This window comes from Lolium perenne, chromosome 7 (genome assembly GCF_019359855.2).
Source record: "Lolium perenne isolate Kyuss_39 chromosome 7, Kyuss_2.0, whole genome shotgun sequence".
NCBI classification, from domain to species: Eukaryota; Viridiplantae; Streptophyta; class Magnoliopsida; order Poales; family Poaceae; genus Lolium; species Lolium perenne.
In genome coordinates this window covers 129,038,971-129,111,059 of record NC_067250.2, presented here as the reverse complement: position 1 = coordinate 129,111,059, position 72,089 = coordinate 129,038,971, and the positions used below count along the sequence as shown (strand labels likewise).

At 45.2% G+C, this 72,089-nt stretch overlaps 2 protein-coding genes across 3 annotated transcripts; one reads left to right on the top strand and one right to left on the bottom strand.

Moving 5' to 3' along the window:
• Positions 1–49,447: 49,447 nt before the first annotated feature.
• On the top strand, positions 49,448–55,808 carry LOC127318567 (cyclase-associated protein 1). Of its 2 annotated transcripts, none has more exons than XM_051349049.2 (10): positions 49,448–49,900; positions 50,047–50,212; positions 53,154–53,218; positions 53,673–53,946; positions 54,094–54,247; positions 54,403–54,512; positions 54,604–54,659; positions 54,737–54,793; positions 54,907–55,050; positions 55,417–55,808. In XM_051349049.2, the coding sequence occupies exons 1-10, from the start codon at positions 49,619–49,621 to the stop codon at positions 55,501–55,503; spliced, it is 1,395 nt and encodes a 464-aa protein (XP_051205009.1). In that variant the 5' UTR covers positions 49,448–49,618; the 3' UTR covers positions 55,504–55,808. The 2 variants fall into 2 exon arrangements, with proteins under 2 accessions (XP_051205009.1, XP_051205008.1); XM_051349048.2 differs by having other exon boundaries at positions 49,450–49,900; positions 50,044–50,212.
• Positions 55,733–58,011, bottom strand: LOC127318566 (4-coumarate--CoA ligase 5). Its single transcript, XM_051349047.2, has 4 exons — positions 56,909–58,011; positions 56,520–56,718; positions 56,223–56,436; positions 55,733–56,128 (listed from the first exon to the last, which is right to left on the bottom strand). The coding sequence occupies exons 1-4, from the start codon at positions 57,887–57,889 to the stop codon at positions 55,912–55,914; spliced, it is 1,611 nt and encodes a 536-aa protein (XP_051205007.1). The 5' UTR covers positions 57,890–58,011; the 3' UTR covers positions 55,733–55,911.
• Between the last annotated feature and the right edge of the window lie 14,078 nt (positions 58,012–72,089).

Here is a 72,089-nt window from a genome sequence, read left to right as displayed (position 1 = left end):
GACCAGAATATAAAAGTCAGAAATGACCATTATCTCATGTGATCCCATTTTAATTGTTGAATTTGATTTAAATGGTATATCCTTGATTCTCAAAGTTGTAATTACTCTTGAATATCATATTACAAGTATTGGTGAAGATCAAATGGGTCTAGGGTCAAATTTACAAAAATGACATAGACCATATGTTAGGGTTTTTAAGATTTTATTAATATTTGACTTCTTTCTCTTTTTGATTTATTTGTTTGGTGATCATCACTTGATCACTCTAGGGTTTTGGAGTTCATCATATACACAATATAACAATCATCATGGCATATCGCTCAAAATGCACAAGTCCTATGCATGGCACTATATGCAAAATTAAAGTTTTTGTTGGTTCTAAATTTTGGATCTCTGGAATTCTTCTTCTTCCTTTATTTGAAATTTGGGATGTTACAAACCCTTCCCCCTTACAAAAGATCTCGTCCCGAGATCTTAAAGAAAATTAGGTGCTAAAGAGATCTGGGTATTCCTTCTTCATGTCTTCTTCTCGCTCCCAAGTGGCTTCATCTTCGGTATGATTGCTCCACTGTATCTTCAGAAACTTGATGCTTCGGGTGCGGGTGGTTCTGTATGCTTCTTCCAAGATGCGAATTGGCACTTCTCGGTATGTCAGATCTTGGTTGATATCCACCGAACGGTGATCGATGTTCTTGAACACTTCGGTCTTCTCAGGGACTTCAAGGCACTTCCGAAGGAGTGAGATGTGAAACACGTCGTGCACAGCCGACATTTCTTCAGGCAACTCCAGTTGATAAGATACTTCTCCTCGGCGACTTAGAACTTTGAAGGGTCCGACGTATCGGGATGCAAGCTTTCCTTTCAGCTGAAATCGATGCATTCCTTTCAGGGGGGATACTTTGAGATAGACAAAATCTCCGATGTCAAAGGTCATCTCTCGGCGTCTCTTGTCGGCGTAACTCTTCTGCCTTGATTGCGCCGTCTTGAGGTATTCTCGGATCTTGTGCACCTTCTCTTCAGCTTCACGAAGAACATCAGGTTCAAAGACTTGACTTTCTCCGACTTCTGACCAATTCAGGGGGGTACGGCACTTCCTTCCGTACAGAGCTTCAAAGGGGGCCATCTGTAAACTGGCTTGATAACTGTTGTTGTAAGAGAATTCTGCGTAAGGCAGGCAGTCTTCCCACTTGGATCCATATTCCAATACACAGGCTCTCAGCATGTCCTCCAATATCTGGTTGACTCTCTCGGTCTGTCCATCGGTCTGCGGGTGATAGGCGGTGCTGAAATTCAGGCGGGTTCCTAGTCCTTCATGCACCTTCTGCCAGAATCTCGAGGTGAATTGTGATCCTCTATCTGACACTATTGACTTCGGGGTTCCGTGCAGGGCGACTATTTTGGAAATGTACAGCTCAACTAGCTTTGGGCCTTGGTAGGTGGTCTTGACAGCGATGAAATGGGCTACCTTGGTCAATCTATCAACAACTACCCATATGGAGTCATTTCCTTTGCTGGATTTGGGCAACCCTGTGATAAAGTCCATTCCTACCGAGTCCCACTTCCATTCTGGAATCTGTAGTGGTTGCAGCAGTCCTGCGGGTCGCTGATGGTCGGCCTTGACTCGCTGACAGATATCACACTTAGCGATGTAGCTTCCGATCTCCCTCTTCATTCCATGCCACCAGAATTGTTCCTTCAGATCTTGATACATCTTGGTACCTCCGGGGTGAATAGAGTATAAGGTGTCACGGGCTTCCTTCAGAATCACTTGCTTCAATTCTGAGTCCGACGGTACACACATGCGTCCGTTGTACCACAGAACTCCTTCTTCATCTACGGTGAATCCCGGTGCCTTTCCGGCGGCTATCTGGGTCTTGATTCCATCAATGCTGGCATTTCCCTTCTGAGCTTCCTTGATCTGACCAATCAAGGTGGGCTGTAGCTCCATGCTGGCTAGGAATCCTTCACTGACTAACTCCATTCTAAACTGTTCAAATTCCTGGTATAGGCTGGGTTGTTCTTCGGCTATCATTGAGTTTAACTGACACGGCAGTCTACTCAATGCATCCGCTACCACATTGGCCTTGCCGCGGTGGTAGTGAATCTTCATATCATAATCTTTGATTAATTCTAACCATCTTCTTTGCCTCATATTCAGCTCCTTCTGGGTAAAGATATACTTCAGGCTCTTGTGATCCGATTAGATCTCGCAGCGATTACCCATGAGGCAATGACGCCACACCTTCAGTGCTAAAACTACGGCTGCGAGCTCGAGGTCATGGGTTGGGTAGTTCTGCTCATGCTGCTTCAGTTGCCGGGACAGATAAGATATCACTTTGCCTTCTTGCATAAGCACACATCCGAGACCAATCTTGGATGCATCGCAGTAAACGTCAAAGGGTTTGGTGATATCCGGCATGATTAGAATTGGGGCTGAGGTCAGTCTAAGCTTGAGTTGTTGGAAACTCTCCTCACATTTGTCAGTCCATTCGAACTTCTTGTCCTTCTTCAGCAGTTGGGTCATTGGTCGAGCGATGCTCGAAAAGCCTTCTACAAATCTGCGGTAATATCCGGCTAATCCAAGGAAAGCGCGGACCTCGGTCTGGGTGGTTGGGGCTTTCCATTCTGCAACAGTCTTGATCTTGGCGGGATCGACGGCAATTCCTCCTGCAGACAAGATATGTCCCAGGTATCCTACTTCCTTCAGCCAAAACTCACATTTGCTGAACTTAGCATACAGCTTATGCTCTCTAAGGGTTTCCAAGACAGCTTCTAGGTGTTGCTCATGTTCTTCCTCAGACTTGGAGTAGATTAGAATGTCATCGATGAAAACAACAACAAACTTATCCAGAAAGTTCATGAAGATCTTATTCATGAGATTCATGAAATAAGCGGGGGCATTGGTCAATCCAAATGACATGACATTGTACTCATACAATCCATATCTGGTGGTAAAGGCAGTTTTGGGAATGTCCGATGCACGAATCTTCAGCTGGTGGTATCCAGTCCTGAGATCAATCTTTGAGAATACTACGGCACCGGTCAGCTGGTCAAACAGGTCTTCTATCTTTGGCAAGGGGTATTTGTTCTTGATGGTGACATCGTTAAGCTTACGATAGTCCGTACATAAACGACTGGCACCATCCTTCTTATCCACGAATAAAACTGGGGATCTCCAAGGTGACGCACTTGGTCGAATCAGACCTTTGGCTAACAGTTCATCCAATTGCTTCTTCAGCTCCACTAGCTCTGCTGGGTTCATGCTATAGGCTCTCTGGGCTATAGGTCCGGTTCCGGGGATTAACTCGATGATAAACTCGATATCCCGATCTGGGGGCATACCGGGTAAACCATCCGGAAACACATCAGGATATCGACAAACGACCCTGATCTGATCCAAGGTTGGCTTGGCTACACTCTGGTTGCAGGTAATTTTCTGGGTAGCAGTTCAGAGACATGTTCTACTATGATACCGGTGCTACTGGTCATGGTGATGGCTTTCTTGGCACAGTCAATCATTCCATGATGCTTGGCCATCCAATCCATTCCCAGCACTATTTCCAAACCTTTGGTTCCCAGAATTATCAGGTTGGCATAGAAATCTACTTCATGTATTCTGATGGGTACATTTTTACAAAATTTTCTTGCTTTAGTGGTTGATCCGGGGATTTGAACTATCATGACATGTTTCAAACTGAGAGGTTGAATTTTACTTGTTGATGCAAAGTCTTCAGTGACAAAAGAATGAGATGCTCCGGAATCAAACAACACTCTGGCAGGTACTGAGTTGATAGGAAACATACCCAGTACAACATCTGGTGCTTCCTGAGCTTCTTCAGCGTTCATGTGGAAGAGACGACCGTTGCGGTTATTGGGGTTGTTGGGGGCGAACTTCTTTCCGGTGGAGACGTGGCGTTGCTGCTGAACAGGTGCAGCGGTGTTGCCGGCGAGCTTGGCGAGTCTCTTGGGGCACTCGTTGGAGTAGTGTCCCACTACACCACACTCATAGCAAGTGATGGTGGACTTGTCCTTGGTTGCGACGGGAATGGCGTTGCTCCCAGTCCTTGGAGCGGTGTTGGTGTTGTTGTTGTTGGGGTTGGGGGCTCTCATTGGGGCACGGTTGAAGTGGTTGGTGTTGCTCTGGTAATTGGGGTTGTGGTTAGAATGGCCTCGTGGCCTGGGGTTTCCACTCCGGTTCTGAAATCCGGGGCGTGAAGTCTGCATCTGGGGCTTGTTGTTTTTGGGGGCAAAACCTCCGCTTGAGCTGGGGCGATACTTGGGAGTATTGCTGGGCCCACTCTGGTGCATCATGCGGCGTTTGCGGTTCTCATTGGCTTGGTTCAACTTTCCTTCCATCTGAATGGCGGAGTCAACAAGGGCTTCAAGGTCAGCAAAGGGGATGTTGACTAGGACAGTCTGCGTCTCATCATGCAGTCCATTCAGGAATCTCTCTTGCCTTTTCTCAGTGGTGTCAGTCTCATCGGGGGCGTACCTTGACAGTGTGAGGAACCTGTCGCGGTATTCTACCACCGTCATCCGTCCTTGCTTGAGTTCGCGGAATTCATCCCGCATCTTCTTGATAAGACCCGGGGGCACATGGTACTTGCTGAACTTGAGCTTGAAATCTGCCCAAGTCATGACTTGACCTCCGTTCATGGCACGGGTGCTGGTCCACCAGGCTCGGGCTGGTCCGGCAAGGTAGCGGGTTGCAAACAGAACCCTCTCATTGGCTTCGACTCCGGCGACCTCCAAGTTGTTCTCCATAGTCTGGAGCCAGTCATCGGCGTCGAGGGGTTATTCAGTCTTGCTGAACACCGGCGGGTTGGTATTCTGGAAGTTCTTGAGTTTGGATCCGGGATGATCATGATTTCCATGGCCTTGGTTAGCAAGGTTTTGCAGTGCTGCAATGTTGGCTTGACGTTCAGCCCTTTCAGTCTCCCTGTCTTGAAGCAGGGTTTGCAGCAGTTGCATCATGCCATCGTTGTTGTTGCGATTGGGAGGGGCCATCTGAATATACAGAAAATGATAAGATAAGAGGGAAATTCTATGGTTTATTTTGAATGAGTTCAAAAACTTGTAAAAACTTGAATGCTTTGGATGACACACACAAACATTCATTCATTCATTCCACATAACACCTTACAAACTAACAGTTCAACACTCCAATGGTTTTAAGAACCATTTCACATGCTACGATACAAATGTCGGGATACAACTCATGCCTACATCAGTGCTCAGGTGTGGCTACCCTCATCCTCAATGTCGATGGGAATGACATCATCAGGTCCTGGCTCCAGGAACGCGTAATCCTCCTCCTCAGTGAACTCGTCCTCCTCGAAGTCGTCATCGTCACTCAGGAAGGCTCCTCCTCCCTGAATATCAATACCGGCTTCGTCTTCCTCCATCTCCTGCAGCTGCTCCTCCTGGGCCTTCACCGTGGTCTCAAGTGATGCTATCTGAGCGCGAAGGCGCGTGATAGTGACATCCTTCTTCGCACACCGCAGGCGAAGCTTGTTGCGGTCCCTGGACAACATCTTGATAGCATCGCCATGAGTGGCCAGTGCGAGGTGAGTCTGGTTCGCGTACATCCGAGCGTTATCCAGATCCTGCTGAGTATGATACAGCATGAAGTCTAGATGCTCGGCGTGGTGCCTCAACTCAGGGTGAGACTGCAGAGCCATGGGTACTCCTGCGGCATCACGCTTCACTAGGTGAGCGAAACGGGACGCAAGCAGGCGCACTGCGTTCTGTCCGCAGAGGCGTGCCAGTGCCTCCTGCAGGCCGCGTGCAAGCCCATCGAGCCAGTTGCTCTCACGGAAAGAGAACAGGATTCTCGCTGAGGTGGGAGACTCCATGTTTCCCCTCAGATCTGCAGTAATGATCCATTGCATCTCGCCGCCAGTCTGATCATTCACCTGGATCCCATGGAACTCGGGCTGGAGGTGCCCCAGAAAGTTCGAGACCGCGGTGAGATCGTGCTCGAAAATCAAGCTGCCTCCGTTACCAAGTTGATAAAACTTGGTGTTGACGGGTGCGTTGGGCTCCATCTGAAAGTGAATTGGGAGAGTAAGTTAGAGATTTGAACAAGTGTGGCAAAATTTTAAGTAACATAATAAGCACGAGCATGATTTTTCAAATTTCGAAAAAGCCTCCAAGACAAGAATATGAATAACTTTTCATAAATATTCTCTTCATTTTGATTTCAAAGTTAGGTTTTTATGAACGCCCATTCTAACTAAGGTTTTCTAAGGTCAAATAATGGCTCTGATACCAACTTGTCAACACCCGGATTTTTAGGTCCGGATGCCTATTATGTCATTCATCGCAATCCCAGGATAATGTTGTTGCGAGGCATAATAGTCGAATATCACAGTCATTATTTATTACAATCCATAATGTCTTACAATATTGAATCACATGATTCATCTTACATAAATAGTTGATCTCTCAATCAACATACATACACAAGTTCATACATAGCGGAAGCGTAACGATAGATGGACTCTCTAGTCCACAGGCCAACTTTTGACGTTAGAAACCCCTAGTTGTCGTAGGCGTCCTGCTGGTCATCCTCGTGATAGTTCTGTTCATCGTCGTACTCTGGCCATTTGAATAGCCAGGGACAAAGCCGTAAGTACTTTAAGTACTTGCAAACTAATACTAATGTAAAATGCCAACTCTTGGAGTAAAAGTGCTAAGTTCTAGTTTAATTTGCATAAGCCATATTTTAGTTCACAAGTATTTGATCATGTGCTAACTAACTCAAGTGGGAACATTAGTGTCATTCCCACAACATTGGTTGTAATTCCAACAAGTCACCAAATCACCATTCACATTCACTAAGGTTTTCAAAATTCTGACACCGGAAACTGTATGGCCTTTCCAACCGTCCGTAACCGTGGACACGGCTATTCGAATAGATTTACACTCTGCAGAGGTTGCACACTTGTGCCACAACATTTGATTTCATCCGTCGGAAAAACTCCGAATCATCGTAACACAGTACGCGGATCATCAACCATAACCTTTCACTTACAAATCCTAGTATGAGCACCTCTCCCCATGAGCTTGGCCTCCCAGTGAAAACCAACTGTTAACACTGGAACCTGCAGTGGCTTGGCCGTACAATTCACCTCAATTCACATCATTTCGTAACAACGGAGGCAGCCTCAGCATAACCCCTATGATGTGTGTTCAGAGGGAACTCATACTAAAATCTATAAACTTCCAGCTAAGCCCTACCCATAATCAGGTATTGTGGGGGTACTCAAAAATTGGAAAGGTATCACATTCAAACCAATATCAGGTTTTCATCAAAAATCACTATCTTCTCTTGTTCACATTCAACCTCAAATCATTCAATGGAATGTTTCATCATTCCAAGGTTTCAAATTCAACAAGTCTTAAGTTCCCATCTAGAGTAGTCAAATTTTAGTATTTTAGCACTAGCACTAATCATGAGGGGTGCTACATTGCTTTGCTATTTATAAGACTACCTTGCTACTCTAGTAATCTTGTTCCCTAGACCAAATTCAATCATTCTTTGAAAACACAACAAGTAAAACTTGTATGGTGTAAATATAAGATAGGATTGTATGAAGAAAGGTAAGAATCATGGTGCCTTGCCCAAGGAGAGCTTTGCACTTTGCAAGAGTATTATCTTGCCTTGGTAGTTCTCTAGGTTTTCTTCGTCCTCTTCTGGGTAGAATTCTCCTTCCTCTTGGTAATCTCCGGTGCTAGCGTCTAAATTTGAATACGAGGTATAATCACTAAACAAGCTCAAAAGCTATGCTAAGCACATCATTGCTTCACACAAACTATGCTAAGCACACACATAAAATAATTAGGTGCATTGGTTTTCTTTATTAAGGAAAAGTAATTTCTTCTCATTACATATGTAATTCACAATTTCCATTTAATTCTTGAGAAAAATAATTTTCTCTCATTGAAATCTTCTTAAGATTTAACTTCTCAAATAATCATACATGAATTCCTATTGACCTAAGTCAAACATTCATTATCATCATTTGAGAAAATGATTTAAATGAGGTAGATTACCTCATACCATTTTATAATTCCACAAATGATTTAAATCCCCAAATATTCATATAGGAGTGTTTGGACCAGGGGTGCAAACATCTCATGAATTCATTTGGGTCAAGATTTAAATGAAGTAAAATACTTCATATGATTTACATAATAGTTTTGGACAATATCACTTAACTAAACTAGCCATATTGTCCATTAATTAAACTAGGGCATGATCATGCAAAGTGACCACACCATTTTCTTGCAGAAACAATTAGTGTAAGTCAAATGTGAGCTATTGGAGTTGGAATTAATTAAATATCTATTTTGGTTGATTTTTAATAATTATTTGAATATGAAAAAGTCCCTGCCTTCTTATTTTTATCATATTATTTCCACAACAGATCTCGAAGTGAGACCAGTGGCATAATGTAGATCTTTTTACTAGCTTTCCAAATATATAAATTTTGTTAAATTTGGCCAAGCCAAACAGATTCTATGAATTTTTAAAGTTGTGTTCAGTATTGAATTCAAACTAAATTTATTAAACGAAGTTTGAATTAAAAAGGCCGGCGGGAAAACTAACTGGGCTCAAACGTTTAAAACGGCCCAAGGCCAGCCCACCACGCATCTGTGCACGCGCGGGCCGCCTGACAGTGGGCTCCACTCGTCAGAGACTCATAACGCCCGAAGCGGTATGGATCAACGAGGTGCGTCGGATTAGAATAGGATCTAACGGCGCACATCCATCGTCGTCGACGACGAGAGAGGGGCTCGCCGGCGGCTTAGGTAGGGGGTCGGAGGCTCACCGTGGCTCCAGCTAGGGTAGGTCAGTGTGCGCGGTGAAGTTGTGGACGACGGCGAAGCTCCTGGTACCGGCGGCAGCTCCAGGGGCGGCGTCCTTCTCCGGCGATCGTCGGCTACTGTGGGCGGCGGCGATCTTGCAATTGGGAGCTTCTGGTGGCTAATCGAGCATGGTGAGGTGCTGAGGCGGTCGAGGAAGGAGAGGGGAGGGTGATGGTGTGAAGAGATGGTCGAGGCGAGGCCTCCTTTTATAGGCGCGATGGTGGCCGTGGTGCTGCGGCGAGGTCGACAAGGGCGCGGCTTCTCCGGGGGTCTAGAGAGCTAGGCGGCGACGCGGTCGTGTTCACGATGTCACGGCGAAGCTATGAGCGTGAACGGCGCGGCAAGGGGACGCGTAGGGTGGTCGGGACCGTGCATGTACTGGCGCGGCAATGGCGGGCGCGCTCGTCCTCTCCGGCGGCCGTGGTCGCCAAGGCATGACGCGAGCGTGTCCGGCGAGCTCCGCGTGGCGAGGGAGGTACCAGGGCGCGCGGGCTTGGTCGGGGTACGGCGAGCGCCGCGTGGCCGTGTCGCGCGCGTCCGTGCGCGGTGACGTCGCCCATGCCGCTCGCGGCGTACCTGGGACGTACTGGGCGCGCGTCGTCCGGGTCCTGTCGTCGTCCTCGCGGTCAATGGCGCGTACGGGTGAATCCAGGAGATCAAGGGCTTCGTGTTTGGCAAGGTGGTGAGGAGTGGAGAGGCAGAGATGAGAGGGGAGGGTGTCGAGGTGGAACGGGATCGGCATGGCCATGGCCAGCCATGTTCTGGTCATGTCCATGTTGATTTCTTGCATGGGCTAGGTAGGGTTGGGTCAGGGGAGTATGGCTAGGTCAAGTGATGGTCAAGACTTGGCATGGTTTGATCACATTTTGAAAATTGGGAATCTTGCATTTGATTCAAAGTCTCATCTTTGATTGATCCTAAGTCTTGATCCAAAAAGAATTTGGGGTGATGGTCTTTATAGAAAATGTTCACCTTGATGAGTACTTGGATGACATGCAAAGAATAGGATTTGTTTGGTTTAGAAATTTTGAAATAGAGAGGCTCAAAGTGGTGACCAGAATATAAAAGTCAGAAATGACCATTATCTCATGTGATCCCATTTTAATTGTTGAATTTGATTTAAATGGTATATCCTTGATTCTCAAAGTTGTAATTACTCTTGAATATCATATTACAAGTATTGGTGAAGATCAAATGGGTCTAGGGTCAAATTTACAAAAATGACATAGACCATATGTTAGGGTTTTTAAGATTTTATTAATATTTGACTTCTTTCTCTTTTTGATTTATTTGTTTGGTGATCATCACTTGATCACTCTAGGGTTTTGGAGTTCATCATATACACAATATAACAATCATCATGGCATATCACTCAAAATGCACAAGTCCTATGCATGGCACTATATGCAAAATAAAAGTTTTTGTTGGTTCTAAATTTTGGATCTCTGGAATTCTTCTTCTTCCTTTATTTGAAATTTGGGATGTTACATTCGTCGTCATCCTCCGATATGCACATGTGCCTTATGGCAAAGGGACCAAAGGTAACTCCTACCTTGAATCCCAACACATCTTCTAATGATGAGAGTGATGATGATGATAATGATGATGATAACGCTATGCTTAGGGAACTACTTTTTGTTAGATGCACCCTTCGTGGTGATGCTCTTGTCAAATTCGATTACTTGATGGACACACTCAAAGAAAGAAATGAGTCCATCGAGGAATTAGAATATCATATGAATGATGATAAACGGAGATTCAATCTCCTAAGACAAGAGCTGAAAAATGAAAGGTGCATAACTCAAGGTCTTAAGCAAGAAATAGAATCTTATGTGCTTTAAAAAGAAAAATCTATTAATGATGCTTGTCCTACTAACTCTACTTCTTGTGAAGCATCTATATTAAAGGAGAATGTTGAGCTAAGGGCTCAACTTGAGTTGCTAACTAGCAATTATAGGGAATTGGAAGAAAGTCATAAAAAACTCTCGGGCTCTCATGATGATCTTCTAATTTCCTATGATGAGATAAAGTTAGCTCTTGAGGCAAGTATCACTAAGGTAACATCTTGTGAGCCTCACATGGACATTAGCACAACCTCTACTCAAAATGCTATATTGTCTTGTGCTAGTCCTAGTAATTCATCTAGTCAAACTAGTCATACACCTTATGTTGGATTACTTGCTTTGCCTTGTTGCTCTAACAATGAAGCTTCTACTTTCTCTAGTACTTGTATTTCTACTAACCATGTAGAGGAAATCAAAGAGCTCAAGGCCCAAGTCCTTTCTTTGAAGAAAGACTTGGAAAAACGTCATGAAGGGAAATCCGCACTTGACAAGATGTTGAGTGTGCAACAATCCCCCAGTGACAAGAGTGGACTTGGATTCAACTCCAATAACAAGAACAAGTCCAAGAGCAAGAGCAACAAGAAGAAGGGCCAAGATTATGTCAAGAAACCGACCAAGTTGGTTTGCTTCAAGTGCAAGGTTGAAGGGCACCATGTTAGATCATGCCCATTAAAGAAGAAGAAGCACTTGAGTGAGAAGCAACAAGGGAAACGGCCACAAGATCAAGGTCAAGCTCAAGCTCGACCTCAAGTTGAAGATGGGCCATTTCCCAAGGAGAATCAAGATAAAGTTCCCCAAGAAAAGAAATCAATAAAGAAGAGAAAGGGGAACGCTTGCTACTTATGTCGTGAGAAGGGGCACTTTGCCTCTTCATGCTTAAACGGTACCTTATCTAACCCTATCATTATTAATGATGATTACTCTCTTGGAAAGGATAAGAACGGCAATGTGTTTGCCAAGTTTGTTGGAACTCAAAGTGGTTTCAAGAAAAGAACCATTTGGATTGCCAAGCCTACTGTGACTAACCTCTTAGGACCCAACTTGGTTGGGGACCAACAAGCTCAAACTTGATCAATAGGTGTATGTGGAGGGCATTGGCTATTTCATGAAGAATTAAGGGATCTTCATATATTATATTTTGACCAAGCCAAGTCGTATGGATTATCATCTATATCTTATATCCAATGTTCCTCTTTGTGGTAACTTATACTTGAACTCATCATATTTATTGTAAGTTACTTGCCCCTTTGCATGTTTGGTTTTGTACCAAATATGTGTTTGTATGTGTTCTGTCTTACTTGCCTATCTTGTGTATTCAAGTATGTTTGTTTGACTCATCATATACTTGTGTATTGTTTTGTGCCTAATACATCTTGAATATATCTTATTTGGCTCTCTTTGAGTGATTAATGGAACATCCCATTTTGGGGGAGTGATATGCCTTGTGCATCTCTCTTTATTTAAAATGTGTGTACATGGGTACCACCACTTAGTATTGATATTGGAAGATTATCTAGTCACTATGTGGTGTGTCATACTCATGAGAAATTCAAATTCTAAATGTCCATTAATCATCTCTAGTCAAATTTTAGTTGCCTCTTGTTTAGAAGAAATGTTTTATCACATTATGGGGGAGTAATATGTTTTGTACATATCACAAGCCTAGAAAATGTGAACATATGAGGTTATGCCACTTAGAGTTGATGCTCTTAATTATCTTGTTCCTAGGTGACATGTTTGCTCAAACAAGCTCCACTTCTATTAAAAAGCTTTTATTGCTCATCTTATGGATTCTTGATTGAGTAAGAAATTCTTGCTACGGTTTTCCTCAAATACATATCTCTATATCTTATTTGGGACACCGTTTGCTTCAAGTTATTCTAATCATTGTCGTGCGTGATTGTTTGACTAGTTGAAGCTATCAAGAATCTTCATCCGTGCATAGTGCTTAATTCTATATACTTATCCTATGCCTTTTATTGTGAAGTTGATCCTTACTATCCTTGTTGATATACCACCGGAAGTTAATTCCAATATTCTCATTGTCTTTGACAATTGATAACCTTGTATGTGGTTAAATTTATGGATCACCTTCACCTTGGATTGCTTCTTATTGCCTTATTTTATTTCCAAGAAATCTTTGTTGCTCCCATGTGTCTTCCATGTCCCTTTGAAAAATATTTTGATAAATTCTTTTGATTCATATCAAGTATTTGTTTTGGAAGACAAACCTTTCTTTAGGATACATTGTGCCATCGTGAAAAGTTTAGAGAGTTTGGTTTATTTATTCGAACCTTGCTCTTTTGGGAGTTTGCTATCTCATTCCTTCTTCTATGTTTTATTTGTTTGAATCAGATAAATCTTTGAGCATGTTTGATTTATTTCATCCTTTATTCTCAATGGTTTCTTCTTAGTTCATTTGTTGAACTTTGTTGAACAAATATTTTGTGATTTGCTTCTTTGATATAATTTGGACAACAAATTTGTTTGGTCACACCTTTATGCCTTTTTGAATTCATTTGGTGTTTTGTCCAAAGTGTATCTTTCTTGGATCTTTAAAGTCTTTGTGCATGCTTATATGTAATTTGTTTATACTTGTAGCATGCTTGCTTTCTTTGATACATTATATAGGGTATACTCCATCAAATCCTAAATGGCTAAGATGTGCATGAAATTCCAACTTCATCTATAAATATGCACATATTGATATGGAGTGTATCCTATGTATTGTGGTTAGTCTAACCATTTTGGACCCAATAAGTTTGGGGACCAAGATGTACTTGAATGTTGTTTTAGGTACATTGGAGATGCAATGGAGGCTTGTCTCATCTATAAGAAAGGTGTTGTCACCATATGAAAAATGGAGTCAAGCTAGGATGATCGATGAACTCTTATCTACTACATCATGCCATTGCTATCTCGGTAACAAGTATCTTATTCATGCATACACATATAACATTCAACCTCTTGTAAGTTGCATCTTGGCATGAAATTCTTTATTTCGAAAATATTGTGGTTCTTGAAAAAAATCATTTAAAAAAAACTTCTTATTGTACATTTGAGTAATTTGAGAAGATGCATACAATAGGAATATATATAAATCATGTTTATGATTCATCTATCCCAAATATGCTCTCTAGCAATTTATTGCATATCAATTCCTCAAAGAATTCTTATGAGAAATATTGATGAAATTATGAAATAAATTCCTATTTTGTGATACTTGTTGCCTTTCTCAAAACATTCCAACTAGCGTTACTTCCCTTATTGTTAGTTGTGATGTTTTTGAGATTTTCTTGAGTGAAGTTCATTCATATACCATAAGTGAAAATTGGAGCCATAGGCTATATATGCTTTCAAGCAAACATCCTTTAGTATACTTTATGACTTCATCTTGGATATCATGTCTTATTTATTTTATTAACCTCTTGTGTGTGCATGTTTCTTTATGGATCATCTTGTCCACTTTAGAAACGTATGTACATGAGAGCGTTAATCCATCATCTTGATATCCTTGTTCTTTGCCAACCATCTTCTTATTCTTTTGATTTTAATGGTGTTGGTAAAGAAGATTTATGAGTGCTTGGTTTATTTGTTCTTTTTCATGCACTCATATCTCGTAATTGTTGGACCAAGTTGTTGTTGATAGTAGCTTTGTGTTACTTGACCATATCAAATACAACCTCTTGTATACAACTTATTCTCGGATAAGTTGCATACTTGTTTCTAATATTCATTATATAAACTCTCTTATTGTGGTTGTCATCAATTACCAAAATGGGGGAGATTGTAAGGGTATATTGCCCCTATGTGTGGTTTTGGTAATTAGTGACAACCCCTATGGACTAATGTTTTCATTGAGTTTATATGAAGGAATATTCCATAGGTACTACTTGTATTCCATGTGTTGGATTCAAGTATGGATGCCATGAAGATAAAGATATACCTTGTGTATTGGAATCAAGATCATCGATTTGAAGATATATATGTGATATTCTCAAGAAAAAGAAATGAAGATGGAGTTCTTATGTGGAACTCAATATTAGCCATGCTCTAGCTTATGTGATAAGCAATGAATGATCAAGATCTTGAGAGCTTGATTCCAAGTGAAGAATTCAAGTTATGGCTCTAAGTCGGTGTCATGATAGTCTCATAAGTTAAGCTATGGTTGACTAATATTTAGAGCATGCAAACAAATGAAGAATTCTTTATACACCTCAAGATAGTATGATAGAGCATGAGAAGATACAAGGTTGACCAATACAAAGAGTGAAGAATAGATTCAAGTTTGGTCAACACATGAAGCATGAAGAATGTGCCACGTGAAGTCATGTGGTATGGTAAGCCGTGTCAATTATGCTTTATGAACTAACCCATCAAATATGTGCCCTTGCGTTGTCTATGTGGGTTAGGTATCTTTCCATGGGCATGCATCAAGAGGGAGATCTCATATAGCCCATGAGAGGATGACATCAAGTTGTGATCGTCATCAAGGTTGAGTTGGGTAAGTTCAAGTTGAGCATCTTGAGAGGATCATATGCTTGAAGCTTGCCGTCCATTTGGTGATAATGTACATGTGAAGATGTTCATCAATGGAGCTTTCCCATCATGGTGTATGGGGGAGCATTTGTGAGTCTTCACAAAGGAACAATGATCAAGTGAGGCTTTCCGGCTTGAATGAAGCATGAAGCATCATCATCAAGATCAAGCGGAATACACAAGGCAAAGGTATGGCCTTGCTAGGTTTTCCTTTTACCGGTCTCAAGGTGGATGTTGGGAGACCGAATTATAGGATAGATAGCCACACTATCAAGAGGGGCTTTCGGTTGGGTAACTTGATCGCATCGTCTCAAAGGAGCTCAATCTTTTGCATACTTTGCATATCCCTATTGCTTCTTGGTGTTTCTCTGTGTGAGGTTCTTGAGCTTGTTGCTAGCTTTACAACAAGCCCAAGTTCATCGAAAACGGAATTCGCATGCATCTTCTATTGCGTTTACGAGTTTGGACGCCTTCACTGTTTCTTGACGGTGGGAGACTCCCTCTCTAAAATCATCTAAAAATATCCTTCACCATTTTCGAGTTTGGACGCCTTCACCGTTTCTTGACGTTTCTATTTGTCGTTATGTTTCCAACAAAATTGGTTTCATGTCAATCGGAGTTCGGGAGCATTTTCTATTTTTAAGAAAAAGAAAAGGTTTTCAGAGTCCCGAATTCTGGTATCTGGCCCGGTCCACCGGGTGCTGCTGCCGGTCAGTCCGGCAGCCATCCCGGCCTACCGAGCGCTGCTACCGTGCGGGCCAGCATTTGGCCCGGCCAACCGGGTGTGGTGACGACCGGCCCAGCCTCTTGGTGAGCCCGGTCTCTAGCACGGCTTGCCGGGTGCTGCTGCCAGGCATTTCGGCAGCCAGCACGGTCAACCGGGTGCTGCTACCGGGCAGCCCGGTATGTGGCTTGGTACTAACGGGTCAGCTACCTGGTTGCTCGACTTTGCCTCAAATGGTCAGTTTTCTCAGCCTGACTTTTTCCCCAACGGTTACATTTCGGCTTGGGCTATAAATAGGCCTTCTTCCACCTTGGGCAAAATAAGTTCTTCCACTCTCTCTCCTCCATTGTTGACTTTGAAGAACTTGCCCTATCTCTTGATTCCCCCCATGATTCTTGCTCATTCTTGAGGGATCTAAGAGAGGAGATCTAGATCTACAATCCCCACCAATCCATCTCTCCTCTAAGTGAGGGGAACTCTTTAGATCTAGATCTTGGAGTCATTTGTTGATTTCCTCTTTATTCTTCCTCTCTAATCTCATCCTAGCATTTGTTGCTTTGGTGCGATTTGAGTGTGAAGGATTTGAACACCTCTAGTGTTCTTGCTTTGCATCATTGCATAGTGTTGAGCTCTCCACCACGATTAGTTCGAGTGAGAGACCGTGAGCTTGTTACTCTTGGAGGGAGACCTCCTTGTTGGCTTGGCGGTTGGTGCTCCGGTGATATCTTCAAGGAAGATTGTGAAGAGGCCCGGACTTCTCCTTCGTGGAGCTTGTGAAGTGGTTGTGGAGCTTGCCATCTCCGGAGTGGAGGAAAAACTAACCATAAGGAAAGGGCCGTTATCCTTCGTGGGTGTGGCTCGGAGAATAGGGTGAGCCTTCGTGGCGTTGGGGAATCCTTCGTGGGACCTCCACTCCTCCAAACGTGACGTACCTTCTTGCAAAGGAAGGGAACACAGGAATACATCCTCGTCTCCGCGTGCCTCGGTTATTTCTATACCCGAGCTTACTTTCCTTGTGATAGCCATCGTGCTGGAAGTACATATATCTTGCTATCACTTGTGCTTCATATATCTTGTGCCTATCTTGCTTAGCTCTAGTTGTTATTGTTGCACTTAGTTGAGCCTAGCATATTTAGGAGTTGTGCTTGTAAACTAAACGTTAGTTTAATTCCGCATTCTTACAAGCAAAATCCGCAAGAGTTTTTAAACGCCTATTCACCCCCCTCTAGGCGACATCTCGTCCTTTCAATGATAACCACAGAGCAGCGCGCGATAGAGGAAGATCTCGCCTGCAGCATATACCCGAGCATGAGCGGGAGCACTTGATCCAGAACCTCGACATGTCCTTTATGTCGATAGACACAAGAGGGAACATTATCCCCAAAACACCGGAAGCGGGGTATATGGGGGCTCAAGCCTTTATACTAGCGTCAAAGCCTCCAGTTGGAGACCCGAGAGAAGCACTGTATCAGATGGCCATGACAGAAGTTGGAGTCATGGGAACAGCGTTTGCAGGACCTAGTACACCACAACCTAAAAGCGCTCCAAGACGAAATATTCCTCGACCCGCCACGGTGGTACGAGACCCTCCACGAGCAGACATGGCGAGGAATACAGAAGCTCAAGATAGAGTAGACAGAGCACGGGAAAATAGATCCAGGCGATATTCACCAGAAGTCGAGGAAGAGGATATGTGTGGACTCCCCTGCTTCACTCGACGAGTTCGCAGAACACACGGGTCCCTTCTGGCTTTAAGTTGCCAGATGGTTATAAAAAGTTCGATGGCCTGCAAGATCCCGAAGATTGGATAATTGATTTCCTAGAAACAGTAAAACTGTTGGGTGGATCAAGAGCAACAACTATGCAGAGCGTTCAAGTGCATCTTAGTGGAGCCGCAAGATCATGGATAAAAAAGCTACCAGCAGGATCCATCGACAGCTGGGAAACTTTCGAGGAGTTATTCATAAAGAATTTCTGTTCCACGTGCAAAAAGCCTGCATCCATAGAGCAGCTAAGGGCCTGAAGCAAAAATATGGTGAACCAATGAGGACATACATCCAGCGATGGAATATCATAAAGATTCTGCTGAAAACGTATCCGATGAAAGGGCGATAGATGCGTTTGTCGCGGGAATTCAGCGAAAAGACTTCATCGAGGACTTGGGTAGATCCAACCCGAAAACAATCGCATAACTCATGGACATAGCGAATCGCTGGGCAGATGGAGAAGATGTTGTGGATAATAAACGGCACAGGTCACCCGAAGAGGACCGCAACAGAAACAATAATCAAAATAGGCGACGATATTCTCGTCCGTACGCAGACTACGACAATCCCGGCCAGGTGGGGCCGGATTCCGAGGAAACAGTGGTGGAAATAATCGGGAGGATTATCAGAGAAGCAACGAATAGCGCGACGCGCCAAGTTCTAGCAGACAAAATAATCGACCAAAGTTCCAGAGGCCATACAATATATCACCCGACGATCTCTTTAATGGACCATGTCAGATGCATTTTTATCTCGACAATGAGGGAAAAAGGTAGTCAGGCCACCTTCAGAAGGACTGTCAAACTTTTCAAGCGTTGCACCGGCACACAGCATATGCCAATGCACAGGCAACAAATAGGGGGAACCCGCAGGGGCCAAGGAGTGAGATTCACCTTCCACCTCCACCCGCAATTACCGATGAAAATCGACATTTGTTGCAACTGGCGGCAAACCCAATCAACGGTCGATACATCGATACAAACGGAGCGGTGGCGATGATCCAGAAGGGCAGGCCCTCGAATATGGCTCAAAAGGTGATTTCGCGACAAGTGTTCATGGCAGAAAAGGTGCCTCCACCAACGATCGAGTATCTGAATTGGTCGGGACAGGACATCGGATTCACCCAAGAAGACCATCCACCTCAAGTTCCACGACCAGGGCAATCATCGATGACCCTTCCAGCAGTAATCGCAGGATTCGACGTGTCACGTGTGTTCATAGATGGAGGAAGCAGCATAAACCTCATGTACGCAGATACGTTGAGGAAAATGAACATATCTCTGGAAAATTTGACACCAACGGACACGCGCTTCCACGGCATCACACCCGAAAAACCTAGTTATCCACTGGGAAAGATCAATCTCGATGTTCAGTTTGGAACTCGAGAAAATTACAGACGAGAGAAGCTAGAGTTTGAAGTCGTGGATTTCCCATCGCAATATCATGCCCTACTAGGGCGACCAGCTTATGCTAGGTTTATGGCAGTGCCACATTATACATACTTGTTATGGAGGCTCCCCGGACCCAAGGGCCCAATCACGGTGAAGTGAAGTTTTGCTTTGGCAGATAAGTGCGACAAGGAGTTTCACAGGATGTCAGAAACCTTCGGGATGCAGGCAGAGTACATGGCGTCAAGGCTAACAACTGATTATGATGTGTTACCCGACAGAGGGAGACCGCTTAAGGAGCAAACTTTCGACAGCTCAAAAAACTCAAAGGAAGTGCAGATCCACCCGACGGATCCTAAGAAGACGACGGCTATCGCAACAAACACGGACAACGCATAGGAAAGCGCGCTCGTCGAGTTCCTTCGTGAGTGCTGGGAAATCTTCGCATGGTGTCCAGCTGACATGCCAGGAGTACCCAGGGAACTTGCCGAGCACCCTCTTAATCTGGATCCATGAGCCAGGCCGATTCGACAACCTTTGCAGCATTTCTCTGAGCCAAATCGAAAAGCTATGCTATCTGAGATTAATCGACTCAGAGAGGCAGGATTCATCAAAGAACTACACACCGAAGCCACATGGGTAGCTAACCCAGTGCTGGTCTCGAAGAAAAACACAGAGGTCCTTCGCATGTGCGTCGACTTCACGTGCCTCAATAAACATTGCCCAAAGGATCACTTTCCCCTCCCGAGGATCGATCAAATTATCGACTCCATGACGGGTTGCAAATGTCTTTCCTTCCTGGATGCGTATTCTGGTTAACCAAATCCGATTAAAAGAAGAAGATGAAGTCAAAACAGCTTTCATAACCCCTTATGGCGTGTTTTGTTACAGAACAATGCCTTTTGGGTTGAAAAACGCGGGAGCAACATATCAACGGATGATGCAGAAATGTCTCGCCACTCAGATTGCTAAAAATGTTCAAGTATACATTGATGATGTCGTCATAACAACAAAGCAAGGATTATCCTTGATCGATGATCTCAAGGAAACCTTCGACTACCTCGACAAGTTCTACCTCAAGCTGAACCGGACAAAGCGCTCCTTTGGTGTTCCTGCAGGAGAGCTTCTTGGGTTTCTGGTGTCAGCAAGAGGAATCGAGGCTAACCCGGAGAAAATTCAAGCCATCATAACGATGAGGAAGCCAACTAAGCTCAAGGAAATACAACAACTAACTGGACGAGTCGCGGCTTTAAGCAGATTCGTCGCCAGGCTGGGAAAAAAGCATTGCCGTTTTACGTGCTGATCAAGCAAGGGGAAAAGTTCGAGTGGAACGAAGAAGCAGACAGAGCTTTCAAAGATCTCAAGCGCACAATCTCGACACCCCCCGTACTGTGGCTCCAAAGGAAAAAGAACCTCTCTTATTATATATCGCGACCACTCCTCAGGTGGTCAGCACGGTACTTGTGGTGGAAAGACAAGAAGAAGGGAAAATCCATGGAGTTCAGCGTCCGGTATACTTCATCCGTGAAGTTTTTTCGCCATCAAAACAACGTTACCCGCAATATCAGAAGTTGGCATATGGCGTGTTTACAACGGCAAGAAAGTTGCAACACTACTTTTCGGCACACCCGATAGTAGTTGTCAATGAGGCACCTCTCTCCAACATCTTAAACAACCCAGAAGCCACGGGGCGCGTCTCCTTTGGGGCATAGAACTTTCCCCTCAAGACATTACTTATGAGAAAAGAAAAACAATAAAGTCACAGATCTTGCCGGATTTTGTCGCAGAGTGCATGGAGCTACAAAACACGGGACCTCTGGACTTATCGAGTACTTGGACCATGAACTTCGACGGGTTCAAAAGATTAGAGGGAGCTGGAGCAAGCGTAATACTCGTATCACCCCAAGGCGACAAAATGAAGTACATATTGCGGATGATGTTCCTTAACACGTCCAACAATGAGGCAGAATATGAAGCACTCATACATGGGATGAAGATGGCAAAGGCGTGTGGTGCCACTCGCCTTAAAATCTTTTGCGACACCCAGTTGGTAGCACAACAGGTGATGAACAAGTGCGATGCAGTCAACGACAGTATGATTGCATACAAAGAAGTCTACAATGAACTCGAGAAACTCTTCGACGGGTGCGAAATTAACCATATCAGTAGACTCAGCAACGACGAAGCCGACGTTTTGGCAAATATCGGGTCGCAGTGCTTGCCGATACCACCTGGCGTGTTTTGGGAGGAGATAAGTGAGAGGTCCACCAAGCCGAAGAAACTACCAAAGCATCCGAAAAAATAGGAGAAACCCTAGAAAGGCTCGGGGGCTCCAGAAAACACCGAGGCCAATATGTCGGAAGATGAGGAGGAATCACATGAAGTCATGATGATCGAAGTTCCTTGGATGCAGGTTTACGTGGCATATATTATGAGGAAAGAAATACCCCAAGATCCAGTTGAGGCAAGACGGGTCATCCGACGATCAAAAGCCTTTACTGTGGTCAAGGGAGAGCTGTACAAACAAAGTATATCAGGAGTACTACAAAGATGCGTCACACCCGAGGAAGGAAGAGTTATACTCAAGGATGTGCACGAAGGAATATGCGGGCATCATGCAAGCAGCCGAGCAATAGCAGCCAAAGTTTTCAGGGCAGGATTTTACTGGTTGACAGCAATAGAAGACGCAAAAAACATAGTCCGCACGTGCGATGCGTGTCAAAGGTTTGCGGCAAAACCACATTCTCCGGCAGCAGAGTTGATGCCAATACCATTGGCTTGGCCCTTTGCACAATGGGGCCTTGACATGGTAGTGAAGTTACACAAAGCTTGGCCAGGAGGATACGTGTATCTGCTTGTGGCTGTCGACAAGTTCACCAAGTGGATCGAAGCGGTACCAGTAACTTCGGCAGATGCAACATCAGTGGTGAGCTTCATCAAGGGCATAGTTTTTCGGTTCGGTGTCCCTAACAACATAGTTACAGACAATGGCAACAATTTCACATCCAAACAATTCAAAGCATACTGCGCAGAAGTGGGCATCAAGTTGCACATCGGTGGCGCACCCGCAAACCAATGGGCAAGTCGAAAAAGCAAACGGTATCATCTGCAATGGAATCAAAAAACGAATTTTAACACCATTGGAGAAAGCTCGACACACGTGGCCAGATGAGTTACCTAGCGTACTTTGGAGCATACGGACAACACCTAACACAACGACGCAAGAAACCCCGTTCTTCTTGGTCCATGGAGTAGAGGCAGTACTACCGATAGAAATAGAACACGATTCTCCGAGAGTAGTGGAATATGATGAGGAAACTTCGAGAAAGGCACTGGAAGATGATGTCGATGCACTCGACGAAGCTAGAGATGAGGTGTTATCAAGAGTCATCACGTACCAACAAAACCTGAAGAATTACCACAGTCGACGTCTGCGACCAAGGTCCTTTCAAGTTGGCGACTTGGTTCTTTGGCTCACCCATGACAGTCACGAGAAATTCGAATCTCTGTGGATAGGACCATACATCGTGACTGAAGTAATTCCAGGAGGTGCATACAGGTTGAAGGACAAGAAGATATGAAAGGAGGAACCAAACCCCTGGAACGTGGCGCAACTCCGGCATTTTTACGCATAGAAGCCGAAATATAGTTACATATGTAAGCATACAATGTATTGAAAAGCTCGCGAGTTTTTAGACGCACTCTTTTCCTTTCAGGGCACCGAGTGGGGCTGAAAGGTTTTTAATGAGGCGGGCTCGCGATGCTGCAATATAGTAAAAATATTAGTGATATACATCTTTTTCTTCGATAGGCTCGGGGGCTTGCAACCCGTGGAATCAACAATATATACTCGATCTTTACAATATATAACTCACAAATATCTTGCCTTGGTTAAAACACCTCGCAAGCAATAAACATAAATACAGCTACCGAAACACTCGGGGACTAGAGAAGGAGGAAAAATAAGCAAAAATCGATCTGACTGTACATGGTTCTCGCAATATACAAGATGTCTCTTTTATTTCAGGAAAAACTTGACAGAAAAAAAGATCTTCGGTCATCTTTTATCAGGTCATCTATGTTTACCCTTTCACCTTCCGCAGATGTACCCATGGTATCAGCATAATGTCGCTCCGTGAAGAAAGCAGCATCCATCCGAAGAAGATCTTCAATCATACTTTCGGCTACGGGTGTCACCACGTCGTTGATCTTGTCGACGTTCCTTCTTCGCTTCCTCAATTTGGCATGACAAAGATCAACAACGTTGGACATATCTAACTTCGGGTAGCAGATCTGCAGCATGATCATAGAAAATCTAGCACCAGCCATTAACTGGGCCTTCACAAATCCATGGATTCAATGAACACTCTTGAATTTATCCATCAAGTCAGGAAGAGTTTTAGGCTGAAGATTCCGAGGAAACATGGCATTGTAAACCATGGCCAGTGTCTTCGTGCAGAATTCAAGATACTCCCGAACCTGAGAAGCATGGTCTTGGAATCGCACAATTTGTCGGGTCCGGTCTGGGGAAGACCAAAAACTGGCGTTGTTCTGCAGAGCAAGTCGAACAAGAACCTCAAATCTCGCATCAACACGTTGATCCTCGGCAGCAATATCCAAAAAAGAGCCTAACCATGTTAAAGTATACAATGAGGCGTGCAAAAGGTACATACAGATAGGCTTGGAGAACACAAAGATGAAACTTACCCGCCATATCCAGACTTGCGTCGGTCATCAGGTAAAGCATATAATTTTCTCGAGAGGTCGCCTCTAAAGCCTCGGCAACCGCAGTTTCTTTCAACTCTAAGAATTCTCGAGCCTGCTGAAGAGCTATTTCTTCCCGCTCGGAAGATTTGCGAGACTGGTCCATAACGACAATAGCTTGTTTCTTCATTGACTGAAGTTGCTGTCGAAGTTCACTCAACTCTTGCAAAAGATCGACATTTGAAGAATCTTCAACAAAATCGTCGACAGGGGTTTTTCTTGAGTGAGAAGTAGCAGGCGAAGCATCAAAGGGACCAGGCGCCGCGGTATAGTTATCAAAAACCAACTGGAAAAGAAAAATCTCAACATCAATCATTTGGCAAAGTGGCATTCCATTAATCATCATGATATTTACATGTTGATTACAAAAGTTGACTCCTATTGAGTCGATAACAAGCTGTCGCAAATCATAACTAAAGCGACAACATCAAAAGAGGAGAAACAAGAAAAAACATAGATACAGGATGGTCTACTTGACCTCCGTCTTGGAAGTACTGGTGGAACCAGCAGGCTTTGGCGTGAACAAGGCGATGATATTCTTAGAATGTGGCTTGGCATCCTTCACCAGCGCCTTCCACTTTTCCTTGTTTATCTTCCCGGAGTCTCCAGCTTTGGCCCAATCGACATCTTGACCACTGTTAGCAACCAGAGCAATGGTCCCTTTGACTCCAATCTTCAGATTTTCTTGTCGATAGGCCAGAGCGAGGTCTTCCTTGGGAAGGAAGCGCTTGACAAGCTCGGCAAAGATCTCCGGCTGTGCCTGTTTGGGGAAAAAATGGGAGAAGAGGCGCGTGAAGGCAGTCCTTGAATTGGAGATATTGGTGCGCGCCAGATCGCCTTGCAGCTCAAGGATCAAGAGGGCATCGAGAAGGCGATCATCCTTAGCTGCCAGCAGCTTGAAACCTTCATCATTCCTTCCTGCTGCAACAAAACACAAAAGTTTATCACCGCACACAAAACCAAATCAAGACAAGTTTCAGGATGATGAAAGAACTTACGGAGAAAGCGCCGGTTTTGGGCCTCAAGCCGCTCTATTATGCCTTGCTCGCGCTCGATCTGCTCAGCGATCTTGTCGCTTAACGCAGTCTCTGCTTTGGCGAGGCGCTGGCGAAGATCTTCGACAGAAGAAGCATCAGCTTCGGCCTTCTTGCGAGCCTATTCGCTAAGCTTTAGCTTAGCCTCGAGAGCTTCAGCGCGTTCTTCGGCTTGTTGCAACGAGACTGATTAAAAAGCAAAAGGATAAGGACTTATTATCCAAGAATCAAAAGAAATAGGTATACTGAAACATCGAGTTATACAAAATAAAGATTACCTTTCAAAGTATCGGCCTCGTTGCGGAACCCAATAGATTGGGAGCCGAGGCGGATGAACTAATCCATCAAAGGCTGTTGAAAAAGAGTGTCGAAAAAAAACTTAGAAAAAGACATTCGAATAAAGAAGCATAAAACTCGGGACAAGAAAGGAAAAATTCGACAAGGTGCAACAAAATAGAATATTAGAGAAACTCACATCATTCAGCATAGGAGTCGAGGAACTCCCCAGGATAAGTGTCTGTACATCGCCAGCCCCGGTCTTGGTTCTTTTTGGAGAAGGCGCTCGGGGGCTAGACGGTGGAGTTGACGTATCCACGATTTGCTGAGGAGGAAGCGACGATTCCGCGTCAACACGATGTTCTTCTGAAAGGACCATAGTGTTGGACGTACTCGTCGGAGCCGTGCCAAGAATTGCGGGTCCTTCTTCTTCCTCCTTGCCACTGTCAACATAGGAACATAAGCATGACAAGTAAACAGAAGTCGTGCGAAAACAGCAGCGATGCAACTTACGAGCTAACGGAGCCTGCGTCATCATAAGGGTTGAAGGTACCCTCATCTTCGGGAGCAGGCTCAGTAGGCTTGGAGGCGTCGGAGTCTTCGATTTCATCCCTCTTCCTTTTGTTTTTGGGGGAAACAGCGGAAGGGGGAGAGCACACGGATTCAGAAGTTTCTGATTCCGTGTCTTTTTCGGAGGAAGCCGCGGATTTGTGAGATCTCGCGACTTCAATTTCAGGACGAGAGGATTCTTGCGACTCGTTAGTAATGATGGTTCGCTCATCCACCTCTCCACCCTCAGGTAGGGGAGGAAGAGAAGAAAGAGTTTGATGGTTCTGTCGATTGAACAACAAATAAATACAAGGATACAAGGAAACAAGATAGCAGTCGAAAAATTACAGGCACAAGGTGAAGAAAATGTTACTTACCATCAGGGAGGGCGTGGTTGCCACTATACGGCTCCACGCGAGAAGAGGCTGGAACCTCCCGTTTCTTCCTTAGCGAAGAAAAACGTCGAACAAGCTTCTCCAAGTCTTTCACAGAAAGGTCCTTGGATATGCGATCAACATCTTCCTCGCCAACATACATCCAGAGGGGGTTTTTGCGAGCCTGCAGAGGCTGCACCCTGATCCTAAGGAAGTGAGCAGTGATTTGAACACCTGACAGTTCTTTACCATGGGTGTTCTGAAGATCATGGATGCGCTTCATCAGAGCATTTGTCGCCGTTTTCTCTTCGTCGGTAGCTTCGACGTCCCATGATCAGCGCCGGAGGATTTTCGCGGCACCATCAAAAGGAGCGATGTTGTATTCCTGCGAGTCGACGTGCTCCTCTTAAACATATAACCATCTCCGGCGCCATCCTTGAACGGAGTCGGGGAACTTGACGTCGAAGTAGTCAACTTCGGGGTGGACGCAGATGACAACGCCGCCCACATTGTAGGCGACATTGCGAGAGCTGTTGCGCCGGAGGTAAAAGATGCGTTTCCACAGGCCCCAATGAGGATGGGTCCCGAGAAAGCATTCGCATAATGTGATGAAATTTGAGATATGGAGGATGGAGTTGGGGGTTAGCTGATGTAGCTGAATCCCATAGACAAAGAGAAGTCCACAAAGAAACTCGTGGATAACGGTGGAAAAGCCACGAATGATGTGGTCGACAAAGGTTACCCGATATCCAATGCGGGGCGTCGGGAAACTTTCATCGCCAGGGAAGATCGGTGCCTCCTCCTTCTTCAGCAGCCCCAATGTCTTGAGGGTCTTCAAATCTTGGTTGGAGATTTTGGATCTCTCCCACCCAGAAATCTCCGTAGGCTCCATTGGTGGATTGGTTCCTGGCGCGGTATGCTTGGTGAGCTTCGTGCGCGGTGGCATCAAAGTGAGCGATTGGGGGAGAACGGAGGACAGCAAGAGCGCAAGAGCTTGGGAGCAGCAATGGTGGTTTTGGAGAGAGAAATGAAAGGCGAGCGGCGCGGCGAAGGGGGTGAATGAGGACGAAGAGAGAATTTATAGCAAGTCACCGAACCGTCGCGCTGTTGGATGAAAAAGAAATGGATCCTATGCCCTACACGTGTCTACAGGGGTAAACGTGTATATTCACTATGAAGTTACCGGACAGGCGCTACGGCGCGCGTGCCGGAAAAAGCGGAGGATGTGTGTCCCCCACTCTCGTGACGTGTCAAAGATGCAGAGCTTTGGACCCACATATCAGAGACATGACATAACTCGCACCTTCCCAATACAGAGTTCGTGGCTATCGTCAGCACTGATGTCGCCATCGGAAAATCACGAATGGTTATTTCAAAATAGCGGCAGGGAAACCGTCGATGGTTCAAGTAAGATAACTTTGAGAGCCTTTCATAAAATTCAAGTATTTGTTCAAATGCTCGGGGGCTACTCTTATCAGAAGTTTTATGTCTACTTCTGATAAGAGGATAGCATGAAGGACATCAAAATATATGGTTGTATAAAGAAGATAAAAAGTTGAGCCTACAGCCAAGTATAAATACTCGACTGTAGCCTGGGGGGGTGTCAGGATCAGGGACGATCCATGACGGTAAATCACAGCATGAGGTAGGAGAGGAGCTCTCGTGGCTCAGATCTACAACAACTAAGGCAAATAGATAACAAAAATAGGGTTTTGGATTGCTTGATCCTCCCGACCACCCCACCTGCCCTTTATATCGAAAGGCAGGCTCAAGAAATTACATCGTTGTCCAAAAGGAATTGAACTGGCTACAACACAAAAAGGGCAAGATGGTAAACAGTTGCGGAGTGCTGGTAGCCGTTGGATGAAGATCTGACCGTCAGATGACGTCTACAGTTACTGAATGTGTTGTCGTTGCTGTACTGATCCTGACAGAACCCCCTCCTTGAGACAAGCCTTCAGGGCTTGAACTGGGGAAAGGTTGCCGTGATGAAGGCTGCGTCTTCCCAGGTGGCTTCCTCAGCTGACATATTCTCCCAATGAATCAACCATTGTGGTACTGCAACATCATAGTTACCAGCTCTGCGAGGAATTTGGCGACGCTGTAAGACTGCTTGAGGAGCCACTTTAATTTTCCCGTCTGGAGTGACTAGAGGAAGCTTAGGATTTGGGACTGCATGCTTACCCAGGTGTTTCTTCAGTTGATTCACGTGGAACACATTGTGCAACTGGGCATCTGGAGGAAGTTGGAGGCGATATGCAACAGAGCCAACTTTTTGGAGAATAAGGAATGGACCATACCACTTAGAGGAGAGCTTCAGAGTGTTACGGAGTCCCAGCGATGTCTCTCGATAAGGCTGCATCTTGAGGTAAACGAAATCACCTGGTGCGAAGGAACGTTCAGTACGGTTGGCATCAGCATATTTCTTCATCCGCTGTTGTGCTTGTAACAGGTTTTGTTGCAGTGTTTTGATCATGTGATCTTTTTCCTGGATGGTGACTTCCACTTCTGCAGATGCATCGCATGGTACTGAAATCTGTTGGATCAAGGGAGGCTTGTATTCATACAGGGCCTCAAAGGGAGACATCTTGATGGAAGTATGGTAGGAACAATTGTACCACCACTCTGCAGCTGGCAGCCACTTGGCCCATTTCTTTGGCTCTTGAAAGGTCATACAACGTAGGTATTGTTCTAGGCACTGATTAACTCGTTCGGTTTGGCCATCTGACTCTGGATGATGAGCTGTGCTATAGTTCAGGGATATATTGAAAGCACCAAAGAGTTGTTTCCAGAGTGAGCTGGTGAAGATTGTGTTCCTGTCACTGACTATGCTAGCTGGTGGTCCATGTAGCTTGATGATGTTGTCCATGAAGAGGTCAGCTACTTTCTGCACATTGTAGGGGTGTGCTAGAGGTAGGAAGTGTGCATACTTGGTTAATCTGTCAACTACCACCAGAATAACATCCTTTCCCTGGGACTTGGGTAATCCTTCCACAAAGTCCATACTGATGTCCTTCCATTTTTGTGTTGGTACAGGCAAGGGGTTGAGGAGACCAGGATATTGCACTTTCTCTGTTTTGGATATCTGGCAGATGGGACATTCAGCAACAAGTTGTGCTATGAATTGTTTCTGTTGAGGCCAATAAAACAGTGCTTGGATCTTGTGAGCAGTAACTCTACTGCCAGAGTGACCCCCAAATAATGAGGAATGGAAGGTTTGGAAGATTTTGGTGCGCAAGTCTGTGGAACTACCAATGTAGATCCTTCCTTTGAATCTGATAATGCCAGATTGTAGAGTAAAGGGAGGGTTACTGTCTTTGTCCAGAGTTAGTTCTTGAAGCAGCTTGATACATTTGGTGTCTGATGCATAGGATTCATGAACTTCAGCCATCTAGGAAGGAATTGCTACTGTCATGGCTTGGCACTGAGAAGTGGCTTGGGAAGCTGTTGCAGCTATGTCCTCTGTCTCCATGTCTTGGAATTGTCTAGATAGTGCATCAGCTGCTGTATTATCTGACCCTTTTTTGTACTCAATGGAGTAGTCAAATTCTAGAAGCTTCAGCATCAATTTGTGTTGGATGCCTTCTAAGAGTCTCTGGCTGCTCAAATATTGTAGACTCCTCTGGTCAGTTTTGATCACCACTTTGTTTCCCAGAAAATAGTGGCGCCATTTTTTGAGAGCCACCAGTACTGCCATTGCTTCCTTTTCATACACAGATTGTGCACTGTTTCGAGGCCCAAGGCATTTACTGAAAAATGCAAGTGGTCTGCCTTCCTGCATGAGGACTGCTCCCAAACCAGATGCACACGCATCAGTTTCCAAGGTGAAGGGTTTGGTGAAGTCAGGTAAACGAAGCAGAGGTGGATTGGACATCACTTGCTTGAGTGTATCAAAAGCCATTTGTTGTTCAGGGCCCCAGTGGAAGTTATCCTTTTTGAGAGCAGCAAATAATGGCTGGCAGATTGTTGCATACCCTTTTATGAATCGTCTGTAGTATCCTGTAAGTCCCAAGAATCCTCTGAGCTTCTTGACAGTTATGGGTTTGTCCCAGTTAAGAATGTCTTGTATCTTACTAGGATCAGTAGCTACTCCAGAAGATGAGATGATGTGTCCAAGGTATTCAACATGTGACTGTCCAAAAGAGCACTTGCTCAGTTTGGCTCTGAGCTCATGGTTCCTTAGTGTATTAAGCACTATCTTCAGGTGGTGTTCATGTTGCTGCATAGATGAACTGTAGACCGGTATATCATCAAAGAAGACCAAGACAAACTTCCTTAAGTATGGAGAGAATATAGAATTCATAAGCTCTTGGAAGGTAGCAGGAGCATTGCTGAGACCAAAAGGCATAACTGTGTATTCATAATGTCCCAAGTGAGTGGAGAAAGCAGTCTTAGGAATATCTTCAGTCCTCATTCTTATCTGATGGTAGCCTGCTGCTAAGTCCAGCTTGGTGAATATGGTTGCACCATGTAGTTCATCAAGGAGGTCCTCAATTACAGGAATAGGAAATTTGTTTTTGACTGTGATGTCATTGAGGCCTCTGTAATCCACACACAGTCGCCATGATTTATCTTTTTTCCTGACTAAGATGACAGGAGAAGAGAAAGGGCTTGAGCTTGGTTGTATTTCCCCTTTCTTTAGCAGTTGCTTGATGATTGTTTCAATAGTGTTTTTCTGACTGTGGGACATTCTGTAGGGCCTTATATTAGGTGGTTTGGTGCCTGGGAGGAGAGGAATGCTATGGTCAGCTGCTCTGTGTGGTGGAAGGACAGTAGCTTCAGAGAAAATGTCTGTGAATTGCTGGAGTAGTTGCTGTAAATTAGGGGGGACTTGATCAGTACTGGTGTCTTGTGTATCTGTGGAATACAGCATATATCCCACTGCTCCCTTGTCCAGTAGTTTAGAGCACTCATCAGCAGATATGAGGAGGTGTTTTGCTGGTATTAGATGGTCATGGAATGTAGAGCAATTGTCTTGCTTACCCAGTGTAACTGTTCTGCCCACAAAATCAAATGTGACTGGGTTGTGAAGCTTGAACCAGTTGACACCAAGGACTATGTCAGAACCTTGCAGTTGCAGGATTTTGAAGGTTGCTGTAAAGGGCTTTCCTTGAATTGTGAATGAGCAGTTAGGAGCTGTTGCAGTACTAACAAGCTTCCCTCCACCTGCTACAATGACTGTTCGAGCCTCTGTGTCAATCATGGGTATGTTGTGTTTGAGTGCAAATTTGTAATCCATGAATGTATTGGTACTTCCTGTATCAGCCAAAGCAACTGCTTTTGTGCCTGGAAAAGACAGCAGCAAGGAAATTGTAGAATCACTTGGGGAACCTGTATATGCAGAGACAGAGATGTGCATCAATTCATCCTCTGGCTGTATAGGAACAGGAGCAGTAGCAGGTTGTGGTGGCAGCTGGTCTCCCTCGTCTTCATCAGAACTTGCTTGCATTTGTATAGCATTGAGGACTCTCTGCATAGGGGCACACTTGTGGCCATATGCCCAATTCTCAGGACAATACCAGCATTTCCGCGGTTCTCTGACTCTTTGTTGTCCCTCTCTGTTCCTGTCTCTTGGTTCACGAGGTTCCCTAGGCAGTGTATTGCGAATTTGTCCCTGCTGGTATGGAGGAAGAGTTGGAGGTCGCCTGCTATTGGACAAGTAAGATTTCTCGTATTGTCGTGCATACCAATAAGCTGACAAGAGAGTGGTGGGCTTCTGACACTGAACAATGTGTTTGATGTTGTCTTTCAAGCCACTGATGAAACGATCAACAAAGAAGTCCTGTGGCAGATAGGTGCGTCCTCTCTTCATTGTGGTCATCCACGATTCATAAGCATTGATGTATTGCTCAACTGATGTCACTTGCTTTAGGAGCTGCAGCTGTTCCATAGGATCTACAGACTGTGTATCTGGGAATCGATCGATCAGCACTTGGCATAGTTCTGCCCATGTGATCTGCTGGAGGTCCAGGCCAGCGCTGCTGAGCCATGTTTTGGCTTGTCCACGGATATGCGCTAAACCCCAACGCACACGTTGATCACCTGTGATGCCGACCAACTTGAAAATATCCTCGGATTCCATGATCCACGCTCTTGGGCTGTCACCGTGGAATGTGGGGAGCTCGACATGCGGAGTACGGAGTTGTGGCTCACCGTAGTGGTTTGGCTGGTGTTGGTATGTGTCAGTGGTGGTATGGTGCTGTGGAGGTGGTGGAGGTTGATAGGTGTAAGGTTGTGGTTGGAATGGTGGGTGGTAGTAGGGAGGGTATTGTGGGTTTGGTGGGTAGTAGGGGTTTTGGGGGGGGGCGGGTATGGCGTGTAGCCATTGTTGTAGTTGTATGGCTGTTGGTAGTATTGCGGTTGTGTGGATGGGTTGGTAATTTGGTGGATTTGCTGGTGGGATGAAGAGGCTGGTGTGGTGGTGACAATGGGGTCTGTTGTGGTGGTGATGGCGTTCTGTCGAACAGGTGATGGGTTGGGTGGTAATGGTAGCTGGTCTGGTGTTAACCCCCCGAGTTTTGGTGGAAAAGGTGGCGGATTTGATTGGTGAGGGGTGGGTACAGGGGTGGTTCCTTCTGGTATGGGTGAAAGGGCGGAGGTTGGGCGTGGAGGAGGGGTAACGAAGTTGCGACCTTGCTCGGAGGTAGAGGAGGCGTTCGTACCTTCGGCCGGCGAGAGACGGGCCATGCTTGTCTGCATCTGAGCCATCATCTCGGTCATGTGAGACATCTGCTCGTGGAGGGCGTTGATGGCGGCGGTCGATTCCGCTTGATGCTTGTCAAGACGGCGACCCACAGAGCGCGAGTCGCGTTGAGCTCGCTGTCAAGCGCGTTCTGCAGCATGGTCGGCGTCTGTTGAGGAAGCCGTGTAGATGATCGGGCCTCCCGCTCCTTGCCTTTCCCGTGACAGAGATCTAGATCTGGTAGACGCCGGCATGATGCCGAGTTGGTAAAGATGGGAGGGAGGGAGGGAGCGCCGCCGCCGGTGCGGTGAGGTCGGAGGACCACGGCTCTGGTACCAGATGCCAGGATCAGGGACGATCCATGACGGTAAATCGCAGCATGAGGTAGGAGAGGAGCTCTCGTGGCTCAGATCTACAACAACTAAGGCAAATAGATAACAAAAATAGGGTTTTGGATTGCTTGATCCTCCCGACCACCCCACCTGCCCTTTATATCGAAAGGCAGGCTCAAGCAATTACATCGTTGTCCAAAAGGAATTGAACTGGCTACAACACGAAAAGGGCAAGATGGTAAACAGTTGCGGAGTGCTGGTAGCCGTTGGATGAAGATCTGACCGTCAGATGACGTCTACAGTTACTGAATGTGTTGTCGTTGCTGTACTGATCCTGACAGGGGGCTACTCCCATCGGGAGCGATGGTCGCGCACCCGATAAAATATAAGGAGCGGAAGGGAATCATTTTTTAAAAGTTGAGCCTACAGCCAAGTATAAATATCGACTGTAGCCTCGGGGGCTACTCCCATCGGGAGCGCTGGTTGCGCACCCGATAATTTGTGCTGAGGAGAATGGTCGACAAAATTCGAGTATGATTGTCGCCTTACATTTTCGAGTTACACATAACTCTTCATGTACTCCCATCCGGGGCACCAAGATATTATCGTTTAATTGACTCGACAAAATTGGCTATTCCAGCAGCCGATAAAGGTACTCAACAATATATTCCTGGAGCGCGTCCGCCACGATAAAACTGTTGGAGATATGCCCGAGAGGCAATAATAAATTAGTTATTGCTATATCTTAGTGTTCATGATAAATGTTTACACCCCATGCTATAATTGTATTAACCTGAAACATTAATACATGTGTGTTGTGTTAACAACCAGAGTCCCTAGTAAGCCTCTCATTTAACTAGCTTGTTGATTAATAGATGATCATGGTTTCCTGATCATGAACATTGGATGTTATTAATAACAAGATCATATCATTAGGTGAATGATGTGATGGACACACACCCATAGTAAGCATATCATGAGATCAAGTCATCAAGTTCAACTTGCTATAAGCTTTCAGATACATAGTAACCTAGTCCTTTGACCATGAGATCATGTAAATCACTTATACCGGAAGGGTACTTTGATTACATCAAACGCCACTGCGTAAATGGGTGGTTATAAAGATGGGATTAAGTATTCGGAAAGTATGAGTTGAGGCATATGGATCAAGAGTGGGATTTGTCCATCCAGATGACGGATAGATATGCTCTGGGCCCTCTCGGTGGAATGACATCTAATTAGCTTGCAAGCATGTGACAAGGTCACAAGAGATGACATACCACGGTAACGAGTAAAGAGTACTTGTCGGCAACGAGGTTGAACTAGGTATGGAGATACCGATGATCGAACCTCGGACAAGTAAAGTATCGTGTGACAAAGGGAATCGGTATCGTATGTAAATGGTTCAATCGATCACTAAGTTATCGTTGAATGTGTGGGAGCCATTATGGATCTCCAGGTCCCGCTATTGGTTATTGGTCGGAGAGGAGTCTCGATCATGTCCGCATAGTTCACGAACCGTAGGGTGACGCGCTTAAGGTTCGATGTCGCATAAGTAGATTCGGAATATGAGATGGAGACCGAAGTTTGTTCGGAGTCTCGGATGGGATCCAGGACATCACGAGGAGGTCCGGAATGGTCCGGAGAATAAGATTCATATAAGGGAAGTTGATTTCTAGGTTTCGGAAAAGTTCGGGATTTTTCCGGTGGAAGACCGGGAAGGTTCTAGAAGGTTCCGGGGGGTCCACCATGGGGCCCACGACCTAGGGGTCCAACATGGGCCTAGGGGGTGCATCCTAGCCCTAATGGGCCAGGGGCACATGCCCCTCAAGGCCCAAGTCGTCCACCCTTAGGGTTTTCCCCAAAACTCTAGGGGGGATCAACTTGGGGGGGGGGGGGGGGGGGGGTGGGGAAACCCCCCCCCCCCCTTTGGCTGCCGGCCCTAGATGGGTTTGGGGGGTTGGGGGGCCACCCAAACCGACCTCCCCCCCTATATAAAGAGGGGAGGGGGAAGGGGGGTCGGCCACCCTTCATACCCTAACCCTGGCCGCCCCTCTCTCCTCCACCACAAGTCTGCTCCGGCTTGGCGAAGCCCTGCAGCTTTTCTCCTCCATCACCACCACCACGCCGTCGTGCTGCTGGGATTCCGAGGGGATCTACCACACCTCCGCTGCCCGCTTGAACGGGGAGAGGACGGGCTTCATCGACACCGTACGCATGACCGAGTACGGAAGTGCTGCCGGATTGCAGCACTGGATGATCGACTACATCAACAACGAGATCTAATCTCGTAGGCTTTGGAATCTTCGAGGGTTAGTCTCACATACATCTCGTTGCTTCGATCTTGGTAGATTAGATCTTGCTTCTTCCTAGATTGGATCTTGGTTTTTGTTCATGTTCACGGTAGAAACTTTTTGTTTTCCATGCAACGAACCCATCAGTGGTATCAGAGCCGTGTCTATGCATAGATCTGTTGCACGAGTAGAACACAATGGTTTTGTGGGCGTTGATGCTCTTGTTGTTTTTGGTTAGTGTACTTTGCATCTTGCGGGATGGTGGGATGAAGCGGCCCGGGCTAACTTTACATGACCGCGTCTCATGAGACTTGCTCCACGCCTGACATGCAACTTGTATTGCATAAGTGGCTTTGCGGGTGTCTGTCTCTCCCACCATAGTGAAGATTCAATCTACTCTTTCTATTGACAATACTAGTATCACCGTTGTGGTTCATGTTCGTAGGTAGATTGGATCTTACTCGAAAACCCTAAACCACGTAAAATATGCAAACCAAATTAGAGGCGTCTAACTTGTTTTTGCAGGGTTTGGTGATGTGATATGGCCATGATGTGATGATGATTATATTTGATGTCTGAGATGTTCATTATTGTATTATGGCAACCGGCAGGAGCCTAATGGTTGTCTTTAAATTTGTTAAGACCTGCGTGTCTATTCATCATGTAATAGCTTTATTTCAAGTAGTTGTTATAGTAGCTATAAGTGATGGACAACCATGAAGCGGCACCATGGAACTTGGTGCAATGCTGGTGATGATGGAGATCATGCTCGTGTGCTTTGGATATGGAGATCAAAAACACAAGAAGAAAGGCCATATCATATCACATATTATGAATTGCATGTGATGTTAATCCTTTATGCATCTTATCTTGCTTAGATCGCGACGGTAGCATTATAAGATGATCCCTCACATTAATATCAAGATAATAAAGTGTTCTCCCCTCGTATGCACCGTTGCTACAGTTCGTCGTTTTGAAGCATCTCGTGATGATCGGATGTGATAGATTCTACGTTCACATATAACGGGTGTAAGCCATGTTGCACACGCGGAAATACTTGGGTTTGCTTGACGAGCCTAGCATGTACAGACATGGCCTCGGAACACAGGAAACCGAAAGGTTGAACACGAGTCATATGGATGATATGATCAACATGTTGATGTTCACCATTGAAGCTACATAATCTCACGTGATGATCGGTTTTGGTGTAGTGGATATGGATCGTGTGCCACTAAACAACTATGAGGGATGTTGTATTAAGTGGGAGTTCATTAGTAATTAGATTAAAACATGAACTAATTATCATGAACATAGTCTGAATAGTATTTTGAATTAAATTTGTAGAATTGACATCCGCTATCTACCATGCGCTAGTCTTGTAATTGAGATAGAAATACTGTTAAGTCTGACAAGTAACTTTACGGACTGGTACCGTATTGTTAAAGAATCAAGAAATGATTAAGTCCTATTGCAAACTTTTAGCAAACCTCACATTGCTGATTCAAGGAGCAATGGTTTCAATTAGTACCTAAAATCATCTTGTCTCCGTGAAACTTGAAGTTCAAATCCGTTTGAAAAGTAAGGAGCTGGAAATTTTGTTTTCAGAAATAAGCAAGGTATGAGATATAAGTGATATCTAAGACCTTATTGCATGATGATAGAATATAATCTAGTGAGACTACATAAACTCATAAGTTTTATGAGAATGTACGAAGGTTGAAGACACCAGGCGTCCCAATCCTCCAACTAGTTGGACACTAACGATATTCACATATCCATGAAGTGTTCGTCCTTAGTATGCACCGTTGCTAAGACTCGTCATTTCGAAGCATCACGTGATGATCGAGTGTTATAGATTCTACGTGTGCATACAACGGGTGCAAGCCAAATTTGCACATGCGAATACTGAGGTTAAACTTTACGAGCCTAGCATGTACAGACATGGCCTCAGAAATTCGTCATGATTTGATGGATAAAAATTATGAGTGAAATTGTTCATCACATTAAAAAGGTTACTAATAGTGAAATCCGGAAAACTTGTCATATGATGATCAACTTCAAAGTAAGAACCTCAAGGTTATTGATATTTGACCAACAAACCTAGAAGTTATTGATGTTGAAGTGTTTTTCTGAATAATGAGGAAAGCTACAAAAGAAACTACAAAAGATTTTTTGCAGAAAGAAAGAAAAGACTAGAAAGTCTAGCTCATGTGTATATAGATGATATACATGTTATGAATGTATTCCTAGTTTGGTCACACAATGAAATTCTTGGGTATTTGTACCATATTGGTTGGTATGAAGTGTCATACAAAACAACGCAATAAAAGAATACAATGACCTAAGTGACTGACAAGGAATATGATAGGAATGCACGTTTGGAACAAAAATAAAGTGTTATTATGTTCGTCGTTGGCATTCTATCTAGCCTTTCAGATTTATAATAAAGAACTTCATAATTGTTGTTTTGTTCTGGTCAAATAAAAACAATGAGTTGTTCAAATTATGACAGTATTCCATGTACGATGGATAAGTTATTATAAGTCTTAATGGTGAAACACACATGCATAACACTGACGCTAAAATGCCTTAAGGCAAATGATTTGAATTCCACTTATTTGTGAAACCGCCATTTAGGTCATGTTAGAAAGAAACGCATGAAGAAACTCCATGCAAATGGATTTTTGGAGTCATTTGATTTTTAAATCGTTTGACACTTGCAAATATCTTCTGAAGAGAATGACTAAAATACCGTTCTAAGGCCAAGAGTTGAACGGGCAACTAACTTAGTGAAAACATACATGATGATGTATGTGGTTCACTGGTCATAGTTGTGTGCGGGAGATTCTTCTACTTCATGAAAACTTCCAACAATGAATTGAGTATATATATGTGGATATATTCGATAAGGAAGAAGTTTGAAACATTTGAATGGATTCAAATAAATTTCACCATGAAGTGGAAATCATCGTAATAGAAAAGTCAAATATCTAAGATTGGATCATGGTGGAAATATTTGAATTACGAGTTTTAGCGAACATCTAAGAGAGTTATGAAATTGTTCTACAACCTCACGTTTCTTGGAGTATCATAGTGATGATGGAGTGTCCGAGAGACGTATCCAAATATGTTGGATTAATGATGAGATAAAATAAAATGACGCTATTATATTTTTGTAGATTATGCTTTAGAGACTACCGTGTTTACACTAAATAGAGTGTCATCATAATCCGTTGAAATGACACCATATGAGTTATGGCATGGGTATAAACCTTAATAGTCCTTTCTTAAATTTTGGTATGCGTAGCATAAGTAAATGAGTTTACAACCAAAATCGGATGAATGTCTTTGTTAGTTATCCCAGAGAATTGATTGGGATTTCTTTCCACTATGAAGACAAAAGTGTTTGTCGATGTTTCTTACTTCCAAGAAATTGTTTTCTAGCGAAGTATTTGAGTGGGAGGACAATGGAACTTGATAGGTTCATGAACCTGAGCATGATGATCAGAGTAGCGCAGCATCAGAAATGGTTCCAGAAGCGGCCACAACGATCATGGCTCCTATGTCTACAAAGTGTTATAGTCATGGAGATCAAAGTACCTATTGAACCTTGTAGATGTGGTTTACTTTGTGATCAAATAAATGATTTGTGGACAAAGGATTGATTTTGAACAATGATAAACCAACTACATACAAAGAAGTTATGATGGGCCCTGACTCCGTTAAATGGCTATGCGCCATGAAATCCAAGATAGGCGAATACTTTTTGAAAGTAAATGGATCTATAAAATTGATGGACTTGGATGGAATATCCTTGAAGAAGCTCGACTTGTCGAAAAATTGTTTACGACAAAGTTCAAATAGTTGACTACGATAAGATTAGATCTTCCGTAGCAATGCTTATAGTCTATGTGGATTATTCTAGTAATCGCTACATATTTCTTTTATGAGATATGATAGTAGGATGGCAGAAATACATTCCTTACCAGAAGTGTGTATGAAGGATGTATACTAGATACTAACCAAAAGTTTTTCTAGTCCGTGGAATACTAGATAGGTATACAAACTTCAATTGGATGAAGTAAGTATCACGGAGTTGGAGTCTTCACCGGATGAAATAATAAAAGAGTTTTGATTTCATCAGAAACGATGAAGATACTTGCATTTGCAAGAAATTAAGCGGGAGCACTGAGATATATTTATAATATTATATGTGGATGACATATCAATGATTATGAATAATGTAATTATGTACTTGATGTGAATAAAAGGTTTCATTGAGAATTGACTTCAATGAAAGGATATGGACTGAAACATATTTAGTGTCAAGATCTATGAAGATAGATTGAAACACATAATAAGTTTAAGTCAAAGTACATAGAATGAATATTGAAGTAGTTCAATATAAAAATATTGAGAAGGTGTTCTTTTCCATGTGAAGGTTTAACAAGACTTGAGTGTATTTGACACTCAATGAGTAAAAACACATGAGTGATTTTAGATCACGAATAATATGTACACAATCAGATGTCCTGTGCTCTAAAGAGTTAGAAGCATATACCAGAATGATTCATGTGATGATTATTGGACAACAGCAAGAATATCCTTGGGTACTTTAGAAGAACCAAGGATATATATATATAGTTTTGTATGGGGTAATGACAAACAAATCGCTGTAAGGTGTTGCACCGATATTAGTTTGGTCACATATAAAAATAAAATTTCAATCTCAATTAGGCTAAGTGTTGTTTAAAAGGTAGCACAAAGACCTAGAAGAAGTCTATGCTAGATTTAGATGAGATCTAGGTATTGTGACGGATTCTACAAACAAAGGCAGAGTATGTCATTGTTTTGACAATGACTGAGGATGTTAAGTCGAGGAGTTTTTTGAGAACTTGGTGTAGTTCCGATAGTGTCAGAACTTTGAAGCTATATTGTGTGTAACAATATTAGTGACTTATTTCAGACTGCGGAATTAAGGTTCCACCAGAGGACTAAACATATATAATTAATGCCGACTCATTTGGAAAATGAGTGATGCGTTGAGACGCAAATGAATTGCAAAATACATATGTTTCTGAGCGTGTCATATCCGTTGACTAAAACCTCTCCCGTGAGCAAAACATGATAAGCACCAGAAGGCCAAGGTGTTATATCTTTACAAATGTAAACTAGATTATTGACTCTAGTGCAAGTGTGAGACTGTTGGAGATATGCCCGAGAGGCAATAATAAATTATTTATTGCTATATCTTAGTGTTCATGATAAATGTTTACACCCCAATGCTATAATTGTATTAACCTGAAACATTAATACATGTGTGTTGTGTTAACAACCAGAGTCCCTAGTAAGCCTCTCGTTTAACTAGCTTGTTGATTAATAGATGATCATGGTTTCCTGATCATGAACATTGGATGTTATTAATAACAAGATCATATCATTAGGTGAATGATGTGATGGACACACACCCATAGTAAGCATAGCATGAGATCAAGTCATCAAGTTCAACTTGCTATAAGCTTTCAGATACATAGTAACCTAGTCCTTTGACCATGAGATCATGTAAATCACTTATACCGGAAGGGTACTTTGATTACATCAAACGCCACTGCGTAAATGGGTGGTTATAAAGATGGGATTAAGTATTCGGAAAGTATGAGTTGAGGCATATGGATCAAGAGTGGGATTTGTCCATCCAGATGACGGATAGATATGCTCTGGGCCCTCTCGGTGGAATGACATCTAATTGGCTTGCAAGCGTGTGACAAGGTCACAAGAGATGACATACCACGGTAACGAGTAAAGAGTACTTGTCGGTAACGAGGTTGAACTAGGTATGGAGATACCGATGATCGAACCTCGGACAAGTAAAGTATCATGTGACAAAGGTAATCGGTATCGTATGTAAATGGTTCAATCGATCACTAAGTTATCGTTGAATGTGTGGGAGCCATTATGGATCTCCAGGTCCCGCTATTGGTTATTGGTCGGAGAGGAGTCTCGATCATGTCCGCATAGTTCACGAACCGTAGGGTGACGCGCTTAAGGTTCGATGTCGCATAAGTAGATTCAGAATATGAGATGGAGACCGAAGTTTGTTCGGAGTCTCGGATGGGATCCAGGACATCACGAGGAGGTCCGGAATGGTCCGGAGAATAAGATTCATATAAGGGAAGTTGATTTCTAGGTTTCGGAAAAGTTCGGGATTTTTCCGGTGGAAGACCGGGAAGGTTCTAGAAGGTTCCATGGGGTCCACCATGGGGCCCACGACCTAGGGGTTCCAACATAGGGGGTGCATCCTAGCCCTAATGGGCCAGGGGCACATGCCCCTCAAGGCCCAAGTCGTCCACCCTTAGGGTTTTCCCCAAAACCCTAGGGGGGATCAACCTTGGGGGGGGGGGGGGGAAGAATTCCCCCTCCCCCCTTTGGCTGCCGGCCCTAGATGGGTTTGGGGGGTTGGGGGGCCACCCAAACCGACCTCCCCTCTATATAGAGAGGGGAGGGGGCAGGGGGGTCGGCCACCCTTCATACCCTAACCCTGGTCGCCCCTCTCTCCTCCACCACAAGTCTGCTCCGGCTTGGTGAAGCCCTGCAGCTTTTCTCCTCCATCACCACCACCACGCCGTCGTGCTGCTAGGATTCCGAGGGGATCTACCACACCTCCGCTGCCCGCTTGAACGGGGAGAGGACGGGCTTCATCGACACCGTACGCACGACCGAGTACGGAAGTGCTGCCGGATTGCAGCACTGGACGATCGACTACATCAACAACGAGATCTAATCTCGTAGGCTTTGGAATCTTCGAGGGTTAGTCTCACATACATCTCGTTGCTTCGATCTTGGTAGATTAGATCTTGCTTCTTCCTAGATTGGATCTTGGTTTTTGTTCATGTTCACGGTAGAAATTTATTGTTTTCCATGCAACGAACCCATCAAAAACCTCTGGATGCCGTAAAACTTTACGAAGGTAAGTCTCCAGGTTCTGTCCTGAGTGGTGTGGTATCGCACCCGAATGCGTTCTGCTACTTTTTTCCGTATCAGCAGATACGAAGAAATATTCCTAGCGGACGCGCTATGGATTTTATAAACATGATTGGAATTCGATTCATGAGTAAGTCCTAAAGCGGCACATGTCGAATTACGCCAGTATCCCGGGGTCATGTCCAGGGACTTGACCTTGAAGTAGGTTTTTGCGGGTTTTCCACAAGAGCAGTTAACTGGTACCTCATCCGTCAGATGAACCAGCCCCATCTACCATTATCCCTGCACAAGATATATATGTCTCGAATAAATTATTTGTAAGCGAATCGAAGAATTTATGGGTAAATTGTACGATGGAGATTTTACTCGATTCTACGATTCAAGCAAAATCTCGGGGGCTACTGACATAGGCATCCCAGATGGGCCTGCCGAAGATAGTACTCGGGGTTTACTGAAAGCCCATCACCCGAAGTTTATGAAGCCCGGAAGCCCATTAAGGTGTCGACTATGACAAGTAGAGATAGATTAGGGATATAGAGACTTGTAATTTTACGGGGCGGACTCAAAGAGCCTTCCGGCTATTGTAACTTGTGTAATACGAAACCCTCGGCTCCGCCTCCTATATAAGGGGGAGTCGAGGGACAAAAAAGGATCAATCTTATTGTCAATCCAACCCTAGCTTTTAGCAGTCGAGCACCTTTTCGGCTAAAACCTTCGAGATCTACTTGCCATCTACTTCCGCAAAACCGAAGTCTACAACTTGTAGGCATTGACAAGTTAATACCTTGTCATCTGGACTTCGTCTTCGTTGCGGAAAAATAAGATCATTGGCTTTTGTTTCGTCCAATTCCGAGAATATTTCATGTACACCTTTTCTGAAATACAAAACAACAAAAAACAAGAAACTAGCACTGTGGCATCTTATTAATAGGTTAGTGCCAAAAAATGTATAAAAGTGCAACGAAGTGTAAATAAAACATATATGAATTGGTGTAAAACAAGCATGGAGCATCAAAAATTATAGATACGTTTACGACGTATCAATTGGTTAATTTGAAGAGTGGGCCTTTGGTGCCAACGCCTTACTAAGCCGACATAGGAAAAACAAGTTGAACCAACCGACATACATAAGTAAATACATTTAACAACATTATGGCAAAGGCAGTTCCCGAGTTTCTTTCGGGGTGCTGACATTTTAATTTATAGCTCATACTTACATACATGGCCGACATATAAAATGGGTGAAGAAACACCTACATTATGTCCTCAAGAATAAAAAAGGTGAAGCAGGGCTACATTCCATGGTCGTTTGGTTTCTTCACCCGATTTTTCCATCTTGTCCTTTTTCGGCTCCTGAGCATCTATAAGATAGTAAGTATCATTGTGCAGAGCCTTTCTCACTATGAATGGTTCCTTCCATGGAGATGACAACTTGAGCATGCCGACAGTGCATCACACCAACCGAAGCACCATATCTCCTTCTCGAAATACACGGGGGTTCACTTTTCGGCTATGATAGCTTCAGAGATTCTGCGAGCAAATCAACATCATTTTCCCGGGCTTATTTTACCTCAGCTTATGTGTACAAGGTGACCCTTGGCAAGTCATGCACAATGTCGGTTGGCAGGACAACTTCTGCCCCACATACAAGGAAGAATGGTGTATAGCCAGTTGAGCGGTTTGGTGTAGTTCTGATGCTCCATAGAACTTATGGCAGTTCCTCCCGCCAACAGCCCGGAGTGCGCTCTAATGGCTCAATGAGCCGACACTTTATGCCAGATAACACCAATGCATTTGCTCTTTCAACTTGTCCATTGGACTCTGGGTGTGCGACTGATGCTATGTCGAGTCTGATCCTCTTTTTCTTGCAGAACTGAGAAAAGGTTCCCTCGGCAAAGTTTGTGCCATTATATGTTATGAGGTTGTGAGGATAGCCATACCTCAGAATGATGTACTTCAAGAAATACACCGCTGTGTGGCTGTCATACTTTCTTATTGGCTTCACTTCTATCCACTTGGTGAACTAATCCACCATCACCAAGATGTGGATCATATTTCCACGAGCTGGCCTGAATGGTCCAACCATATCTGGGCACCAAACAACAAATGTACAAGTGATAGGAATTGTCTTGAGGCCTAAAGCCAACGTATGAATTTACTTGCTATATCACTGACATCCATTGCACTTCCTGACCATATCTTCTGCATCTTCAAGTGCGCTTAGTTAGTAAAAAAACCATGCCAGAATGTTTTGGCATCTAGAGCCCTTGATGAAGCATGATGACCACCTTCTCCTTGATGGATATCTAGAAGTATTTCTTGCCCTTGTTCTGGCTCGACACAACGCTGGAGCATGCCGGTGACACTTCTTCGGTACATTACTCCGTTGATGATGGTGAAGGCTTTTGATCTTCTTTGAATTCTTCTGGCCGAATCTTCTTCAGCTGGCAAATCAACACTTATCATGTATGATATAATCGGTTGCACCCCAGATGGCACAATGTGAACAACGGACATGGCTTCATCAACCGACATACTCTCCATCGACACTGGTTGTGAAGTTCCTGGGTCAGACCGAGCAGTCCTCGGGTTTGCCGAGATACTATGATTTTTGTCGGCATCAATTTCCATTGGAGCGACATCCGGCTTAGGATCAGCTGATATAAATATTGACTCGGATTCCGGGCTTGGCTTGATAGATGGCTTACGAATATGCTGAAGTGATATGCCAACCGGAATTGATTGCCGAGATGAACCTAGCTTTGACAATGTGTCAGCTGCTTCATTTTCCGCCAGAGGTATGTGATGGAACTCACAATCCTCAAAGTAACAATTGATTTGCTGCACATGAAACCGGTATGATGCCATGTTGGCATCCCAATCACTAGAAACTTGTTGAACGACAAGATCCGAATCACCATAGCATACGATCCGGTGAATGCCTATCTCCTTGGATACCTTAAGTCCATGAACCAATACTTCATACTCGGCCACATTATTGGATGCTGCAAAATGAATCTGCAGGACATATTTAAGCTGATCTCGTTTGGGTGAGGTGAGAACTATGCCGACACCCACACCCTCTTTTACTTTGGAGCAATCAAAATACATCTTCTAGTAATTGGAATCTGGCAATGGTGGCTCATACTGAATCTCGATCCAATCAACGAGAAAGTCGGCCAAAGCTTGCGATTTGATTGCATCTCTTCTCTCATACTGTGGAATGTATGGTGCCAACTCAATGGCCCACTTGGCAATTCGGCCACTGGCATATTTGTTCCCAATAATCTCTGTGATGGGAGCTGCACATATCACCCTCATCTCGTGCTCTTCAAAATAGTGCTTGAGCTTCTTAGCCGCCATATACACACCATATGTCATATTCAGATAGTGAGGATAATTCTGCATTGAAGACTAGAGCAACTTGCTCAAATAGTATACCGGTCTCTATACCGGTTCGCTTTTCCTTCTCACTCCACAACCACCACAACACTCGCAACTCAGATTGTGGATGCAATATAGAGCAACATCGGCTCTTTGGGCAGTGGAGATGTCAAATCGTTGTTGTGGCCAACATCTTCTTGAGTTAATGAAATGCCAAATCTGCTTGAGGTGTCCAGATAAACCTATCATTTTTCTTCATCAGCTGGTGTCGAGGCTGCACAGACATCAAGAGGATCTACTGCGACAAGGGTACATGCGCACAAAAGCTGTAGCGACATAAAATTGATGCGCGTCAAAGTTGAGAAATTGGCCGTTCCTAGGGAACGCCTGCTCGCCGAAGCTGCCAGTGTTGTCGCTGATGAAATCCAGCAAGCCGAGCCTCTGGACGAGGCCAAAGACTACACACTCGCTAGTGGCAATGATGGATCCCGTCCACATGAAAACTCCAGCCGGTGTCACTGCTGGCCCCATGGTGGGCGCCAACTATCGTGGTGGTGTCAAGGCAGATGCCATAGGTAGGCTTAAGTTGGGGACAGATGTACGCCGGAGGATCCAGGAAGGGAAGATGGACTAATAAGCACACACGGGACACATCGATCTACCCAGGTTCAGGGCCCTCGTGAGGAGGTAAAACCCCTACTCCTGCCTGACTGGATGTATATATCTCGAGGTGGAAACCCCTCTATCACAACAATGGTGCTCCTTGAGCTATGTAGCGAGAGGAGGAAGAAACTCTGTGGCTCTATGCGTATGAGGGGGGAGAATGAGCAATCATTTTCCATGGAGGCCCTGCACCCCCTTATATACTGGGGGGGGGGGGGTAACTTACACTATCAGAAACCCTAGCATGGGATAAATCCAATTTCTATGGTGCCATAGTCTTTGTTTGGGCCTCGTCAGGAGCTCCATGTTGTCATCCTGGACATCCTCAATGGGACTGTGCATACATGTACTTGACTATGTGGCCACGCTAACCACTGTTCCCTCTATCATGGTGGTCAACGCATGATGAGCTCATACGACACTTGGAATGTAGCGACGTGCTTGCCATGATGATGAGATTCTTCCGTGATTGCAGCGATGGGACTTGAGCGTTGACATTGGAGACAAGCATATGACTGTTAGCCATATGCCGGTCACCAATGTCGGCTCCCACAAAGTATTCCGGATCTCCACTTCCAGCTTCCTTACTGTAATCGGAGACGACCGACTCTGGATATGTCGGTTTTTAGTATGCCAGCTTAGGGTATGTCAGTCACCCTATGTCGGCTACCCTTAACCTGGTCAACCTTCAGTTTGGTCAACCGCACTTCACTTGCAATAAGATTATCTGGCTTACCTCAGTAAGCCGGCATATAGAGAAACTTGGCTATAATGCCATACCTTAGCCTACCGGGGGTCATCCCCTCGACACGACGCGTCGACGGAAAACTCCGGCGGGCATGCGAGAACAAGATGCGGTGCAATTCTAGCCGGGGAGGGGATAACGGGGGCATCGGTGATGACTGGCGGCGGATTTGGCGGGAGGGGCGTTCGCTCGGTGGGATCTCGATTTGTTTTCACCGAGGTGGGTGGGGAGAAAATATGAGAGAGCCGCCTCGAGTTTTAGGGGTCACTCTCTCATTTTTAATGATTTAACCATTTTTGGGCTTCGGCTCGAGGCACTTACGGCCGCTAGCGGCCTATCTTTTCTCCTCTAAGGCTGTGTCGCGTCTCGCCTACGCAGACTTCAGGGATGAACACACCCCCATTTATGTTGGTTAGTGGGCACGAAGGCGTTTCGGCCTCAACACTGACTTAGGATCATTCCCAGGCGGAGGAAAAGCATACACAAAACACACACAATCATTTTTTTACCCAGGTTCAGGCCGTCCTTCGGCTAACATCCCTACGTCCTGTTTTGGTGGATTATCTTGGATGCACAAAGTACAAAGGTGATGAACTCTCTGGTACCGGGAGGACGCTCTGATCAACTCCTACACCTCCCGGTTTTCCACTTTCTTTTCCTCACTCCCTCCAACTGAATCTTGGCCTTGACGTTGTCAAGAACAAAGCTCTAGCTATAGCTCTCTTTCTCTTCTCTCTATCGAGACAAGCTTAACCTAGCTAAGCTCAATCTGTGTGAGCCGAACTCCTAAAGTTCTGCCTCCAATTGTTCGGTCCTCCCGCTGTCCGATACCCTAACTGTCTCATGTTGATCTCTAGCTTATATACCTCAAGAGTTGGTCTCAATGACTCGCCCGAGCACCGCCCAAGAGCGTTTCCGGGCTCAATCAGATGGAGCCACACGGGGGACGGGCATGTGGGTGGTGCGCTTGGCCAATGGATGGCGAGGGGCGGTGCGCTGACGTTCGTGATGATGGCGTGATAGCTCAGGTAGCTAGCTGTCACTCATGTCCGCGACGCAGGCCTCTGTTGGTCTGCGCTATGATGGCGTGCAGGGGTGCAGGCGCCTCACGTGTTCCCCACGCAAGTCTTGACATGTCCAATTGATCCCAGTTGTCCCCTACTCCCTGGCCCGGGCCTGGCCAAGGAGAGGAGGCTCCTGATCCCTTCCCGGGGCAGTCCGAGCCACGCCTTGGCTTGTTTGCCCCGCTTCTGTGTCCTTAGACTTTCTCCATGGGATGCTCTCGGGAGGAGGCCAAGGGCAGCTCCTTGCCCAGTTTGTCCTGTTCTTCGTGTTCTGTCTGTTCGTGCAAACTCGCCTTTTATCTGGGAGCACTTGTTTTCCACTGGGTGGCCTACGTCAAAAGGTGAATCTCAGCACAGTTAAACCATTTTTACCATGAGTTGCACCTGGGCTGCTTGTCATGGTTGCGTCCGAGACGCCGTGGGCTGGAGCCCACGCGTCGCGGCGTAATCGTGTGGACCCTGGGTCCCATTACGCTGACAGGCCGTTTTAGGCTTCGGTTAGAGATGCTCTAAGAAGGGGAGCTCATCGCACTCCTTCCGAAGAGTCCACTCAGCGCACGCTGACGGCGTAGGTCGCGCTCGGGGTGAATAGATGGGGAAAGCAGAGCGGTGCAGGACATTTTTAGGGGCCTACCTAGAAGGATATGGATTCACCTAGAGTGTTTCCTGGGACGGACCGATCAATCCACGCTAGCTCCACATCTGTTGATTCGTCAGCGTGTAACAAGTTCGTACCTTTTCTTAGAGGAATGAGTCCGTACCTAGTTTAGCTCGTAAGTGTAGCATTACTGGTTGTTAGATAGTGCAGTGGCATTTGGTAAGTAAATAGTTAGAAGTGTGACATCATGTCAAGTGTGATACCACGAAAGATGTGACACCATATACCATATAAGATGTGACATTGTAGGTTTCGCCATATATGTTTTGGGATTGGAAAAACCATTGACGTGTCAGAAAGAGCGGGTTAAATTGAAGGAAGGGTAACTCCGATCGATTTTTAGAGTTTGAGTTTGAAATACAAACTAAATGAAAGATGGGGTTGTAAACTAAACTTCAAACAACTTTAGGAGGTAATATGAACTTCTCTTTTTTTTTTGAGAGAGAGGAATTCTTTTGGGACGGGAGTACAGGGACAACGCCCCTACGCGCGAACAGATGTCGACCTGCGCGGTTCTCGCGGCTCGGCCCGGATCAGGTTCCGCCATTTCCTCCTTCGCCCGAGGACCAGAATGACGACATTGCTCGTCTATTTTCCACCTATCGATCACCTCGTTCCTCTCGCCAATGCCCATCGTTCCGCTGCTCCGTCCCTAGAGATCAGATTCCCCACGCACGAACGCCATGGAGGAAGCCCTAGTAGGAAGGCTGGAGGCCGCGGTGTCCCGGCTGGAAGCTATCAATGCCAGGGCCCAGCCGTCGGCCGTGCCGCACGACCTGGCCTACCATGAGTCGGCGGCGCAAGACCCGGCGATCTTGGCGTTCGACGAGCTCGTCGCTGACGCCGTCGGGAGGCTGTCCGCGGCTGCCGGAAAGATCGGCGCGGAAGTCGCCGAGGTGACCAATGTGCTGGAAAAGGCGTTCTTGGTAGGGAAGGTCCTTCTTGTCAGGACCAAACAGACTCAGGTGCGTCTGATCTCGTTCGTTTCAGCTTTTCCGTCGCAAATCTACATTCAAGCATAACGGGTGATACCAACGGTCAGGAAATTTTGGATCCATTGATCATCTGATCAAACTATTTGTGTGTGCGTGTTTGATGATTTTGGTAGAAGCCAACCGTGGAGTCCATGGCGGTGTTCATGGGGCCTCTGAATGAAACAGTCCTGGAGGCGAACACGTTGGCGGAGGGGACGAGATCGAACCATGCCAACCATCTGAAAGCAGCCGCCGGTAGCCTGGCCGCTTTGGCGTGGATTGGTTACACCGGCAAAGGTTGCGGTGAGTACCAAGAGTTCCAACCATTTTTTTTTACCGTAACTATACAATCTGATTGATCTTTGTACTTCTGACTTATAAAGAAAGGTCCAAGTGCCATTGGTTGAGACTTGGAGATTGAGTTGAGTATTTCCCTCGGAAAAAAATAAATTCAGTAGAGCAACAACGGCACATGAAAAAAAATGTTGTCCTATCTTGACTGTCCTGGAAAATCTTCAGAGATAAAGCTGGAACTTTGCTAAATGAATAGAGGCGCCGAAGAATTCTAGATACCTTCCATATAAAGACTGTAAGAACAACTCTAGATCCCTGCAGAACAGATGGTAAAACCCGAACGCAAAAAATCGTATATCATTGATTTAGACAATAATTTTTCATTATCACCACTCAATATTAGACAAAAGTTTTCACTACCAAAACATTAGACAATAGTTTTCAAATTATAAACATTCAGATTTCAAACTTGACCATAGTTTTCATCCGAAATAATAACTAATAGCATGAATCGAATGCCCCAATGATGATCAAGCAACACCGCCGTTGCCATCACCGCCATTGCTATGACCCCCGTTACCATCACCGCCATTGCCACCACCGCTAGCCGAAGATCCACCTCCCATCCTGGCCCAAGACATTATTGATTGATAGATCTCCCACTTATAATCTCTCAATATGCCCTCGCTTTCTTGCCCATTCCATTCCGATCCATCATCATGAGTCGGTTATCTATGGTAATGGTCTTTTGCCTCATCTTCTTCTCCTCCAGGAGCCTGCGCCCTTGAAGTTCGTCTTGTGCTTCACCTTGGCCAACTTATTTACCTCATTTTCTTTAACTTGTTGCCACCTTGTCATCTTATCTGGTTGCTTTTACTCGTTTCATTCTATCTTCATTTGCAAAGATTGAGTTGCCATTTCCTTCCTTTCCTTCATCAACTCATCAATCTTCTCTCTCATGCTTCCGTCCGTCTAAGCACGGCCTTCTTCTTCACACACCCCTTTCCCTTCTTCCTTCTGTCTGGTCTCCCTTTGATGGTTCTCGATGTTGTACTCCATCTTCCTTCATTACCATTATCAAGATCGTCATCTAAGCAGATGAAGAGGATGTTTGATTTCCCTTTTTTGGACGGAGGGGCTGATGGATCACTCAACTTTCACTTCTCATTATGTTCAAACAATTTCCAACATTGATGGAGCACAAATGCTTTTCCATTTGACGTGTTGCTTGTATCTTTCTTGTGCAATGTGTTCTTACATTGGCAAAATTGCAAGAAGACAAGTTTGAGCACATTCATAGTGGACACATTCATAAAAATTTGAGATAAAATGAGATAAACAACCAACTCACATAGTAATCAATAGTGCAACCACTTGGATGAGCATTCACACTTAATCCAAACAGCCACTCCGCTGGCTACATGATTGATTGATGATCGCATACCTTGCCTTGTAGATCTCATTGAGACGGTTCTGGCATAAACTGATGAATCTTGTTCAAACACTTCGCCAATATTTCTTTCTGCATTGATCATTTATGATCACAGCATCGAGTGGGAAACTCTCCCATGCCTACAACAAAGCAATATCCACTACTTCCGTGTAATTCACTTGCCTCTTTGTTCTTCAATTTTCTTTATTTGAGAAGCATCAAAGACATTCTCAACATCTTCCACATCATCAACATATATTATTTTTTTCGAGAGTAGGGCAAAGGCGTACCATACTCATCATCAACATATTCATTATCAAATGAATCTAGTGGAACATTGTCAATGGTTTACTTGGCCGCTCCAACATGCTCACTAACAAAGTAGAAACCGAATGTATATTGAAACCACACAATGCAAAAAAAAAAAAACTAAGTACCTAAAATAATTTGACAATTATTTGAGGAATAGGGATGAAATCGTACCCTTTGTCGAGCACGTTGTGGGTGCCAGAGTTGGTCATGGTGGAAGTGGAGGAGGTCCGCCAACCGCTGGCTTCTTCGTCTTTGCCGGCCTGGATGCGGCCGATTTTGGCCGTCAAGAGGCATCGGCGGTGGAAGGCCGAAAGACGTGGGGGGAGCCCGTAGGATGCGGCAGCGCCATCCCCGGTCCCTATGACGAGGCGCTTGCTCTGTCGCTTGTGCTTGGGCATAGCGGCGGGAGGCGCGTGTGGCGTGACCACGAAATGGAAGGGTGGCTGTACGGGGAGGTCCATGGCGACGCGCCAGTGGCAAGGGCATGAAGGACGGGAAGGCGCTGAAATGTCCCTCCCGCCAAGCTCCAGTGTTTACGATAAACCCAAAATATTGGCGAGCGTACTGCGTATGTGCAGGACGAGGCTGCGAGGGTCTTGGTTTTCAGTTTACCATGTAGGCCATTTTAGGATCGTATCCGGGCACATTTTTTCCCCAAACAAAAAAAAAGTTTGTGTTTTACGGTTTGGTACTTTTTATTGGATCTAATAGAGTTGCTAACTTGCTATCATACCATCTCCAGTTGTCCAACTAGCCACCGTGTGAAAGGTGTCTTCGGGCTTCATGCCGTCTTTCCACTAAAATAAGCCACATGCTTTAGCAGCTAGGATTCCGATGCTGATAATAATCTTGCCATATCAAATTGACCTAAGAGACATCTGGCTGATTGCCGAATTTTGCCAAATGCTTCAGAAGCGGCGCCTGGTTTTGAAACATTGGATTTAAAATCCCCAGTCCACTTTATCCTTGGGCTTTCAGACAATATCCCAAGAATATGGAGAGTACATTTTAGGTTGGTTCTTACTGCCACTCCAAATACAATGCCACCGCATTGGATCAATAGTTTCAGACACTGCCTAAAGTTTCAACCATTTGGTCATAGAGTATGGTATTATGTCAACCAGCATAAAAATTGCATGTTAAGTTTTTATTGATGAAAGTATTTTTATTAGTATGTTATGTTGATTGTTCACTGGTTCCTCTCAGGTATGCCCCTTCCAATTGCTCATGTAGAAGAGAGTTGGCAGATGGCAGAGTTCTACAGCAATAAGGTATGTTAGTGTACTCCAAATCACCAATTCCAACTTTGAAGTAAAATGGATGTACTGTGTGGATACAACTCCAATGGCAGATCTTAGATGGGTGAAATATAGTAGTACTAGTGATTCAAGAATTCAAATCAGAAACGACATGTAGAAAGGAGATGGAGAAAAGTTCACCAAGGTATTCATGTGAACGGAGATAGAAAATGGTTCAGTAAGAAATTCATGATTGTTAGGAGTATATAAATTCGAGGAAAACATGTTTCTTCATTGAAAACAAAATCAAATCAAGGTTAACGATTCAAAACCATCAACATGTCAATTACTTAAATACACACAATGCAACAAAAAATTTAATTAAAAGGTTTGATCTCCTATGAGAGAGAAATAGCATTTTGTTTTTGAAGCATGAAAATGGTTGATTTCACGACTTAATATAACTACCAAATAACAATTTTGTCAGGTGCTCGTGGAGTACAAAAATAAGGACCCGGATCATGTGGAATGGGCTAAAGCACTTAAAGAGCTTTACGTGCCTAATTTACGCGACTATGTCAAGAAGTTTTACCCACTGGGTCCCGTGTGGCAACCTCCTGGCAGTGTGGCAAACAAGGCTCCTTCTGCCCCTTGTCCTCCTTCTGCATCTCTTTGCAGCTCTTCAGCAACATCATCACAACCTACATCTGGGATGTCTGCTGTCTTCGCTGAAATTAGCTCAGGGAAACCAGTCACACAAGGTTAGTTGATGTGAATTTTCTTTTTTGACCCAAACTATGGCGGGCTGAAGCCATCGATCTGAATTTTATTCAACTTCCAGTTGATAAGATTCATTAGCCCCTAGTTTATGTGCTAAATGGTTATGGCTTCATCTTGTTGCTGTAAAGGTCTTCGGAAGGTGACAAATGACATGAAGAGCAAGAATAGAACAGATAGAACTGGTGTTGTAGTCGCTGAAGGGAAAGAACCTCGCACTGTATCTGCCCCTAGCTCAACAAAAGGTCCTGCTCCTGCAAAGTTGGAGCTTCAGATGGGTCGCAAGTAACTATCAGTTTCCTTCTATCTTCTTTTTATATATAGAAAGTAGGGTATTCCTCATCCTCTGCATTGATTGATGCAGACAACCCAGTTTACTTGTATCTAGAGACATGCTAACAGACAAATATTCTCACATAATCTGCTCTGATGTCTGTCAGATGGGTGGTTGAGCACCATATTGGGAACAAGGGCCTAACTATTGAAGATTGTGATACCAAGCAATCGGTATATGTATATGGATGCAAGGATAGTGTGTTGCAAGTTAAAGGTACTTCTCATCAAAGTGCTACTAATAGCTCAATGATGGATATCCTTTTCTTAAGAGGAGACGATATTCATGAATTGCCATCGTTATGCAGGCAAAGTGAACAACATAACTATTGATAAGTGCAACAAAATGGGAGTATTGTTCAAGGTATAACTGTCAGGAAGTACCCCCGCCGTATTTACATCTGGACTACTTTGTTAACTCTCATCATATATTCTTTTCAGGGAGTCGTCGCAGCTTGTGAAGTTGTGAACTGTAACAGTGTAGAGGTTCAATGTGAGGTAGACCTCCTTTCTTGATACTTGTAGTAACAATTTTGTTCCATGAGGTTATGGGATTTGAATTAAGTGATGCACACTCTGATGTTTTCTCTTATTTTATAATGATATGGCAGGGTTTGGTGCCAACTATATCAATAGATAACACATCTGGCTGCCAACTTTATTTAAGCAAGGAATCTTTAGAAACGTCAATAACGACAGCTAAATCAAGCGAGATTAATGCTCTTGTTCCGGATGTGAACAGTGAGGGTGATTGGGTAAGTAATTCTCTGAACTCCTATCATAGTATCATTTACCTTCTGAGCCTCTTCTTTTTCGTGTCTATACACTGCAAACCGATTATAGTGCAGTAGGTTGAAGCTGCTTGAGATAAACAAAAACAGAACTGATGTGGTTTTTGAGTTTTCCTTTTCTCGAGGTTCTCAAAATTGCTGCTAAATTCACATTTCACTCTCTCCAGCCGTACCACGGCATTGCCTTTTCTAGACACACAGAAACGTTATGTTTTAATGCTTGGGCTCGTACAAAAGTTGGATGTCCAAAATTACGCAGCTGTTCATACTGTCTCGCTAGCAGATATCTGCTGCCTCTGACCTCTATTGTTTTCCTCTGAATATTTGCAGACAGAGCATTCCTTGCCCCAGCAGTTTATACACGCATTCAACGATGGGCAATTCATAACAACACCAGTATGTCACTCTGGCGCTTGACCGGCATTTCCTCCTTCGATCATCTTTTCCCCCATTGGCTCGAGCTCCGTCGCAGCAGCCCACATTTCTACAATCCCAGATAGGAAAAATAATGACATACCTCATGTCATATACGGATGTACGACATTTTGGAACGCCTTCTAATGAATGTAGAGGCACGGCGGTACTTCCGGTGCCATATTTTTTTTTTGGGTTTTCAGTTCACTGATATGCAAGTGGGCAAAAGTGCTAATACAATCTCCTCGTGTAAGATTTATATCCAGAGACAGTATGCCTTGTACATTGGTGACGAATTGTTGCTCACACTTTCGTGGTATCTTAGCATGCAAAATTACAGATAGGTCAGGATAATCAGAACAAAAATAGAACTGGCAGTTGACATATAAGAATACAAGTAGCTCTGGATCATCAGTACGCTCCCGTGGCCAACTTTGCTCTGAGATCCTTCCTCAGGATCTTCCCTGAGGGCGCCTTGGGGATGGAACTCACGAAGAAGACCCTCTGCAACCGCTTGTAGAACACCACCTGCTTGGCGACGTACTGCTTGATCTCGTCCTCGGTGATGTCGGCGGCTGACGCCACGATGAACGCTACGGGTATCTCGCCACTGGCGTCGTCCTTCATTCTGCGGGGTTCAGATAGGCAGCGGTTGTTCAGGACTCGTACAGCGCAATGACGAGTATGAATTAAGTTCTTGCTGGAGCAACCGAGCTACTTACGGGACGACGGCGGCGTCGGCGATGCTGGGGTGCGCGATGAGCATGGCCTCGAGCTCGGCGGGCGCGACCTGGAAGCCCTTGTACTTGATGAGCTCCTTGAGGCGGTCCACGATGAAGATCTCGTTGTCGTCGTCCACGTACCCGACGTCGCCGGTGTGCAGCCACCCTTCCTTGTCGATGGTCTCCGCCGTGGCGTCCGGGTTGTTGAGGTACCCTGCACGCACAAAGGTCGTCAGCGTCAACCTCCCGTCTGTGCATTCTCGTTTTCGAGTTTCTTGGTGCTGGAGAAATCAGCACCTTTCATGATCTGCCTTCCCCTGACGCAAATCTCGCCAGGCTGGTTGCGGCCGAGGCAGAGACCAGTTTCCGGGTCGATGATCTTGAGCTCCGCGTTCCTGACCACCGTGCCGCAAGCGCCGGACTTCACCGGCGATGGCTGCTTGGCGAAAGCCATGCACATTGAGAGCACTGGACCGGCCTCTGTCATCCCATAACCCTGCTTGAACAAATTTCTCGTTACACTTGTCCAAATTTGGGAAGCTATCTCGCTTATTATTCCCTTATTAAATGGATAGATATTGTAGCTGCGCATTCAGTTAGAATTTTATTCGATAGTCGTCGTCTAGTCATGACTCATGACCGAGCAAGAGGAGAAAAGTTGTTTGTCAAAAGTAGCTCGTGCGTACCTGTCCGAGCACTGCATTAGGGAGCTTGGCGTGGATGATGTCCTGCAGCTCCTTGCCCATAGGCGCGGCGCCTGACATGACCATGCGCACGGAGGAGAGGTCGTGGCGGCCCATGGCGTCGCTCTTGGCCATCTCCACGACGATGGGCGGCACGAGCGGCGCGATGGTGATGCCGTGCTGTTCCACCAGCTCCAGCATCTTGACCGTGTCGAAGCGCTTCATGATGACGAGTGCGGCGCCGGCGCGCATCCCGCAGAGCAGGATGGAGTGCAGCGAGTAGACGTGGAACATGGGCAGCACGCAGAGGACGACGTCGTCCTCCCGGAAGTGGAGGTTGGGGTTGTCGCCGTCGACGAGCTGAGCCACGCTGGTGACCAGCCCGCGGTGCGACAGCATGACGCCCTTGGGGAGCCCAGTGGTGCCAGAGGAGTAGGGCAGCGCCACCACGTCGTTGGCCACGTCGATGGGCGCCTCCGGCAGGGCCGAGTCGTCGGCGGCCTGGAGGTCCGCGAACGAGGCGCAGCCCTCGGCGCCCTCGCCGGTGGCGACGATGGTGATGCCTGCGAGGCCCCGCACCTTGGCGACGAACGCCGGCTCGGTGATGATGACGGTGGCGCCGGAGGCCGCGACCTGCTTGGCGATCTCGGGCGGGGTGTGGAGCGGGCTTGCCGTGGTGGTGACCGCGCCGAGGCGGGACGACGCGAGGAAAGACAGCGCGAACTCGACGGAATTGGGGAGGAACAGCAGCACCGTGCTGCCGTGGCGGACGCCGAGGGAGTACAGCCCAGCGGCCAGGCGCCTTGACAGGCAGTACACGTCGCCGACCGTAAGCGTCTTGCCGGTGGCGCCGTCAATGATGCATGCGCGGTCACGGCGCTCGGCGAGGCGCTCGAAGACGTAATCGTGGAGCGGGAGGTGATCGGGGATGGCGATGTCGGGGAGCGTCGAGCGGAAGACGGTCTGCTCCGGCAACAAGCCCATTTTCCGGCGAGGTTACGGAGTTGCCGGCCGCTTCTGGCTTTGTTGTCAGCTGGATTGGTGGTGGAGCTGTGGAATGGAAGAATGAGGCAAGTGCCAAGTCCTGATGACTGAAATGAGCTCACGGATTGGTACTTATAGGTTGGTCTGTGGATGCAATGGTGTTTGGTGGAAAATTTGGGGTTGTTGTGCTAGTCTGCTAGAGAAGATGATTACTAGACTAGGTCCAGTTTCGTAGAACTTGTGATTTGTTTTACTCCGTCTGAACAACAATTGTTTCTTTAAGATCGCCGAGCAACATGAACAATGCATTTCACACATGTGTATACCTAATACCCGGCCTAATCAGAATGAGCGTCCGTGGGAAATGGGTCAGATCGTGCACTGACGCCCAAATGTCGGTAACACAGACATGATTAAACTGACCGTGATCGTGTGATCCTGTGTTCTTCTTTGTTTATACTTAACCTAGGACATTACTGCTTGTCTACATGAGCTTGTTTGGTTCGACTTATATTCCATAGGATTTTTTGAGGATTTCATTTCTTAAACAATCTCATAGAGTTTGTTCGATTTGTAGGATTTAAAACCATAGAAATTACTTATATAGTCTATTCTTCATAACATTTTATAGAAAAAAAATTCACCTATAGCATCTACAATGCATGATGCTTAGAGAGGTGCTTAAAAAAATTAACCGTATTTTGTTGAAGCACTGGTTCTTGTGAGAAAATTTGGTTTATTTTAAGAATCACATATCTAAACACCTTGGGTCCAACATAAGAATGTTTTCGAAATATATATGAAAACTATGCCTAACATACAAACTTTTGGGAAAAAACCTACAATTTTCCTGTAGTGTTTGTGTGTTTTCAATTCTTGTAGGATACAACGTCATGACTTTTTTTTTCTTGTTCATGCATTTTGAAATTTCTTTCAACCAAGCGGGCCTACATGTGGCCACTATGATGCCCCCTCATATCTGGACGTTCGATCTCACTTATTAATATAGGAACACCCATTTTATAGCAATGTTGCATCTCTCATTTACCATCCAAAATATAGCATACATCAACTCTTGTTTATTTTGTGGGAGCAATAACCTCACTTTTAACTCAACTTAGAAACAATTAGAGTTGATAACAATATATTCTTATTTGTTTTGTGCTTCAATAATCTTAAGAGTTTAAGATACACAATTTATTTCTTTTCTGCTTTCACCACTTACCTTATCATCCAGCACAAAGCCAAATCTTGAATAAACTATATGTTTTATTAGCTTATACATAGCAGCAAACATGGATGTGTGGATCAAAAGATGCAGAGACTGCGCTTCCCTTTCCCAAAAAGAGGGGAAATAATCTTATATACATAGCTTCTTTTCACATGTAGTAGCGAAATTTAAAATCCTAAACACAGGATGCAGTAGAAAAATCTTAAAACAATGAAAATATTTACTCCCTCCGATCCATATATTACTTGCCAGCAAAATAGATGTATCTAAAATTGAAATGTATCTAGATACGTCTATATTGATGTCAAGTAATATGAATCAGATTAAAAAAAAATGACATGGCCGGTTTGCATCTACTTTAAAAGTGCTAAGGATGAAGATGATTTTGGTTGTTTGGTGAATCTTTTTTCGTGTTCATTATCTCAATTTTTTTGGTTTGTTTTAGTGGGGTTTCAAATGTTTGCTATGCACATGCTGTGGGCGATTTGCACAAAAATAACCTAAAAGTGAAAGGAAAGCACAGACTGACCCTCCGGCGAAACTATTTCAGCCATCTAACCCTTTTGTGTGGCGCCCCACACATCGGCGCCACACATGCCAGTGTGGCGCCCCTCCTGCCGGCGCCACAAACCCAGCCGACGTGGCGCCCTCGACGCTGAGCTAGTGCGCCCATCCGACGTGGCAGCATGTGTGGCGCCCCTCCCAACGGCGCCACACATGCCCTTACAATTGCCCAAAACATACTGTGAGACAATTCGTCTGGGACTTAGCCGTTTTGCGAGCCTCTATGTGTGGCGCCGATGCCACGGGCGCCACAGTAGCATGTGTGGCGCCGATGCCACGGGCGCCACACATCCACTTAAGTGTGGCGCCCGCGCCCGCCCCCAGCCCGACCCTCTCTTTCTCTTCTTTCTCTCCTCTCTTTCTCTCCTCCAACCGCCGCCGCCGGCCGCCTCTCCGCCGCCCCCCACCAAATCCTCCACGGATTGGACAGATCTGGCCGGCCAAATCCATCCCCATACAATCCTCAAGGTATTCCCCTTCGTTCCCCTTCGATTCATCCAAGATTTGGTCCGGTTTAATTCGTTCCCCTTCGATTCATCCTAGATTGGAAATGTTGGTTGTGTTTGAACCATAGATTTGTATGCATGTGTTTGAACCATAGATTTGAACCATAGATTGTATGCATTGTATCCAAAGATGTTTGAAATGGCTATGGTGTTCTATCCCTAGATATGAATGTATGTGTGTATGGAACCTTATGTATGTATGTGGTGAAAGGCAAAATTGGAGCTTAGCAAATGCATGTGTATGGAACCTTATGAATGTATGTGTTGCTCATTTATGTTAGTGGAATGACTCATAACATGGTTGTGTAAACATGTAGGATGGTGTGGCTTCTGGATGAAGAGTACGACAGGGAGCACCGGGCTGTTCATATGACGGAGAGGGGAACGGATCTTCACCCTTTGAAGATTCGTTACCATGGCACAATGGATATACCGTATGACGAGAGGTACACGGAGTTCATCCAGCCTACCGGTCTTATGCCGTTCATATCCCTTGTAAGCCGTGGGGGGCCGAACATGAACCCCTCTGCACTCACCGCCCTTGTCGACCGGTGGAGGCCGGAGACTCACACCTTCCACTTGAGGGCCGGCGAGATGGCCCCTACTCTCCAGGATGTTTCCATGATCCTTGGACTACCTATTCAGGGCGACCCACTGTGTATGAACACAGCTTCTGATGGGTGGCGCGGACAGATGGAGGACCTTATTGGCAGGGCTCCTCCGGCGCCGGCAAATCCAAAGGAGAGAGTTCCCGCCGGCGCGTCTTTCTCTTGGATCAGGACTAACTTTGCAGAATGCCCGGAAGGGGCCAACGAGGACACTCGGAGGACGTACGCCCGCGTGTACTTATGGTACATGATTTCGAGAATTCTCTTTCCTGACAGTGGGGGGAAGCTGGCCCATTGGTGTTGGCTGAAGGCGCTTACTGTGTTGGACAGCCGGTGGAGTTGGGGAACAGCGGCACTTGCCTACCTCTACCGGCAGGTGATGACTTGTTCTATGTACTATTTTCCTATAGTAGTGTGCTACACAAAGTAGTAACCAAATGTCTTATGTACGCAGTTGGACGAAGCTTGTCGCAGGACTGGGAGCAGGACTGGGAGCGACGGTTGCGGAAGAGCGGGAGAGAAGAAAAGCCTGTCGGACCGTTGCGGAATTTCATTAAGGTACGATCACCAACTTTGAATGTACGTTATTATGTTCTTGTGGCTTTGTAACCATGAGTTCCATGACGCAGAACACTGCACGAAAGATGCGGCGGTTAGCCAACTTGCTAGGTTGCCGCGAAAGCGAAATTCCGCAATCCTCCTCTTCTCTAGAGCGGGAGGTATGGAATATTTTGTTGCTATCAAACATGTTCTTACTAATTTCAACTTTTGTAATCTCATTTGCTCTTGTTTGTGAAGATTCCTGACGACGACGAAATCCTGAGTCAAAGCATACCTCCAAAGCATACCTCCAAGCAAGCCCCACGGTCTGCTTACCAGTTGAAGCCAAGGGGCAATGCTCCAAACCGGTACACTCCGGAAGATTATGTCAACCGAGGAAAGAAGGTTGTCACTGAGAAGGATGAGGCGCCGCCGCGGAGATCAGGTTTGAGGAGGATGAGGAACGACGAGCCCTTATCTTCAGAGGAGGAGGAGCAGGAGGAGCAGGAGGAGCAGCAGCAACAAGAGCCACGGCAGCGGACGAAGAGGATGGCCGTCCGGAAGCAGCCCGTGAGGACGACACGTCGAGGACGACAGTAGGATGTGCTCCGTGTTGTTGTGAATTATTTCGAACCATCTTTGTAATGCTACTTGTTGTTTGAATCTACTTGCTACGATGTGAGCTATGAAGTGTTATATGTGTATGTTCTGAAATTGCAACTTGTTGTGTCCATTATTATACTCAAAACTGTTGGAGTTTGGTAGGATTTTTCAGGGTTTTAACACAAGTCAACGTGTGGCGCCCTCCACGCTGGCGCCACACTGCAGTGTGTGGCGCCCGTGGCATCGGCGCCACACATGCCAACGTATATCAACTATTGGGTCGAAAACATCCAGGGGCTCCGGACGATAAGTCCTTAGCCGTTTTGGCGAGGCTCTACGTGTGGCGCCCGTGGCATCGGCGCCACACATGCTACTGTGGCGCCCGTGGCATCGGCGCCACACATAGAGGCTCGCGAAACGGCTAAGTCCCAGACGAATTGTCTCACAGTATATTTTGGGCAATTGTAAGGGCATGTGTGGCGCCGATGGGACGGGCGTCACACGTGCTGCCACGTCAGATGGTGTGTGGCGCCGGCAGGAGGGGCGCCACACTGGCATGTGTGGCGCCGATATGTGGGGCGCCACACAAAAGGGTTAGATGGGTGAAATAGTTTCGCCGGAGGGTCAGTCTGTGCTTTTCTTTCACTTTTGAGTTATTTTTGTGCAAATCGCCCATGCTGTGCAGCTGAGCCATGGGCCTCACCGACCATGGACCGGTCGTATCCTATCGTAGACGTTTGGTGAGAGTTTGACTGGGGCAGGAGCGACCTTTGCCCTTGGGTCAGTGCTCACCAACCGTGCGTGCGCCGAAGCATCCACATGGCTCGGCCGCTCGTGTGGTCTAGACCCTGCCGCGTCGGATCCAATTAGTGACGTCAACGCTTGGACTTGGCTAGCTTGCGGTTGGGGGCGCTCGCAGCTGTCGGATCAGGGGCATCACCAATCGTATCCGTTGGAACTGGGGTTCGAGTCAAACTCGTTGCTCCGACTTTCTTCCAATGGCTGCCAACCCACTTCTGCCTCTCTATAAAGTATGGTCAGTTTTTGCGATTAAAAGTAGGGGCGTGCTGATAATCCTCCGGCGGATTTCAAGCCCCCGAGCCTCCGAGTTCCCCGCTTGACACGTGTACAAAGAAAATAAATTCTCTTCACCCACCTCCAACTGGTCCTCCACCATAAACAAACTCGCGGACATGAACACCGACAACGCCCCAGGCTAGAACTCCAGCACATGCTGCACATCACCGAGCATCGACCATTGTTGCTGGAAGACCGTGTCGCCGGAGAATACCGCGCCGCTGGCCATTGTCGCCGGAATAGCACGCCGTCGGAGAGGAGCACCGGGGAGTCGTCGTCGGTGAAGAAAAAAAGCACCGCCCGTGAGTTTGCAGCAGCACTGCGACGACGCTCGACGGCGGGCTTGCAGCATGGAGGCGGTCTAACAACGGCGGCATTCGTCGCTTTTAGCTTCGGCAATATACCTTTGCAGCTCTGGTGGCGTACCTTTGAAGCTTCGGCGGCGCACCTTTGCAGCTCTGGTGGCGCACCTTTGAAGCTTCGGCGGCACACCTTTGCAGCTCCGGTGGCACATCGTTGAAGCACCCCTTCCGCTCCTTGCAACTCCGCCGCTCCGCAGGCAGCCCCTTGCAGCACCGTCGGTTGCTGCTTGTAGCTCCGCCGGCAGGCCATGCAGCATGTGCGGTGGGCCTTCGCAGCTCCGACTGGAGGCCGTTGCAGCGTCGACCATGATCCTTTGCAGCTCCGCGTGGTGGTCGTTCCAGCTCCGGCGGCGCCTATTTGCATCTCCAGGGACAGCAGGTTGTAGTATCAGTGTCCGCCCTTTGCAGCTTCCGCGCCAAGCTATTGAAGCGCCGACCGCAGGCGCTTGCAGCAGGGGCAGCACGCGGTGACGCCGGCAGCAGAAGGGATGGAGCCACGTCGGAGAACATCCACAGAGCGGATTTCCTCAAGGGAGGTTGAAGGACGGGCCACACGAAGACAAGGAAGGTAGATCTCAGCAAGGACTGGAGTTAGCAGCCGCTGCGTCATTGCGCTGGCCGGCCGGTTTGTAGGAGCAGCGGCGGCGGCCGGCTATAGCGGCATGGTGGTGTACCGAGGAACTCACCGAGGAGACCGAGAAGAACGGGAACGAGCCAAAAATCGAGAAGACGGGGATGAGAGGTGAAGCGATAAGGAAGCGGCTGGGGGCCACCCACGTTTCTCCCGTAGCGTCATGGCGACTTGGAAGAATCTGGAGGAAGGGGCGATGGGTTGACGTGGCTCGGCCTGGTCCACCAGATCAAGATGCATCGACGACGCGGGACTCGGAGGCACAGCGCGTCCCATCCTCCGGCGGATATGGAGCATTTTCCTTAAAAGTAACTGTCCTCGAATCGGGATTAAAAATAGTCCAATCTAAACTTTGCGATATACTCCTATACGAAAGCAAAACATTTTTTTTTTAATTTGAAACTGGGACGTCCTGGCCTCTGCACCAATTGTATGTGTATGAATACTGATTGAGAAATACACACTCAACTATTAAACAGAATCGGTAGCATACAGGAGGAGGAACAACATTCTGGATTATCATTGCTTCTTTTTTAGACAACGAATCTGTGGTTTTATTTTTCAGTGATTTTCCTTTTTTTTACTCTTCATTTATGCATTGGCGGCCCTAGTTACCTCTTCTAGTAAAAATTCGTCCAAATTACCTCTTTTAGAAACTTTGATGCTCATTTTCTCATGAACGTAGGTTGCATAAGGTTTGAGGTGATGAGAGAGACTCCAATATATTAGGATGACAATAAAAAATGGAACACATGGCCGAGAGAAGGTTCGACATGATTGTAGATGGCGCCCTCTGAACTTACATATTTTGTCGCGATGCATCGACTTACTTATATAACAAAATGTGCATAATTATAAATGGAGTAAAACATTGTGCAAAGCTTCCTAGACTGTAGTCTTCGGTAGATTTTCACTAAATCAAGTAATATTTGTCACAAAAGCATAACTGTGGGCTAAAAATGAAATTACCGTAGTTGTTTTCTATCTCATGCAACATCTCCTCTGCTTGCTCTCACAGCCTGAGAGAGCTCCCCTTCCGCGAGGTTCGGCTAGATCCCTCGGGAAGGCTTCCTTGGTGGTGCCACAACTACAGATCATGCACCCTTGAACTAGTTCTTCGGATAGGCTAACACATGGGTATTCAAATCTAGGGTATGCAAGTGAATAACCATTTTTGCCACACTCTTGAAATCATATATGATATTACTATCAACCATGTATTAATTTCTACATAACCAGCTCAAGTTTTCAAATAATCACGTGTTGGTATAGTTCATTGGAGCAAGTGAGCACACATTAGCTGGTCTTGGGATTAGGTACCGTCTTTATTAATATTTGGTGTACCTTTATAGCCTTTTCTTAATTTTAATACCCATCGACAAACCCATATGCTCCTTGCTTGTTCTTCATGTAATTTGTCATTTCCTAACTGTGTTTCCACAAAATCTGGTCCAACCTAGCGGGAGATGAGACATATGGTGCAGTTTTGGCGAGGGCGTTACGTTCTTTAACTAGTTTGACAAGGTCAAGGTACAAATTTGAAAAAATTCCACTTTTAAATGTCACTGCTTGGAAGACTCAAAGTACAGGAATATTTTGTAAGCAAAGTGCATCTTAAGATTTTTCCTTCTTTTGTTGAGTTTTGTGTCCTTGGGTATGTACGGGCTGTAATCAGAGCTAACTTGGCCCATGGGTCAAGAAAGCATAGAATTGAAATACACCTTTTCAGTTTCGGTATGGGCCCATTTTGCAATTACGCACACAGCAGAAAAAATATGTACTCCTGAATGTACCGATGTTAAGAGAGCAAACCCTATATATGGGGGGGGGGGGGGGGGGGTGCTTTACACCGGGTAGGTCGCCACCAGGCGAGTTGCCGCACACCCCCGCGCACCCCACGTTACTAGCTGGGCCGCGGCCCAACATCAGGTAAGACGTTTTTACTTTTTTGTTTGTTTTTCTGTTGTTTGTTTTTCAAGAAAACATTTTAAAAAATCTGAACATTTATTATGATTTGAAAAAATCATATTTGAACATTTTTCAGATTTGAACATTTTCATATTTGAACATTTTCAAATTCGAACATTTTTAGATTTGAACAATTTTCAAATTTGAACATTTTTTGACGTGAAAATTTTAAAAATGCATATTATTCAAATTTAAACCTTTTTAGTTTTATCAATTTTTAAATTTTAACATTTTTTAGTCCTAAACAGAAAAAGAAACATAAAAGAAAAAAACAGAACAGGCAAACGATTTTAAAAAAAAGATCAACACCCGTCGTATTAAGCACCGCCCACGAGCACGGACTAAAATGGGCCGGCCCAAGTACGTAGCGTCCAATGGTATTTGTCTTTTTCTGCTGCGTTTTTTGTTTTTTGTCCATTTTTTTCGGTTTTCACGGTTTTTGCTGTGCTTAATTGCTTATGTGTAGTTTCATCTGTATCCTTTGGTTTTCTGCTTTTTGGTTTCTTTTGCAGGTTTTCTCTTTTGGTTTTATTCCGTTTTCTTATTTTTGTCCTTTTCATTTATATTTCTTTTTGTTTCTTTTTTGTTGGAAAAAAATGAAAAATGATTTTTTATTTCTGAATATATTTTTAAATATGAACAATTTTCCTATCTGAAAAGTTTTTATTGTCAAACATTTTAAAATTTGAATATTTAATTTTTTGGATGTGAATATCTCCAAATTTGAACAAATTTTAAGTTTTAAGTTTTTTATATTTGGTCATTTTTTCAAACTTGAACATTTTTCAAGTTAAAATTAATAGAAACAGGAAAAAAAACTACAGTTTTATCCATTCACTAGATGGCTGGTCGGCCCAACACGGGAAGGCAAGGGAAGCTTTGCGTGCACCGCACCCTGTTAACAGGGCCAGGGCGCATTACTAATGTCAGTCAGGAAATAAAAAGTGCACGGGGCTGCTCTGGCGGCAGTGTGTCGGAATTCTGACGGTATATTCCTGGGTGCTTCGGCGTTGACGATGGTGGGGGGTTTAAGCCCGGCCACCCTCGAAGCAATGGCGTGTCGTGAGGGTTTATCTTTGGCCCAGGATCTGGGATTACAAAGGATCTGCATTGCTTCTGATTGTCGGGATGTCATCACCAACATCCATCGCCCATATCAAAGGGAGTACAGTATGATTATTGCAGAGATTAAGGAGACGGCTTCATCCTTCGCGACAACGGTCTTCAGACATGAAGGAAGGAACTGCAATGGGGAGCCTCACCGCCTTGCTCGTAGTAGTGTTAGTTTGGAAGCTGGTCGTCACTTGTGGCTCCTGCACCTGCCCGACGGGCTTTGTATCCCTCAAAACCTTTTAGCTAATCAATAAAGAGTGGGGAATTCTAAAAAAAAGGAAATAAAAGTGCAGCACTAATGACTTGTGGTCTTCAGCGGATCATTCGCGAGAAGCATAACCGAGTCAACGATGAGCAAACGTATGCTAACTGATTAGCTTGAGTATTTTAATTACTCTCTATATTTCAGTACGTACTGATAAATTTAGATGCATGCATGTCGGCATGTAGTAGGATTATAAAATTCACATGTGCGTGCTTGACTTGGCAAGAAAAACAAGTGACATTTGCCGTCAATTTGAGGTTTACAACTTACTAATTCATACTCTTATCTTAACTCGGTCAGTACATATGTACTCCCTCTGTCTCGGGAAATCTTATATAGTTCATAGGAGTAGATGCACCCGTTGTCTAAAAAATATATTTCAAAATCTTCAAAAATTCTGAAAAAAATTCTGGGTCTACATCTTGACATTCTATATCTCCACAGACTATGTTTCGTAAAGAAATGACATTGTTTATGGACTGTGCAAAAAAGACAACTTTCGGTCATCCAAAATAGCTTTTACCCTTGACATGTTTTTATCTTTTTACGTAGGCCACACAAAAAATATTGTTTCCACAAGGTTTTGTGAATGAACATAGAATGTTCAGATATACATCTAGGATTTTTTTCCAGAATTTTTTGACATTTTAAAATAAATTTAAAATGCATTTTACTTAATAGGTGCATTTAAACCTATGAGCCAAAACACCACGTGTCTAGACATCTATATCTATACCTAATAATAAAGGGAGAAGTGTTTCCGTGGTTTGGTCCGTTTTATTCGTCCGTGGTCGCTCAGCTTCGTCCATCATCGATCGCTAAACGAAACGGTTCCTAATACATCGCTAAACAAACATAGGTAGCGCGGACAAACCCGATGGCAGCCCAGCCCAACAAAGGCCTTACCGAAGTGAGCACTATAATTTTTTACGTGCCGCACGCATCGACGCCGAGCTAGGCATCGCGTCCAACAAGAACTCCCAGCATCGTATTGGACAAGGAATCCTTTGCGTCTTTGATATCTAAAGGCAATAAATAGGACTCGAGACCCTCGACGGAATCGCACGCGACCGGCAACGAAAACCGCCACGCCCTCCCGTCGTCCTCCGGACGACCCCGTCCTTCTCTTCCTCGACGCGGTACTGTACTGCGACGGCAGGTGCGACGGGGACCTGAGCTATCCCGCGACCGAGATCACAGCGTCGTGGAGGCTTGATCTCCTCACCGACGGAAGGCCAGGAGGCGCGGCAAGGGTACAGTTGCCGGTTTGGTGGCGGCCAAGGCGAGGAAGATGCCTTTTTTTCTCGTTCCTAGATCGCTCCGTGCTGGTTGACCCAGCCGTCGACCGCATGATCCAGTCGACACCAACGAGGCTCCTATGGTATGGTAGCTGACAGCTAAATGCTGTAACTGCAAGAGATCTGATGGATTTTGCGAGTTGCTCGGTATCTAGGAATCGACGTCCACGAGTGGGTTGATCAGCTGAGGCCAACGGCCCAATTTGCTCTGCAGTTATTCTGTGTAGTGCCTAGCTCGCCGTTTTTTGCAGGGGATGCAGATGGTTTTTGCGCGCTTATCGATGCTGCAAGTTTCATACTCTTAGTTTTGCTTGTTACAATGCTTGATTTACGTTACATATACACACATGCTACCCGCCCGTGAACGTTTACAGATATAAGAAACAGAAGATATTTTCAGTCGAGTGATGCCCCTGATATAGTAATATTGACTTGGCTACTATGTCATGGCTGAGGCGGCGGCATTTGGTCACGGCGGCGCCTGGTCTCGAACAGTCAGTCGTGGTCGCGTGCAATGCTCAGCTCCGTAGTTGGATTTTTACATGGATGCGATCTTCCTCATCATGGCGATGATGTTCTGCCCGATGCGTACACAATGCTTGGGATGTACTACTTAGTCTTGGATATCCATCAATGCCAAGAGTTATGTAATACGGAGGATAGGTTTACTTTTTTTTCAATTTTACATTAGCTTATACATTTATCTAGCTTAAGACAGGTTCTTGGAAAACAATGGAACTTACAGTTTCGATATCATGAAGGATCATAGTCCTGAGTATCCACGAGTTATTATTAACAAAAAGCGATTTAGGTGGCTGAGATTTATGGGTAGTGCTAGACACTTGAGAAGTTGAGAATTAACAAAAAAACATATTTTTAATATGCAATTTAGGTGACTGAAATTTATGGATAGTGTTAGATACCTGTAAATTAATAAAAACAAATTCTTAAATATTCTCGATGATAGTTGTTTCGCTAAAAAATCAGTCCGCCGCAACGCGCGGGCATATTTTCTAGTATATAATAAAACAGGATTAGTTAATTGAGGATGAGGGAGTAGCCGAGTAGTTGGTATCAACCACCTATACCTTTTTAGGATAAGCTTTTCTATTTTGATTTTGAAAGACGGGCTGTTTCGAAGATGTAGCGTGATCAGCTGGTTTCACCGTATTAGACTAGTCACAATGGAAAATAACATACACTAGTATCATGCACATGATACTAGTTTATGATACTAACCTCACAATGCATAGTATCATAAAATGGTATCATAGTATTATCATATTTAATGTTTTGTAGAATCTCAATGCAAATGTGTGTACATGATGTGTTTGATATTAAGTTTTCTAGTTTTACGTGCTATGAATATTATGATACCACTCCCATCTCTCACCTCATTAATTGGTGTGCCACATCAGATTTTTGCCAACATGGCATGCATCATACTACTTATGATACTCCCATTGTGGCTAGTCTTAAGGATGGCAATGGGCAAAGTACTTATGGACGTGAAACTCTACCCGCATCCATACCCGACGGATGCTTGTACCCATCGGGTATCAACGGGTAGATCAAATAGTACATAAGTTACTCATAATTTTACATGCAATGGTAGCATATCTGACAAAAATTCACTTATTTCAACTCAATAACAGGTAGTTGAGTATGTGACAATCATCAACATTTAGAATTCACAATCACATACTCATAACTCATAAGTCAACAAAATTAGACGTGTCACTTGACATATTGATAATTGATAACAATTTAACATAGGTTCATAAACTCAACAACTTGGATATTTAATTGCATAGGTTCGCATATCAATATAAATGGGTAGGGTATGGGTATACCCATGGGTGTGGCTATACCCGTGCCCTACTTGTGACTTAACGGGTAGGATTTGGAACCCATGGGTATAAAAGTGTGTTCATACCCTGTCCATATGGGTATGAAACCCGTCGGTATCCGTACCCGTGGGTAAAATTGCCACCTTTTACACAATATGCTTAATCGGACAATTCAATTAACACTTGTTTACTACAGAGGACACAACTGCATGTTTCCATAGTTTTTGTTTAACTTGCTCGTCTCTAACAGATGACTAAAAACTACTAGATGATGTATAAACTAGATAAATGGGTACTAATGCAAAAGGGACAAAAAGAAAACAACAAGCAATGGTACCTGACTCATGCAAATTCTCATGGAACCTAATAGAACTACCTCTCCCCCTTTGGCATCAAGACGCCAAAAAGGGACAAGAATGTGCTAAACGTCTCATGGGATCAGTCCTCGTCATAGCCATCCTCTTCCTCGCTTTCCTCTTCATCTTCATCACCGAGGTTGCTCTCATAGGCCTCCTCCTCATCATCACCATCATCTTCATCTTCTTCCAAGGGCTCCTTGCCCTTCTTCTTGTAAGCAGAGGAGACATCCTCAAATTGTCTCCTGCTGGAATTTTGGGCATTTGGCCTCTGGCCCATGGCCCATTACCAAATTCTGAAACTCACATGGCCCATTCCAATAATCAGTGGCAGCACTAGTGGGGCCTAAAGTTTAGTCCCACATTGCTAGTTGGGAGAGAGTTGGAGTGGTATATAAGGTGGGCTGTTCTAGTCCTAGTAAGTGAGTGAGAAGAGAGAGAGCCCTCGCGCACTCCTCCTCCTCCTCCGCCGCCCGCCTCGCCTCGTCACGACACGTCACGACGCGCCGCGGGAATCTCGTCGAGTCGAGCTTATCTTTTTGCTGTTTGGGAAATGTGTAATCAATTTTGAGTCATTAACGGACGCGTTACTCAGCCGTTTTGCCTTCCGGTTTTTCTGGATCGTGGCTGTGCTGACTCGGACGTGGGCTGCGTCCCACAATCTTCCCGAACCGCACTATATAAGCACGGACGCCAACCCTAGTCTGTACCAGACGCATATGCGACTACCTGTTTCCAGTTCATTGCGCCGCCGCCTTCGTCTTCCTCATCCCGTCCGTCGGCGTGCACCGACTGCCGGGACAGTAGGCCTCTGGAACCCTGCCTCTCGTGAACCTGTACGGGTGAGGGGCAATCAGGTTTTTGGGGAGCGCTCCGGCGCGACTACTGGCATCACGACGTCGTCATCGGACGACGAGTTCCTCCACACCGACAACTTCTTCCCGGACCTCAGCGACTTCTTCGACAACCTCAACATGGGCGACAACGACGCTGCTGCGAAGTATGTGATCTTGTCGTTTCTCTTTCAGTTTCTGTTAGAGTTCCTTCTTCTAGTTTTTGTGGTAGATGCGATCGGTTTGTCTACTTTAGATATGATCTGTTCATCTATCTTACTAGACTGCATGTTTAGTTTATTTGTTAATTTCATAGTAATGATTTATCAATTACTTGTACGGATTATTTCATATGGAAATTTGCTTATATATTCAACAATCCAAAAACCTGATTG

Excerpts from the sequence above, each read along its gene's own strand:
- LOC127318567 (XM_051349048.2), top strand. The coding sequence starts at position 49,619 with ATGGAGGAAGCCCTAGTAGGAAGGCTGGAGGCCGCGGTGTCCCGGCTG. Across the intron at positions 54,513-54,603 it reads TAGTGTGTTGCAAGTTAAAG|GCAAAGTGAACAACATAACT; the intron begins GTACTTCTCATC and ends ATCGTTATGCAG. Across the intron at positions 54,794-54,906 it reads GTGTAGAGGTTCAATGTGAG|GGTTTGGTGCCAACTATATC; the intron begins GTAGACCTCCTT and ends ATGATATGGCAG.
- LOC127318566 (XM_051349047.2), bottom strand. The coding sequence starts at position 57,889 with ATGGGCTTGTTGCCGGAGCAGACCGTCTTCCGCTCGACGCTCCCCGAC. Across the intron at positions 56,719-56,908 it reads CTAATGCAGTGCTCGGACAG|GGTTATGGGATGACAGAGGC; the intron begins GTACGCACGAGC and ends TTGTTCAAGCAG. Across the intron at positions 56,437-56,519 it reads GGGAAGGCAGATCATGAAAG|GGTACCTCAACAACCCGGAC; the intron begins GTGCTGATTTCT and ends TTGTGCGTGCAG.